Raw genomic sequence first — 72,089 nt, forward strand, 5'->3', positions numbered from 1 at the left:
TTTGTTCTAGTTCTGTGAAATATGTCCTGGGTAATTGGATAGGGATTGCATTAAATCTGTAGATTGCCTTGGGCAGTGTGACCATTTTAACAATATTGATTCTTCCAATCCAGGAGCATGGGATATCTTTCCCTTTTTTTAAGTCTTCTTTAATTTCCTTCATCAGTGGATTATAGTTTTCTGTGTATAATTCTTTCACCTCCTTTGTTAGATTTATTCCTAGGTATTTTATTACTTTGGATGCTATTTTAAAGAGGATTGCTTCTTTACTTTCTTTTCCTGTTGATTCATCATTAGCGTAAAGAAATGCAACTGATTTTTGTACATTAATCTTGTAACTTGCCATCTTGCTGAATTCTTTGATTAGTTCTAGTAGTTTTTGTGTTGACCTTTTAGGGCTTTCTATATATACTATCATGTCATCTACATATAGTGACATTTTTACCTCTTCTTTTGCAATTTGGATCCCTTTTATTTCTCTCTCTTGCCTGATTGCTATGGCTAGGACTTCCAAGACTGTTGAATAGGAGTGGTGATTGTGGGCAGCCTAGTCTTGTCCTAGATTTTAGTGGGAAGCTTTTGAGTTTTACACCATTGAGTACTATGCTGGCTGTAGGTTTGTCATATACAGCTTTTATTATGTTGAGATATGTTCCCTCTATACCCACTTTGGTGAGAGTTTTTTATCATAAATGGGTGTTGAATTTTATCAAATGCTTTTTCTGCATTGATTGAGATGATCATGTGGTTTTTGTCCTTTCTCTTGTTGATGTGATGTATTACATTGATTGATTTGCATATGTTGAACCACCCTCGTGTCCCTGGGATGAACCCAACTTGATCATGATGTTTAATCTTTTTTATGTGCTGTTGGATTCTATTTGTTAATATTTTGGTGAGGATTTTTGCATCTATGTTCATCAGTGATATTGGTCTGTAATTCTCTTTTTTGATAGTGTCTTTGCCTGGTTTTGGTATCAGGGTGACGGTGGCTTCATAGAATGGGTTTGGGAGTATTCCCTCCTTTTCAATCTTCTGGAAGAGTTTGAGAAGGACTGGTATGAGTTCTTCTTTGTATGTTTGGTAGAATTCCCTGGTGAAGCTGTCCGGTACAGGACTTTTATTTGTAGGGAGGTTTCTTATTGCCAATTTGATTTCATTTCTAGTGATTGGTTTGTTCAAGTGGTCAGTTTCTTCTTGGTTCAGTCTTGGTGGACAGTATGTTTCCAGAAACTTGTCCATCTCCTCTGGGTTATCCATGTTGGTTCCATATAGTTTTTCATAATATTCTCATATGATATTCTCTATTTCTATTTTATTTGTTGTAATTTCTCAATTTTTCTTTCTTATTTTGCTAATTTGTGCTCTCTCTTTGTTTTTTTCTTTGTAAGTTTGGCCTGAGGTTTGTCTATTTTATTTACTCTTTCAATAAAACAGCTTTTGGTTTGATTGATTTTTCTATTTTTTAAAAATGTCTGTTTTATTTGTTTCCTCCCTGATCTTTATTATTTCCTTCCTTCTTCTGACTTTTGGTTTTTTTTTTTTCCTCTTCTTTTTCTAATTATTTTAGCTGTTTATTTAGATTGTTTATTTGAGATTGTTCTTCTTTTTTGAGGAAGGCCTGTATCGCTACAAAGTTTTCCCTTAGCACTGCCTTTGCTGCATCTGGTAAATTTTGTGTGGTTATGTTTTCATTTTCATTTGTGTCAAGGTACTTTTTAATTTCAAATTTGATTTCATTATTGACCCATTGGGTTTTTTTTTAATAGCATGTTGTTTAATCTCCATGCTTTCATTTTTTTCTCCTTTGTTTTTCTGTAGTTGATTTCTAGTTTCATGTCATTGTGGTCAGTAAAGATACTTGAGATAATTTCTATCTTCTTAAAATTGTTGAGGCTTCTTTTGTGCCCAAGTACATGATCAATCCTAGAAAATACTCAATGTGCACTTGAAAAGAAGGCATATCCTATTATGGGGGAGGTGGTGTAATGCTCTGAAATTATCCACCAAATCTAATTTTTCTTTGGATTATTTAATTTCTCTGTTGCCTTATTTATTTTCTGTTTGGAAGATCTGTCTAGTGATGTTAGTGCAGTGTTAAAATTATCAACAACGATTGTTTCCCTATCAATATCCCCCTTTATCTCTGTTAGTAATTGTTTTACATACCTAGGTGCTCCTATATTGGGTGCATATATATTAATGATTGTAATATCCTCATCTTGTATTACTCCTTTAATCATTATAAAATGTCCTTATTTATCTTTCTTTATGGCCTTTGTTTTAAAGTCTATTTTGTCTGAAATCTGTACTGCTACACCTGCTTTTTTGGCTTTTCCATTTGCATGGAATATCCTTTTCCATCCTTTCATTCTCAATCTACATGTGTCCTTCTCCCTAAAGTGGGTCTCTTGTATGCAGCATATTGAAGGTTCTTGCTTTATTATCCAGTCTGCCACTCTGTGTCTTTTGACTGGAGCATTTAGTCCATTTACATTTACAATAATTAACGATAGATGCATGTTTATTGCCATTTTGGATTATTTTTGCAGTTGATTTGGTATTTCCTCTTTGTTCCTTTCTTCTTCCTTTTGTTGTTTCATAATTATCTTTTGTAAGTCTATTAACCCATTACTATAACTGTTTGTATTAAATAGACAGTAATATAAGCTCAAACCCATCCTACCAAGAACAAATAATTAAAAAAAAAAAACCTCTATACTTTCTTGCTTCCCTCTCCCACTCTTAATAATTTAGATGTCTTTTTTTTTTTTTTACAATTTTGTTTTTATTCTATTTGTAATTCATGGTATTTATCACCTTTCCAGTTGTGAGTTTCTCATTTCTGTAGCATCCTTCTTCTTTTCTATTTTGAGTAGACCTTTCAATATTTATTTTAACATGGGTTTAGTATTGATAAACTCTTCTAGTTTTTGCTTGTCTGTGAAGTTCTTTATCTCTCCTTCTATTCTAAATGATAACCTTGTTGGATAAAGTATCCTAGGCTGCATCTTTTTTTTCATTCAGGACTTTGAATATATCTTGCCTCTCCCTTCTGGCCTGTAGTGTTTGTGTTTGTGTAGAGAAATCAGCTGAAAGCCTTATGGGGGTTCCCTTGTAACTCACTCTTTGTTTTTCTCTTGCTGATTTTAGGATCATTTCTTTATCCTTGACTTTGGCCATCTTGATTATGATATATCTTGGTGTGGGTCTGTTTGGGTTCTTCCTGTTTGGGACCCTCTGAACTTCCTGTACTTGGTTATCTGATTCTTTCTTTAGGTTTGGGAACTTTTCAATCATGATTTCTTCAAATACCTTTTCAATCCCCTTTTCTCTTTCTTCCCCTTCTGGAACCCCTATTATGCATAGATTGGCACACTTTATATTATCCCATAGGTCCTTATATTGTTTTAATTGGTTTTTATTTGTTTTTCTCTCAGCTGTTCTGATTGGGTGCTTTCTGTTGTCCTGTCTTCTAGGTCACTTATTCATTCCTCTGCATTGTCTAGTCTGCTTTGTATAGCTTTTAGATCAGCTCTCATCTCAGCAAATGAGTTTTCCATTTTTTCTTGGCTCCACTTTATAGCTTCAATTTCATGTTTGACATATTTTATCTCTAAACACTCTCTCTTTTAGTTCCTTCAGTACTTTGATCACTCCTTTTTTGAAATCTTTATCTAGTAGACCATCAATGTCTATTTCATTGATTGTTCTTTCAGGGGATTTCTCTTGTTCTTTTAATTGGGAATGGTTCCTCTATTTCTTCATCTTGCTCATATCTCTCTGGCACTGTGGCTTATGGAGTATCAGTTATCTATTGTGGTCCTAAAGGAATTTATTTATTTATCTATCTAAAGCCTATGCAGGAATAAATCTTTTAAAAAAAGACAATTTTAAAAGAAGAGAGAAAAAAATGTTTTGAAAATCATGTATGATCAATATCAGAAGAACAAGTTGAAGCAAAATAACAATCAAGTTCAGACATCTTTTAAAAAACCTTAAGAAAAAAGGAGAAAAGAACAACAAAAAACATTTGAAACCTGTGTATAATCAGTAACAGGTGATCAAAACCAAGAGAAATAAAAATGAAATGAGGTTGATTTTAAAAATGGTAATAAAAATATTTTAAAAGAAAAAATTAAAAGTGATGGAAACTGGAGACATATACAATTGTTTAAAAAGTAAAACTTTAAAAGGTAATAGAAAATAGAACAGATTAAAAAAAAGAAATAAAAAAAAAAGTGTATTTGTTCTCGTGGAGACTGTTTGCCCTTAGTGATTTTATCCAGAAGTCTTTCTGTCCTCACCCTGCTATGCAAACTCAGCTTGCTGTTTCCAGAGTCTCTCTGTTGGTACCCCTGTTCTGTGCTGCTCCCAGTGCCTGTAGGCAAGCAGATCATGCCCTCTCCCAATAATGTGGTCAGTTGTTGTGCTCTTACACGGTGAACAGGCAGGTCACTCCGCTCCCAAAGCTGAGGTCAGATGCTGCACTCGGGTGAGGTTGGCTGGCAGAATTGTGCCCCCTCCCAGCACCGCAGTCAGGTGCTGCGCTCCTGCCAGGAAGGTGGGTGGCCACCCACTCTCTCCTGGCGTGGGTTGCTCCCCGGCTCTGTGCAGCTGCCTGCTCCTGGGTCCGTGCTCCACAGGTGGGCTCAGGGAAGCAGTCGAAACACCCCCGCCTGCACTCCTTGCCAAAACTCAGCTCCTTCTTTGTCTTGGAGGTGTGAGTTCTCCGAGTTATCAGGGCAGAAGATCTTATCTGCCTGGGGCTGTAAACAAGTCTCTGTCTGGCCTTTGAGGCTGCTAAGCCCTTAGGTAAGAACTCAGGTTTTGACCCCGCCCCTACTTGTGTACTAAGCACTGGAGGATATGGTGGCTGTGGCCTAGCCCCACCTCTCTTCTCCTGAAAACCTTCAGATGGTTTTCGGAGATAGGAGGTATGGCACCCTTCCCCTCAAGTCACATCAGCCATGTTGTTTTATGGAGGTCCCAGGTTGTTTTGCCCTGTGCACCCACTCATCCATGGTGTGCAGCCCCCTGCAGCCCCCTGGGGGTGCCTCACTGCAGCTGCCCCAGTCCTCCACCCTGCCAGGGCAGCCTGTCCCGTTCCCCACCTGCCACTTTGCCTCTAAGGCTGGGGGTTTTGGAGACCCTCTGTGCCTGTTTAACTTAATTCTGTCACTCAAGGGCTTCTCTGTACAGATCTGAGCCTGGGAGGTTCCCCCTTCATCCTGTTGACCTCTCTGTTGGTGAGGGGGAGATTCAGCAAATGAGCACTAGTCCTCCTTTTCCAATCCCTCCCCATGGGACAGATCCCACGCTGTTTTGCTTTTTTATCTTTCTTTTTTCCTTTTATCCTACCAGATTCATGGTGTTTTTGTCTTTTGTAGAGGGCATCTTTGTCTTTTGAAGAGGACGAGTTCAGCACGTGCTCTGGTTTGCTGGGTGAGTCCATTGATGTGAGTTTTGGTGTTTTTGTGGGCGAGGGTAAGCTACAAGTGTCCTTCTTCTCCACCATCTTGGCTGATCTTACCCTCTGCTCTTTATCTTTATACATGTGTACATTTTATTTTAAAACATATTTTTAAAATTTGTAAACAATTAGATTTATAGAAAATTTACAAAGATAGTACAGAGAGTTCCTATATAATTTTAATACAGTTACATTTTTCCTCCAATGTTATTGTCTTATATTACTACACTATATGTGTCAAAGGTAAGAATCTAACATTGGTACATTACAAAGTAAACTCCAGACTATTTGAGTTTCAGCTGTTTTCCATTAATGTTATTTTCCTGTCCCAATTCCTTCAAACATTTTTTCCAGTATTTTATTCAGACTTTTTTATTGTTCCTGGTAAAGCTAAAGATACTGATGTGTCCAGTCTGTTGCAGCATGCACACACACACTCACACACACACATCCCAAGTTTTGGGTCAGTGGATCTATGCAGCTATCTTTGACTCACTTCACAAATCATGGCTCCTCATACAACAAGTGCTTTGAAATGCTTCTCTGATCTTTTGTCATAACTCAGGCTTTTCAGTTCCATTAAATAGCCAAAAAAAAAAAAAATGGGGATTTGTTTTGAATACCTATTGTGTTTCAAATGGTATTCTAGTTTCTTCCCTTGATATCTGATGAAATTCTGTATGTGTACACCATCCCTGCCCTTTCCAGCATGTCTAATTTCTTTCCATTGCTTCGTGCTTTCTTTCTTCAAACAAATAAAAGTGCATTGTCTGTGTTGCCTCAATGAATTGTCCATTGGATGCTAGAGGGCTAAGAGTTGTGGCTCAGTGAGGCTGAGAGGTGCAGAAGTAACACTCTCAAATTCTCCTCTACCACAATCCAAGATTTAATAGTGGTTAAATTACAATTCATAATCAAATTAACATAATATATTACAATAAAATATCATTATAATACTAGAACAGATTTTTGCCTTAAAGATTAATGTACCAACATGTTAAGAATTGAGTGATGCTAACGTGTAATCAGGAACCAGGTCAGGATATGGGTTGGCAAAGAGTGAATGTGCATATAGGTAAATTTATGACTGTGTGTGAACACACAAAACAAAGATGATTTCAAATGCCTAAAAAATAGGCAGAGCCTATTTCATAAGATAACCAAGAGTGGAAGACAACAATTTACAAGTGACTCAAGGTCTCTCTTCCTGCAAAAGGGTGACAGATATGAATGTGCCCCATGATATTCAGCAAGAATGCCACAGTTTTCTAAGTTAAACAAATCCAACTCCAAATTTGGAAATTGTCAGGGAGAGCAGCAGATAATGTGATTGCAGACATTCGGAAAACAGATGGGGTACTAGTGACATTTTTCCTTTTATTGAGATCTTACTAGTTCCAGGAAGACTAAGCAATCTCTAAATTTTGGAAAGAACTCTACAGTTCCAGTTCATATCAGTCACTATTTAGATGTTTGAAGGTGATTTGAGGGAAAGAGGCCATTTACATCCTGCCAAGCTAGAGTGCGGGGAACTTTACTCAAGGCTTCTAGTTATGGTATCTACGGTCTTATGTCACTTCTGGATATCAGGTAGGAATCCCCCCACTCCATAAACCTCCCCTCACACACAACAAAAGTAGCAGAGCTATTTGCAAATAGAGTCATCTCCATCCATCTTGTAAACACTACACCTTACAAGCCAGCATTCTGTCCTATTCTCAGAGAAGCTCACTTTCTCATGAAGTGTTGGCTCATTTATGCCTTCTCTGGATGCCTGGATTCTTTTCCTCTTACTTGGATGAGCTGCTGTTTCCCACCAAAATCAGGGGAAGGTCGGAGGTTGTCCCATTGTCATGGGGCCATGTTTGTTTGCAATGTTGCACAACAAAAACTGCTAATGCTATCCTAAATCAAGAGTTCCGAGGCTTAGATTTCAAATTGAAACATTTCATTTTTGGAGAGAAGGACGGAAAAAATATCACTGGCTTAAAGGAGATTCTCCATCCCTGGGAGAAAAAGCAAAACAAAACACTGGTTAGCCATTCAGTGAATCACCCTGACAAACGTGGCCAAGACTGAGAAACGTTTGCAGAAAGACATGTTGAGATCTCTGTACTAAGACAAGGGTATTCTGAAGAGGTGGGAGATTATGCTCAAAAAAAGTCAAAAGTCTGACCCAGTTCAGTGTCAAAGCCTCAGCAAGCCAGGGATTCACTGTTCTTAACTGTTCTATAGTAGCAAAAACATATGGATGTGAATTTCGATAGTGAGGCAGAGGAAAACACTAATAAAAAGACTTTTGAATAGTAAGAGATCTCCCAGATAAAGCTGGGTAATACTTAAATCTCTCCCTTGGAAGAAGACCCCAGGGAAAGCGTTCTGCTATGGTGTGATAAAGCTTGCTCCCACTTGAACATTACCTAAGAAAGTTCCCGAATTTACAGCAGTACGTTCATCGGTAAAAGGAAGAGAAGTTGAGCAATAGGTTTATGACATATTATTTTACAGACATCCTATGGAATAATTTGAGAGTAATGAGAATTCTCTATAATTATTTTTATCAACACTGGTGCACAGAAACAGTAAATTTAAACTCAGTGATTGACAATGAAAAATGTAAGATAAATTGTTTAATAAATACTTATTGATACAATATTTATGAAGAAGCTAGCATTGGTAGAGCAATATTCTGCAAGCTGGAGACACAGTAGTGTCCAAAACATGCAAAACCTTTGTATTTAGGAATATACATTCTCCTAAGGAGTGGTATTAAGCAATGATTTCATGAGATTCAATAGTGTACAGTGGTCAGTGAGAAGCAATTGTGTTGGGAAGGGAGAAAGGAGTCACTCTCAGTTAGGGGTTTGACTATAATGAGAAAAGACTGTCAGATAATAATGTTATTGCTACAAATGCATAATGTATAATTTGTGTACCTACATACAATTTAATGAAACTAAATATATTTTATCCATACTGGGTAATTAATTTTCAAATAATCTCTAATAAGCTTTTTAAAATCTTCAGATAGTAAAATTTCCAGGTAATATGAGATGTAGTAAGCCAGACATACCCATGTGAACCTGATGTTGAGATTCTAAAGCCAGGGAAGACTGAATCACCATTACTTCCTATACAGTGGTATCTGAATAGATCTTGGTCATTTTTGGATGAATCTCCTCTTCTGCAATAAATCAAAACTTGTTAGTAAATATTGAACCATAAAAATAAATTATTCTAAATCTAAAATTTAAATTTCAAGCATCCCAATGCCTTTTGTACCATAAGCAGTTTATGCATATATATATATATATCCATAAGTTATAAGCTTTCTCCAAACGTCTTATTTCTTGAGTTGTCAATTCTGAATACATTATGCAAAGTATGACCTATCTGTGGGGAAAGAGATACAGCCTAATGCATGATTTGAATAAGTGAGCATCTGCAAATGAAATTTAGTGATCTGTGGATAATTGGAATTCATTGTTTAATGGTTACCTGTTCAAAGTTCCCATTCCCTTAGTTATCCAAACTTTATTTATTCAGCAGCTTGATGTTTTAAGAAAGTTGTATGCTTCTCTGGAAAACCTAGATGGTCAAAATGTCCTTTATCCTAGGGTGACAGTTATTAAGGCAAGGAGGATGCCCACATCCTCTATTTCATATCTTGCTCTTCAATATTATTTATTCAACAAAAACTCAGTGAGTATCTGATTCGATCCAAACTCCGTCACCTTTATTTATGGTGGAATGCCAAAGGAAGTGTGTTCTTGAGTTAGACCTTGAAAAATTCATATTAATAAGATATCTAGGAAAATCAATCAATAATAATGTTAAAATTGGGCTGTAACAATGTCCTCGGCAATTGTAGAGGTGGTAATGTCTTATATAAAGAAACAAGACAATTGTCACAGAAAAGCTGCTATGTGACTTGCATCTCAAAGAAAAAGGAGGGGCTCACTCGAAGGATAAGGATGAGTGTAGGAAACCACAAAAATTCTGGCAGAGAAAACAGCATAAAAAACAGAAAATGTGTCTACAATTAAACATGTCAGAAGGAAATGGGAAGGAAAGAGTAAATGTAAGATAGAAAATTTCCTAGCGACTCAATTATACCAATTATAGGATTGGAAATTGTATTCCAGTTATACCTGGCACTGAGTTGTGCACAAGTCAATTCCTAAATTTAACACCTGCTTTTGTTTGTTAAAACTGAATCAAGTCTCACCAAACTTTGTTAGGTTCCTTTGAACTTTCTCGGCAACCTTGGCCTGCCTCTCTGCCTTTGACCTGCTGAGGCAAATCCTAGCAAAGAACACTGCTAAGTAAGTTTAAGAAGAATCCCCTGCCCTTCATATCTAAGTCAAGGCCTGCCTTCTAGCAAGAACCCCTCCGTCCTTGATACATAATCAAGCTCTTCTTAGTAATTTTCTATCCACTGACCCACTTACTCTACTCAATGGCTATAAATCTCCATCCGTCTTTGCTGTATTCAGAGGCAATCTCTCTCCCCTAATCCTATTGCAATAATCTGGAATAATTCTGTCTCACCTTTTATTCACAAGTATCAGAATACTTTTTGGAGTACAGATCTACCTCCAAGTGCACAGCTATTAAATCACTATTCCAGGCTTGTGTTATTACCAGCTTTCTTTCTGACGTATACCATCTCAGCCAATCATCAAATGTTTCATCATACACCCCTGGGTCTCACAAAGAGACTCTGCATTTATCAGAGATAACATCCTTTTCTTATTCTAGGCTTGGAATTTCAAGACCATTCTGGGCACCGTCATTTCACCACCCTCTCTGATCATATTGCAGTCCAAAATTATGTGCAGCCTATCTTAGCCATATCTTGTGCCTTCATTCAGCCTTTTCCTTCTGCTTGCTGCCTCTCTAATTCAAGGTTCTGTCAACCAATGTTGGAATCCTTCATTAGCCTACCTATTGGTTCAGTCTTTTCCTACTCTTTCCCTCTTTTAATTCTCCTGTGAAACACCATCAACTTATTTTTCACAAAACAAAACATTAATCCTATCACATCTTAATCAAATACTTATATTGTTTCCCAGTATCTAAAAATGTAGTTCACAAAGGTAGCATGCAAACCTCTGGTTATATATAAAATAACAACACAGTTGGTGAGCATGCATTTTTAGACATTTTATTATGCCATGTTAATTGTTATTTTTAAATTATAATAAATATACTTATTATTTTTATACTTTCTGTGGTTATATTTATAATTATACAGAACCAGGGATCCATGTTCCCACATATTCTACTATAATTCCTGCCTTGTACACTAAAGAACTGTCAACTACTAGAAGTAATAAATTGGTGAATTATTAAGAAGCAAAAGTAATGATGTGCACAGAACATGGCATTCTCATTTTATTATATTGATATATAATATATAATGTCCCTATAACATGGATCCCTGGTTCTGAACCCAAGTTCTGCCTCTTTCATCCATTTACCCTTTGCCAAATTATTTAATATCTTAGACTTCAAATTTCCAATTTGTAGAATTAAATAATTATAGAACCTACCTGACATGGCTGTTATGAGGTAGGACTGAGATACGTGTGTAGGTTAGAATACTGCCCAGCAATTTAATGTTTCTTAAAATTATTATTAGTGATCCTTATGGTTATTATTAATGAGAATCCATCATTTGAATAAGATTTTACATTGTGATCTATTTTCTCTTTCTTTTTTGTTGAACCACCTGGAACCAGGGCTGAAAAAATAGAATTTTAAAATTCAAAGTTTAGGTGGGGAGGTTATAGCTCAAATGGTAGAGTATATGCATGAGGTCCAGGGTTCATTCCCCAGTACCTCCTCTAAAAATAAATAAATAAACCTAATTACCTATCCTTTCCAATTTTTTTTTTATTTTTAAAAAGTGATGGAAAATAACCCATATTGGTATATGGAGAAAGCATTTTCCACAGCATCACACATGAATTTAAGAGAAGTAATTAATAGCACTGCTATACTTTTAAATCACGTTAAGACCAGGACCTTCAGCTTAGTGAAGAGATAAATAGTTCTTACACACAACTTCTCTTTCATCATAAAACTTATTGGCTTTCGCACAGAAGCACTCTCACTTGTAAAAAAAACTTCACTTTTCAAGATGAAATATTCAACATGTGAATTAGCACAAGTCATTTGAACCAACAAGATTACTTTTCACAAAACAAATTCATGTCAAGGAACTACACCTGAGGAGGAGTGAATGTGATTATTGCAAAACTCATGTAGTTAATGCTGTGATAAGAGTTGCATGCATTATGTTATATGACATATATGCTTATTAACTTGTCTGAAAATATTTTAAACATTAAGAAAATCCCTCAAATTATCTTTATAATTTTTGTTTCTTAATTCATGGAAAGTATTAGTGGGAAAAAATCCTTTCCCAAAATTTTGGGGATATTTCCACAATGCATTTATGGAAATACAGACAGCTGTATCAAAACAAGTGTTTGTTGAAAAGTCATTTATATAATTTCATTTTAGAAAAACTTCTAGAATCAAACTCCATCTCAAAAAGTAGATTATTTTTAAGGTTTTATTTTGAAACAATTTTACTTACAGAAGTGTTATAAAGATAGTACAAAGAATTCCTATATGCTTCCCTAATGTTAACATATTTCATAACCATGATGCAAATGTTAAAACTAAGGAATTAACATCAATACACTACTAATAACTAAGCTATAGACTTTACTTAGAGTTCCCCATTTTTTTTTTTATAATTTTATCCAATTCAAGGCAACTACTTGTATTTGATTTTCATTTTCCTTATGTTTTTCCTTTGTGTGTGAGTCAAAACAGTCAACATTCTGCATTCCATGTTGGGTTACCCTGACTTCCTATCTGGTTTTGGGGTGGGGGGTGTTTTTTGGCATGCAGGAAAAATTACCCTTTAAAATGTCAAGTTCTAAGGATTATGTTGAATGCATACAGTCATCTCTCCACAGTGGACTGAATACAATACACAACTGTTCCACAAATCCCCTCATGTTACCCTTCCATTATCATCCCCTCTCCCAAATTTACAGTATCAAGCAACAACTGTTCCTGTAAATTTGCCTTTTCTAGATTCCATTCCTATGAATGGACTCATACACTAGGTCACAATTTTTTGAAGTATAATTAACTTATAATATTATATTAGTTTCAAGTATACATAGTGATCAGATATTTTTTACAAATTATGCAACATGCAAAGTTATTACACTATTATTGACCATATTCCCTGTGCTGAACTTTATATCTCTGTGACTTAATAATTTATTTTATAACTGGTAGTAATAAGTTAATAATAAGTTATAAGGTAATAATAAGGTTTTTGGGGTTTTTTTGTTGTTGTTGTTTTGTTTTGTTTTTATTTGGAGCTCTTGGCTCAAGATTGACTGCTTCCTTCCTTTATTTTTTGTTTCCCAGGATGCTGTCCTCCTGGACCGGGCGGAGCCCTAGTCATGCTGTTTTGTGTGGGTAGGGGCTGTGCCCTGTTGAACTCCTCGGTGGTAAGGCTGCACAGCCTAAGGTGGCCCTGGTCATGTTTGGAGATGACCCTTGAGGGCCCTTGTCCACTCAGGGTCACTGAACAGGCCCCAGTCAGTGGCCGGTCTCCTAGGTGTGGCGGCATCACGACCACATACTTCATGCCCGACTCCTGCAGGATTTTGTGCATCCGAATGTGGTCATCGTTCACATCTCACAGTCTTGGGGTCACCTTGGAAGGGTCCCACAATAGGAAGGCCGAGGCTCAGGCCACAACCTTGTCCATGCCGTGGGCCTTCATGGCGGCCACAATGTTCCGGGCACCCTCGGACATTACCTGTACAGGACATTGCCGGTGCCCAGCAGCATGATGACAGCATCATGCCCAGCCACGGTCTTGTCCACAATTGCTGCCTGCTGATTGTCGCCCACTGCCACGTGGTCCGGCTGTGGCCCCTCTGAGGGCAGCCTGGAGGTGTCTTGCACCAGCACTGTCACCTCATAACCTGCTTGCCCGACCTGCGCCAGGGTGGTGAGCCTGGTTTTGCCGGTTCTTGACGGCCATGCTGCGGGTCACTGGGGCTCAAGGCTGCAGAGTCGCAGGACACACGGGAACCGACTGGCTGCTGGGTAGTTAGTGCCTCTTAATCCCCTTCACCTATTTCACCTGTTCCCCCGCTCCCATCCTCTCTGGGATCCTTGTATCTGTAAGCCTGTTTCTGTTTTGTTATATGTGTTCATTTGTTCTGTTTTTTAAATTTCATGTGTAAGTGAAAGCATACAGTATTTGTCTTTTCTGTCTGACTTAATTCATTTAATATAATACCCTCTAGATCCACCCATGTTGTCCAAAATGGCAAGATTTCATATCCCTTTATAGCTGAATAATATTCCATTGCATATATACTTCAAGTCTTTTTTATCCATTTATCTGTCATGGACAATTAGGTTGTTTTCATTTCTTGGCTTTTGTAAATAAGGCTGCAATGAATGATATTGGGCAGTATACATCTTTTTGAATTAGTGTTTTTGTTTTCTTGGGATGAATACTCAGGAGTAGAATTGCTGAATAATATGATAGCATTATTTTGCATTTGAGGGGGAAACTCCATACTGTTTTCTACTTCTTGTATTGATCATTTTATCACTGTATAATGCCCTTCTTTGTTCTTTGCTGTAGACTTTGTTTTAAAGTCTACTTTGTCGTGAGTATTGCTATCCCAGCTTCCTTTTCATTTTCATTTGCACGGATTATCTTTTTCCATCCCCTCACTTTCCGTCCATGTGTCTTTAAGTCTGAAGTGAGTCTCTTGTAGGCAGCATATGCACGGGTGCTGTTGTTGGGTTTTAATCCAACCAGCCACCCTATGTATTTTGATTAGAGCATTTAGTTCATTGACATTTAAAGTACATATTGACAGTTATACACTTACTGACATTTTGTTATTTGTTTTCCAGTTGTTTTTGTAGTTCTTCTCTGTTCTTTTCTTTTTTCAGTCTCTTCTCTTGTGGTTTGATGATTTTATTTAGTGCTATGCTTATGTGCTTTGCTCTCAATTTTTTGTGTATCTTTTGTAGGTGGATTTCAATTTGTGGATATCATGGGCTTTATATATATATTGATCTATGATTATATGTACTTGTTTTAAACTGATATAGTCATTTAAGTTCAAACACATTCTAAAAGATACACATTTTTATCCCCCCACCCAAGTTTTGTGTTTTTGATGTCATATTTTACATTTTCATGTCTATCCCTTAAATGTTTACTGTAGTTACAGTTGATTTTACAATTTTTGTCTTTTAATTTATTTAAGTGGTAGGTCCATAACCTTTGCTATATATTTGCCTTTACTAGTGGGATATTTTCTTTCCTATAATTTTTTTTTTCATTGAGGTACAGCTGATTTACAATGTTGTGCTATTTTCTGATGTACACCATAGTGATTCAGTTATACATATAGATATTCTTTTTCATATTATTTTTCATTAGAGATTATTAAAAGCTATTGAATATAGTTCCCTGTGCTATATAGTAGCACCTTGTTGTTTATCTGTTCTGTATATAGTAGTTTGTATTGGCTAATCCCAAACTCCTAATTTATCCCTCCTCCCCTTTCCCCTTTGGTAACCATAAATTTGTTTTCTATGTCTGTGAGTCTGTTTCTATTTTGCAAATAATTTCATTTGTGTAATTTTCCTATAAATTCTTACTTCTTATTGTAGCCTTTTCTTTTCCAGTTAAAGAATACCCTTTATTGCTTCTTATAAGGTTATTTTAGTATTGGTAAACTACTTTAGTTTTTCCTTGCCTGAGAAATCCTTCTCTGTCCTTCAATTTTGAGTGATAAAATTGCTGTGTAGTGTATTCTAGATTGTAAGATTTTTCTCTTTCAGCTCTTTAAATATATTATGTCACTCCCTTCTGGCCTGAAAGGTTGCTGCAAAAAAATCAGCTGACAGCCATATGGGGGTTCTTTTGTATGTTACTCTATGTATTTCTCTTGCTACCTTTAGATTTCTCTCTATCTTTAACTTTTGCCATTTTAATTATGATACATGTTGGTGTGGGTTGATTCAGGTTCATTTTGTTTACAGCTCATTGTGCTTTCTGCACCTGGGAATCTTCTTTAAGCAGCAGGAAGTTTTCATTCATAATTTTATAAAATATATTTTGTACACCTTTTTTTCTTTCTTCTCTGGGATGCTTATAATGCAAATGTTTGTATGCTTGATGTTGTCCCAGTCGTCCCTTAAACTATTCTCATTTTTTAATTTGTTTTTTCTTTTTGTTGTTCTGATTGGGTGACTTTCATGATTCCATCTTCCGTATCACTTACACATTCTTCTGTATCACCTAGTCTGCTGTTAATTCCATTTAATGTATTTTTCATTTCAATTATTATATTCTTCAGCTTGGAGTGGTTCTTTTTTATATTTCCTAGTTCTTAGTAAAAATTCTCACTGTGTTCATCTATTCTTTTCCCAAGTTCAGTTAGCATTCATATTACTACTGCTGTGAACATTATCTGCTAAAGTATTTATCTCTGTTTCATTAGGTTTTCCTTTTATAGGTTTTTTTCTTGTTCTTTCATTTAAAACATATTCCACTATCTTCTCATTTTGTTCAAAAATCTCCATATCTATGAAATTAGGTGAACAGTTACCTATCTCAGTCTTGAAGAGATGTCCTTGTGTGACAGCATCCCTATACAGTCTGCAGGTGACTAATGGCTTTGGTGGGAGAGTTGGATCTGAAGTGAACATGGGTCATATCTTTGCCTAGGATGTACTAGCAGCTACCACATTGGGGAGGTAAGGCTGGAGGTGGAGGGGCTAGAGTCAGAGACATGTGTGAGCCAGGAATTCTCCAGTCTTTAATGGTACTCATCATTCTATTGAGGGTGTTGGGAGGGCCCAAGGTGTTGGATCAGAAGCCCTGAGGATTGCGTCTGAGCTGGTTTCATTACAAGTGTATGCACACTCCTTGGCAATGGCACTTCTATCTTATTGGAGAGCAGTACTAGGAGTGAGAGTGGCTAGAGTGGGTTCCCAGTATGGACAGGGGTATGTACTAGGTCAGTTGTGAGAAACCAGCTAAAGCCCTAGTCAGTTTTCAGTCTGCTTTCTCTGTTCTTAGGAGTAGGCAAGCATATGTGCATGCTCTTCACAAGTGGAGTCTTGGTTTCTTACAGTCCTCATGTAAGTCCCTCTGGTTTTTAAACCAGCTAAGGGGACTCATCTTCCCAGTGTCAGACCCCAATATGTGATAGAACCTCTCACTCCCCAATGGAGGAACTGCGAGACTGTAATACCCACCTCCTCTTCGATGACCCTGCTAAGGTGTGGGTCCCAACCTGATCACTTCTCCTCATACCAAACTCCCTATCAATCTTTTTTACAGTCTTGGTTGTTGAAGAGATTTTCTGTAGTTCTCAAGGGTGATTTTGGCAAAAGTTGCTCCATGTATAGATATATTTTGAAGTGTTGGTTGGGGAGGTAAATTCAGCACACTTCTACTATGCCATCTTGATTGCTATTCCATACTGCTTTCCCCAGTGTCTGTACCAATTTACATTTCCACCAATAGTGCGTGAAGTTTCCCTTTTCTATGCAACCTTGCCAACACTTGTTATTTGTTGTTTTTATAATAGCCATTCTGACAGCTGTGAAGCGATCTCATTGTGCTTTTGATTTGCATTTCCCTGATGATTTGTGATAATGAGCATTTCTTCATATGCCCGTTGGCCATCTGTATGTCTTCTTTATAAAAAAATTCTTATTCACGTCCTGGCCAATTATTTAATCAGGTTTGCTTTTTTGATATTGAGTTGTATGAATTCTTTATGTATTTAGATATTAAACCCTTATGAGACATATTCTTTGCAAATAGCTTCTCCCATTTTGTAGATTGCCTCTTAATTTGTTGATGGTTTTCATCACTGTGCAAAAACTTTTAATTTTGATTTCATCCTATTTCTTTATTTTTCCTTTTGTTTCCATGACTGAAGACAAAGATCCAAAAACAGATTGCTAAGACTGACATTAAAGAGCATATTGCCTACATTTTCTCCTAGAAAGTTAATGATTTTCAGGTCTGATATTTAAGCCTTTAATTCATTCTGAGTTTATTTTTGCATATGGTGTGAAAAAATATTCTCTTTTCATTCTTTTACACTTAGCTGTCCAGTTTTCCCCAAACCAATTATTGAAGAAATGGTCTTTCTTCTATTGTATATTCATGCCTCCTTTGTTGTAGATTAATTGATCAAATGTGCCTGGGCTTATTTCTGGGCTTTCTGTTTTATTCCATTGATATATGTGTTGATTTTTTGCCAGGGCCACACTGTTTTGATTATTATAGCTTTGTAGTATATTTGAAGTCAGTGTGATAGTTCCTGCTTAGTTCTTTCTAAAGATAGCAATGGCTGTTCTGGGTCTTTTTTGGTTCCAAACAATAGTAGGATTATCTGTTCTAGTTCTGTAAAAAAAATGCCATTGGGATTTTGATAAGGATTGAATTGAATATGTGGATCTCTTTGGGTAGTATGGACATTTTTAACAATATTTATTTTCCAATCTGTAAGCACTTGTATATTTCCACTTATTTGTGTATTATTCCATTTCTTTCATCAATGTCTAATAGTTTTCAGAGTATTAGTTTTCACCTCCTTGGTTAAATTTATTCCAAAATGTATTTTATTCATTTGTATTTGATTGTAAATGAAGTTGTTTTCTCAATTTCTATTTCTGGTAAATTATTTTTAGTGTATATAAATACAACAGACTTTTGTATATTAATTTTGTATCCTGCAACTTTACTGAATTTATTTATTAGTTGTAATAGTTTTGGGTGGAGTCTTTCATGTCTTTTATGTGTAGTATCATTTCATATGCAAATAGTTTTACTTCTTCCTTTGCAATTTGAATGTTCTTTATTTATTTTTGTTACCTAATTTCTGTGGTTAGGGTTTCCAATACTTTATCGAACAAAAGTGGAAAAAGTAGATAACCTTGTTGCATCCCAAGATCCTAAGTTTTGATCTGAGAGGAAATGCTTTCAGCTTTTTACCATTGAGTATAATGTTAGCTATGGGTTTGTCATAAATGACCTTGATTATGTTGAGGTATGTTCCCCTTATAAACACTTTACAGAGAGTTTCTATCATGAATAGATGTTGAATTTTGTCAAATGCCTTTTCTGCTTCTATTGAGATGGTCATGCAAAATTTTCCTTTGTTTTGTTAATGTAGTATATTGTGTTAATTGATTTGTGGGTATTGAACCATCCTTGCATGCATGAAATACGTCCCACTTAATCATGGTGTATGATCCTATTAATATGTTGTTGAATTTTGTTTCCTAATATTTTGCTTAGGATTTTTCATCTATGTTCATCAGGGATAGTGCTCTGTATTTTTTTGTTGTTGTTGTTGTTTGTTTGTTTGTTTGTTTGTTTTGGTAATGTCTTTACCTGGTTTTAGTATTAGGGCAAGTTTGGCCTCATAGAATGAGTTTGGAAATGTTCTTGCCTCTTCAATTTTTTGGAATAGCTTGAAAAGATAGGTATTAACTCTTCTTTGAATGTTTAGTAGAATTTACCTGTGAAGACATCTGGTCTTGTGCCTTTGTTTTTTTGTTTGTTTGTTTTGTTTTGTTTTGTTTTCATTACTGATTCAATTTTATTAGTGGTAATTGTTTTGTTCATATTTTCTATTTCTTCCTGATTCAGTCTTAGAAAATGTTATCTTTCTAGGAATTTATCCATTTCTTCTTGGTTGTCCAATTTTCTTGATGTATAATTGCTTATAGTAATCTCATATGATTATTTGTATTTCTGTGATATCATTGTAACTTCTCTTTCATTTCTAATTTCATTTTTTGGAGATCTCTCTCTTTTTGAGCTTTATTTTTGGGGCCCTCTCTTCTTCATTTGTTTGGCTAACAATTTTGTTTTATTTATTCTTTCAAAAATCAAGCTCTTAGTTTCATTGATCTTTTCTTTTTTTAAAACGTATCTAGTCCATTTGTTTTTACTCTAATATTATTATTTTCTTCTTTCTACCAACTGTGGGTTTTGTTCAAAACCTTTAGGTGTAAAGTTAAGCTGTTTATTTGAGATTTTTCTTGTTTTTTGAGGTAGGGCTGTATCACTATGAAGTTCCTGCTTTGAACTGCTAGATGTTTGGGGGGCCTGTTTCTAAGATGGAAATCTCAAAAGTTGAGGAGCCAGAAGTTGGTTTCAAACTCTTTACCCTTTAGGAAGAAAATGGGAGTTGTGAGTTCCCTTCTGATTATATACTGCTGTGCTGGGTGAGATTTATGATGATGAGAGTGTGTTTCAGCCTTTTCTACCTGAAAGCCTGGGTATTTTCTCATTTGCTTGATATGCAGGAGTCACTCAGCTAGTTTCTGAATTTCTTTCAGAGGGAATTTCTCCATATATAGCTGTTCATTCAGTGTTTTGTGGGGGGAGATGAGTTCAGGAGCTTCCCATGTTGCCATCTTGGACTAGAACCTCAAAAAGTTATCTTATATGAGTTAAGAGAGTTGACCTTTGTTCCTGGTTCAGTTGCTAACTAGTTATATAGGTTGAAGCATATCACTAAACCCCTTAGTCCATCTTCTCATCTATAAAATAAAATTTGTGAAAGGATTTATATCCAATGTTAAAAATTCTGTGATTTTGAATGATAGAATTTGAACCTAAGAAAATTTTCTTTGTAAGTGAAGATATCTTCCACTGGGAATTGGAGCTAACTAAAATAATAAAATTGGAAAAACAAAGGGTAACCTCATAGAATAGCCCAAACATGTTTTTTAAAAAATTAAAGTAGCCTTTGGAAACTCTTAATAGCATATTTATAGACTAAATTTTTGAATTAGTTAAATAAGAAAGTGAAACAATAGGAAGATTTTTGTTAAAGACTATGTAAATGAGTTTCAATCCAAGTTAGATGATTTTGGATACAACCAACTCAATAATAAATAGTAAGAGTTGTAGAAAGGGTTACTTATAAAAAATTACAAAAAGAGAATGTCACAAAGACTTGCATTGAAGAGTTGTGATCAGCATAAAGGTACAATTGTCTGGAAACAAAACTCAAGAATGCCCAAAGTGCACATAATACACTAGATTAAAAAAAAAAATCAACTGTGAGGGTAAGGGACCCTAGATGTGAAACATGGGGTACATTTATCCCATTGGTGTAGCTGGCAAAGTGCACCCCTTGTAGAGTGACTCCAATAATTACTGATTATGGTCAAGTCATTTTAACAAGTCACACTTACAGCCATATCCTTGTTACAAATCTGTGATAATATTAAAATCTCAACAGAGTGGACATAAATTTTCTCACCTTTGTTGAGTAAGTAAATAGCTAAACTTGAAAGGAAGAATTTAATTAAATCCATATTTGATTGTGCCAGCTTTAGAGAGATTATTTTAACTATTACAGTGCTCATTTGTGTGCTCGTTGTGTTACTTAAGTTTTTTGAACATTTAGGAGAATGACATTTTAGGCTCATGTTTTTAATTTAAAATACTGAAGAGAATTTGATTAATTAGAAGTTTGAAAATGTTACTTCAGTAATTAAAAACATTTGATTTGTTGTATTATGTGTCTGATCAATTGTGCATTAATTATAAAACTAATAATGATAATTATTCTCATTCTTGAATAATTATAGTTAGTAAAACACCATAATAATTAAAAAGCAGTAATAATTGCCAATGCAACCAGCATAGAAGCAGTACTACACCCAAAACTGAATGACTTTAGAACGGCAATAACTATAAAAAATAAATAAAAATTACAGTAATTATAAGGAGGGAATATATATTTAAAATTCTTCCAAAAATAATTGTGAAGAGGATACATTATATTTAACTACTTATTTGAAGCATCCATACAATTACATCTAAGAACAAGTATCATTTGTTCATTGTTGATGCATATAAACATTTAGGTAATTATTGTTAATATATCCTTGTGAAATCTGTGATAAAGTTGGTTGAGAAGGTCATTTTGACAAGATCTAAGAAGAGATTTGGTGGAGAGAAGATACCCTTAAGTTGAAAATTTCCTAATACTTTTCAGTCTTTCTCTTTCAGTTATGACCAAAGGTAGATTTCCCCAATATGCATTCTGTCAACTGACATAATTTAAAAACAAGTGAAGTTATTGATGATGATGATAATGATTGTACTGTTACTAGTTTAGGCCTTGGACTTCTCTGACTGAGTGTCTAAAAGTATCTTTCTTCTAAGATATATAGCTATATTTGCACAAACTTTTGTTTAGCTGAAGACAAGTAGGCAATTTGAAGCCTAGATGTTTGACATTTCAAAGGCACATAATCCAACCAGACAGGAGTAAAGAAAGGAAAAACTGAGCTTGTTACATTTACCATTTGTCCTACTTGCATATAGAACTTTATTGTTACTTTGCGTTTATTATGTCTATGCCTTTCAAGTACACTCTGAAGCTAAGTGTACATAACATTAAGTCAAATACTGATAGAAGAAAAATTGCTTTCCCTAAACAAATTCATTATAGACAATGGAAAATCAATCCCCAAATGGATTGTGATTTGCTGTTCAGTTTGCTGTGATAGTTACAGCATTGCTGTTGGTGTACAAATACACAGATTATAGCAGGTCATCACATCTTTCTATACACCAACACTCTCCACCTTGTTTGTCTCTTGCAAATGTTCTATTGACTTAAATAGGGCTAAGGAATTTGGGACTATATTTTCTTCTTTGAGTTATGGAATTAGTTATGAAAACATTCACTTCACGAGGAAGGGAAAGAGACTCACTTAGCTATATCTGCAAGTTTAATCACATGGTTAATTAATGGAAAAGTCAATCAGAAAAAACAATGCAAGAGTTTCCCAAGCCACCTCTATGATATGGAAAACCTGCCAGCAACATCTGGAAAGTTTTGCATGTGGATTTTTACTGGTTTATGCTCCAGTCCTCAGTTCATCTTAATGATATTGCAGTCAAGGATACTCTGTGTTCAGTTCCCAGGCCTCATATTCAGCTATAAAGAGAACATGGCACACTCCTTTTATTCACAAGGCCAAGTGGCTGTCCATTTGCCTTATGACATTCAAGGTGTCTATCAGGGAAACAAAGAAGACTGGTCTCATTCTTGTGGAAATACTTAAAAATATTTAAATACAAACTGATATTTTGTTAGAATTTTGCTTCCATAGGTGACAAGTGGGGATGAAGAAAGAAAAAGTAATAAATTACAAAATATACACATCCTTTGAAGGACAATGAACCATGGTCTTTCTGACTTTCCCTTCCTAAAATACTTGAAGAATATAACTTCAAATTTCCCAGGGAAGTCATACCCAATAACCATTGAGATAAGATCTATTTATTACATGTTTACTTTTTAAATTTATAAACAGAATATCGAGCCCCTAGTATTTCTCTAATTATCAACTTTTATATTGCCAAATCACACCCATTTTTCTATATTATGTCAAAAGTGTATGTTAGTTGGCACAGAAATGGAACTGTGCTGTGCAGATGAATATATCTCACCATCTTTACAAATTATAGATTAAGACCTTTTAGTTTTGATGCATAAAGGTAAAATAATTATAAAATACATTATATCAAGAATAATAATTATTGTTTAGGTAATAATAATTTTCAAAGGGGAATAATCAACTAAAGAAAAGAAATAGAGGATTGGATTTTCCTGAAAAAGGAAATATTTTTCCCCAATGGATTCTGATAGTGAGATTATATGACAACCACAACATATTTGTTATACTTGCTAAAACCACATGATAATCTCAATAGATGCTGAAAAAGCATTTGTTAAAATTCAACACCCATTTATGATAAAAAACTCTCACCAAGTGGTTAGAGAAGGAACATATCTCAACATAATAAAAGCTATATATGATAAACCTACAGACAGCATAGTACTCAAAGGTGAAAAACTCAAACGCTTCCCATAAAATCTGGGACAAGACAAGGCCGCCCACTATCACCACTCCTATTCAGCATAGTCTTGGAAGTCCTAGCCACAGCAATCAGGCAAAAGAGAGAAATAAAAGGGATCCAAGTTGCAAAAGAAGAGGTAAAAGTGACAATATACACAGATGACATGATACTATATATAGAAAACCCTAAAAGGTCCACACAAAAACTACTAGAGCTGATCGAAGAATTCAGCAAGGTAGTAGGTTACAAGATTAACATACAAAAATCAGTTGCATTTCTTTACACTGGTGATAAATCAACAGGAAAAGAAAGCAAAGAAACTATCCCCTTTAAAATAGCACCCAAAGTAATAAAATACCTAGGAATAAATCTAACCAAGGAGATGAAAGAATTATACATCAAAAATTATAAACCATTGATGAAAGAAATTAAAGAAGACTTAAAAAAAGGGAAGGATATCCCATGCTCCTGGATTGGAAGAATCAATAGTGTTAAAATGGTCACACTGCTCAAGGCAGTCTACAGATTTAATGCAATCCCTATCAAATTACCTAGCGCATATTTCACAGAACTAGAACAAATCATAATAAAACTTACGTAGAACCATAAAAAACCTAGAATTGCCAAAGCATTACTGAAGAAAATGAAAGAGACTGGAGGAATAACTCTCCAAGACTTCAGGCAATACTATACAGCTACAGTCATCAAGACAGCATGGTATTGGTACAAAAACAGACATATGGACCAATGGAACAAAATAGAGAGCCCATAAATGAACCCACAAACTTTTGGTCAACTAATCCTCGACAAAGCAGGCAAGAACACACAACGGAATAAAGACAGTCTCTTCAGCAAATGATGTCGGGAAAACTGGACATCAGCATGGAAATCAATGAAGCTAGAACACTCGCTTATACCATACACAAAAATAAACTCAAAATGGATCAAAGTCTTGAACATAAGACAAGATACAGTAAACCTCCTAGAAGAAAATATAGGCAAAACATTATCTGACATATATCTCAAAAATGTTCTCCTAGGGCAGTCTACCCAAGCAATAGAAATAAAAGCAAGAATAAACAAATAGAACCTAATTAAACTTACAAGCTTCTGCACAGCAAAGGAAACCATAAGCCAAACAAAACGACAACCTACGGAATGGGAGAATATGTTTGCAAACGATGAAACCAACAAAGGCTTGATCTCCAGAATATATAAGCAGCTCATATGACTTAATAAGAAAAAACCAAACAACCCAATCCAAAAATGGGCAGAAGACCTAAACAAGAAATTCTCCAAGGAAGACATACAAATGACCAGTAGGCATATGAAAAAATGCTCAATATCACTAATTATCAGAGAAACGCAAATCAAAACTACGATGAGGTATCACCTCATACCAGTCAGAACGGCCATCATTCAAAAGTTCACAAATGACAAATGCTGGAGAGGCTGTGGAGAAAAGGGAACCCTCCTACACTGCTGGTGGGAATGTAGTTTGGTGCAGCCACTGTGGAAAACAATATGAAGATTCCTCAAAAGACTAGGAATAGACTTACCATATGACCCAGGAATCCCACTCCTGGGCATATATCCAGAAGGATCCCTACTTCAAAAAGACACTTGCCCCCCAGTGTTCATAGCAGCACTATTTACAATAGCCAAGACATGGAAACAGCCTATATGTCCATCAATAGGTGACTGGATAAAGAAGATGTGGTATATTTACACAATGGAATGCTATTCAGCCATAAAAACCAGCAACATAATGCCATTTGCAGCAACATGGGTGTCCCTGGAGAATGTCATTCTAAGTGAAGTAAGCCAGAAAGAGAAAGAAAAAATACCATATGAGATTGCTCATATGTGGAATCAAAAAACAAAAAATGAACATAAATACAAAACAGAAACATACTCATAGACATAGAATACAAACTTGTGGTTGCAAAGGGGGAGTGGAGTGGGAAGGGACAGATTGGGGGTTCAAAATTTGTAGATACTGACTGGCATATGTAGAATAGATAAACAAGATTATACTGTATAGCACAGGAAAATATATACAAGATCTTGTGATAGCACACAGAAAAAAAATGTGACAATGAATATATGTAAGTTCATGTATAACTGAAAAATTGTGCTCTACACTGGAATTTGACACAGCACTGTAAAATGACTATAACTCAATAAAAAAATGTTAAAATACAATGGACAGTGAAAGTCAGGTCCTTGGAGTTTACAAAGCATAGAAACTCAGAGGGCCTTTGGCTGTTACTTGTTGGTGGCTAATTGTCCCATTACGCAGCAATGATGTTCTTCAAATATTCTTGATATTCCTAATTGATTATTTCTTTATGTACTTTTAAAAATTCTACAAATCAATTAAAATATTAGTTGTCAGATTATCTAGCAAAAATTTTTGTATAAAAATTTTATTATCTAGAGTACATAGGTTTGATAAAAAGTCTTGCTCCGGGAAGTGCCTTACAAAAAGTCAGAGGCCACCTGGAAGCCTTGAACTCACATTAAGGTTTGAAATTCATCTCAATTCTCTTTGTAAGGAATTAAAAGTTTCACTGAAGTCAGTTCTGCCTTGAAGATATCAAACTAATTTTCCAGTAACCCTCTAAAACTTCTATGTTTATTCAAACTGTTTAATATTTTATTATCACTCAACTGCTTTCTGTCCTAAAACTTTACATGCAAAAAGAATACAACACAGACATTTTATTGAAAGTTTAATATTTCAAAACAGATTATAATAAGATATAATTTATTAGTTCTGATTAACATTTTTGAAGTGTCTGACATTCACAATGAACGAGTGCTAATGATACAAAAACAGACATACACGTTCCTATATTTAAGAGACATCTTGGAATTTATTTTAAATAGACATATAAATATAATTTTAGTAGACTATATAGGATGTAATATAGAGGAGAAAAGATCCAAAAGATTTGGATTAATTGCATTATACACACACATACATTCATTCATTCAATAATACAAGAATACATTAATGGAAGGTTTAAGCAATATTATGTATTTTCAGGTTAACATTGTAAATAGCATTATAGTTTCTACCTCTTAGGTTTCAGTGAAAGGAAATCAACAGGAGGCTCAGCGAAGATTTCCATTTCAGTTTTAAAGGCAAAAAATCATGCTTACTTGAAAGTAAGTTATTTGTTCTGGGAATTCTTCTCTTACTAGTTTCAAATAGACGTTGATACAAACTTCTCTTAGACATCTTTGAGAATCTCTCCTACTTCTTGGGTAGGTTTCAGATATCTTTTAAAACACTAGTAGTAAAAAGAGAGTATGTTTCACATGTGACTGCAAATAACTTTGAATCCCAGAAGTGACTATCCATGCTTTCATATAATCAATAGAGCCTTCCTCACACAATGATGATAGCCGTCAGGGTCCTCCTGACTCAATAATCTCTTTACATTTTATTATAATAAAAATCCAGATTCACAAGCCTAACGGCAAAAAAAAAAAAAAAAAAAATCCCTTCAGCACACTACCGTTGAAAGTGTCTACAGGAGTTGAGCTGAGGTCACTTTCCTGGGATCACTAGTCCATCTGAGTCACAGCCAACCCCAAGCCAACCCCAAATGTGGGTTTACTTTATGACAAGCTTGACTTGATAGAGATTGTTACAACTCATATCCTTTACAATCTATTTAACTGTTATGTAACCTAAGTACGAGGATAGTAGAAAACAGTTTAAAGCATTTTCCTTCTAGCAAAATCAAAGAGGACAAAGCACTTCCTTTAGCCATTTTGACTTTATTAAGAGCACTCTGAGTGTGCTTGAAATGATAGAAATGCCACTTCTTATGGCATTTATTTCATAGAACAATATGAGGTGAATATAAATTTCGGAACTAAATCTCTCAAAAACACTTACTTCCTTTGTAAGTACACAATGCAATTTCTTTTTGCACTTATGTTGAGGGTATGTAGTTATCAATCTGAAAGAAAAATGTACGGGATTGCTGTAGACTAGAAAAGATTTATAGGATGAGCTCACTTTAAAAGGAGTTAGATTTATGAGTTTTCTTGAGAGACGGAGTACTTCCTTTATTTACTCAGAGGGACAAAAACAACCAAGTGCTCCATAATACTAGACTAAGATCACCAATGGGAAAACAGTAGCTATAGTAAAGATGCACTTTCCTGCATCAAATAAAACATCCATATATGATGAAAAAAATTACGTCTTAGGAAATGAAATTAGAAGCCCCAAGGGACTCAGAAATATATACACTAGAAATTGAATATCACATTACACAGGCCTTCATATTAGGCCTTGTCCACAGAAAAATATCTTGCAACAGCAACTTTATTAAAACACATTAAAATAAAATTATGGTCTAAACATGAAATATAATAATAAATGCTATCTGTGAATATATCAAAAGATACATCCTACTAACCATGAACTAATTTATGAGCTTTTTTCCTCTCAGAGAAAATAAAATACATGCATTCCCAGCTAGCATGAAGTAGAGACCTATATAAGTAAAGTTATCATTTCGTACATATTTTTGGAGACTTATGAAAGTTGATTCTGGCCCAAAGGAAAGATATGTGCTGTTGATATTACTGTATATGTGAGTTGGTGGAACAGATACTTTATAGTGGCTTTTAAAACCAAATTCTAGTTGAAGGATCTACCACTCACTGGCTGGCTGATGCACACGGCAGCCAATACAGCAGCTCTCCTCAATGACCAAGGAAGCCAGGAACTGGTTGGGCCTTGCTGCTTGTAATCAGAGATTCGCTTTCATCAATTTTACTCAAAGCCACTGATATTTACTTTGTAAGTCTTGGTGCTAGCACTTTTGAGAACGTGTGCAATCATTGACAGCTAATTCATGACTGCTGCCTTAGACAAAAACAATTAGAAGATGCCATTGACCTTAAGATGTATCTCAGTTTGTGATTGTAACATATGAAAACTATATGTAACATAAAGGAGTATAGCATACTGTTTACTGACATCAATCTGGAAGATTTACTTTCACAATGTATCCATATATCAAATCACCATGTTGTGAACTTCAAATATCTCACAAGTTTATTTGTCAATTATACCTCAATAAAACTGAAAAAAATCTTCAGAATTTTATATTTTCCATTGGATTAAGTATCTTTCAAAAAGTGTTTTTCCTTTTTAAACAACTGAAAGACATCAAGCACATAAACAAATTTCATTTTCCTAACAAAACAAATTTTTACATTATTTCTCCCATGTGTTAACTATGACAATATTCTTTTCCTAAATTGTTTTTTAGTTCAGGAATTGCAACAGAAAGTTTCAACAGTTTGAAAGTTGAGAATTATTTTGTTCCTTAAAAGGAAAAATAGATTTCATTTTACAAAGACAGATTGTCCTCTTAATTGAAAAAAACAAAACAAAACAAAACAAATCAAAACAAAAACTAAGGATCTACTTCCCCACAAAGAGAATGTTTGGAATCTAAGATGTACATTTGGGTGATTTCACCAGGATATTTCCAAGAGTTAGTCAAAATCAGACCATTCAAACTTGTGGTTGCCAAAGGGGCGGAGGGTGGGAAGGGATAGACTGGGATTTCAAAATTGTAGAATAGATAAACAAGATTATACAGTATAGCACAAGGAAATATATACAAAATCTTATGGTAGCTCATGGAGAAAAAAATGTGACAATGAATATTATATATGTTCATGTATAACTGAAAAATTGTTCTCCACACTGGAATTTCATACAACATTGTAAAATGATTATAAATCAATAAAAAATGTTAAAAAAAAATCAGAGCACTCAAAGCACAATGAATTCCCTAAAGTAAACCATGTATTTAGTTATTTGAAGGTATCTGTGTATGACATGCAGCATTTCAGAGATTAATGAAACTGACTATAAAAACAAATACATAGTCCTAAAATATGACTCTTAATTTTCATGATTAAAAATGTGTTTTTATTTCTTTCTTGGGCCACTTTGGAGCTCTTTCACTATTAAAACTGTGTTAGCTCTCTAGATGTGATTAATCTGCAAGTCAAAGAGTAGCTCCTTTATTAAAGAAGGATTCTGCTAGCCAAGGCCAGCCCACCTGCATGGCTCTAAGTTAACATCAGCGAAAGCAATTCACTGTCCTGCACTTCTCTGCACATGGAGGTTGTTTCTGAGTCTATTAAGCTCACTAAATCTCTTTTTTTTTCCCAAGTTAAGTGGGCAAGATTCTCAACTTTGCAACATATACAACATCTTTTAATTGTCAGAAAAATCACTTCATATCTATTTTGAGCCTATCTTATGTTAAGGCAGTGGCTAGAGGGATGGGGAGGGGAGTATGTACCTCTAGTTCAAGCCATTGGTTCACAAAAATAAAGCCTTGAGATCCTTCATTTGTATCTCGTGGCTTCTTCCAGTTCCTGTTCTTTCCTTGCTGCTTCTTGGACATAGCTTTGGGATATAGTGATCTCTCAGCTCCTTTGATGTCATCCTAAGATAATGAAATCTTCTGTACCCTATGCCTAAATGAAGAATATAAAGATTTCTCTTTTTGGAAGAGGGAGTAGCTTGCTGCTTTTTACAGAATTTGCCCAAGAAGCTGAACAAAAAAATCTTATGTAGCCCATTAATCTTGTTGTGCTAATCTTTTCATCTCTCCTGATACTAAATATCTATCATAATCTCCTAAAAGATCCACCAAACTCATTTCTAATTTCCTGCCTTCCTCCCATTCATTATTCCTGTCCCTTCATCTCTTTTCTTTCCCCTCCATTTTTCCCTGTCCTTCCTCCCTCTCTCCCTCCCTCCCTTCTTTCTTTCCTTTCTATCTTCCTTCCTTCCTTCCTACCATTTTTCTGAATGAACACATTTCTTGCCTAAGATAATTAATATAAAGCCTATTAGCTTCTTGAAGAATGTGTGTAAAGAATAGGAAATTTTAAGAAAAATGGGCTCCGGTTGATTTCATCTAAATATTAGCCTGCCACATCTGTGCTATTACACAGTCCAGAATTAAATTCTGAGTAAGAGGACTTGGGAACAACTCATAAAATAATGAAACTTACTCAAATAGATGATCCTAATTACTTCATTTTTGTTCTTCTTTCTTAGAAAAGATATAATGTCCATGGACCTAGAATGGCTGTGATTGGAAGTAAAAAATGTGAAAAACAAAAGGAGGGAAAAAACAGAAGTATATGCACAGGTAAAGAATAGTAAGAGAGAGTTTGAAAGATGCTTATGTAGAATATGGTTGTTATGTGGCTGAGGAATGTGTTAAACCTGCAGCAACTCAGTCATACTTTTTTTTCCAGATTCCAGACCTAAAAGTGAGCCTAACCTATAAATCCTTGTCTTTACTTCCCCAAGTGTATCCTCCAGATGGCCTGAACTCTCTAAGCAGTCAATGTATTCTGTGTGTTTTGCTATGTGGGGGACCAGATTTGAAAAGTTCACCCTTTTCATTCTGATTGCTCTTTGTGGATGCTTCTTCCTTTGACTCTACAGAGAATATGTCATATAATGTCATTCTGGACACTTTTAATAAATTAATGGTAGTCAAGTTCACACAAAAGAGAGAAGCCAAAAAGACAGGCATAGAGGAATCTAGGGGAATAAGGTAGAAATACTTACATGACTAGTCTCCCTTCGATTTTATGGTGGAATTTTTATAGTTAATCAATTTAGTTATTCATTACACATATATTTAACATACATTTAAAACCCACTGTGTGACCAGTATGTTTTCAAATGCTAAAATTTGGAAAATTGGCCCCAGAAGTCAAAAGGATCTGGTTCAAAATCTTAGAATCTATGTATATGCATATAAGTGATTCTTCATCTATAAAATAACAGTATCTCCCACTTTTTAGAGTTACTTTGAAGATTAAATAAGAGAAAGCACTTAATGCTTATGAGAGTGCTTGATTTATAAAGGATGTGTCAGAATTACTAAGTTCAGTTTACCATACCCCATCTCAGACAGAAGAGACTCAGTCTTTGTTCAGAGTTAGGGAAATACTCCAAGAGATCAGAAAAGGCTCCATAAAATGAATTATTTTTAAGCAGAGTCTCTGTTGTGTTTATTCAGATTTTTAAATCAATTTTATTTTACTTTTATAAAATAGCTTTCTGATTATTAGAAAATTGTATATTAGAAAATTATATACGCCCAGTGTAAAAAAGTCAAGTATCAGAGCTAATATTGATTGAGGGTAAATTAAGTGCTTGGTTGCATGTCTTAATCTTTGCTACAGCACCAGGTTTTGAAACTGATTCTGTTATTGAATTTTCAAAACAATCCTATGAGCTAAGTTTTATTATTATTTTAACGTGAGAGATGAAAAATCTGAAGCACAAAATGGTTACATTAATAGTCCTGGGATACGGAATTGTGATGCCAAGTGCCGACAGCAAAAATCAGCAAAATTCTACTACAGAGAAATAACCACTGACAGTATGTCAGCTAATTCTGCGCTTAGATTAAACTGCAGTGGCATGTACGTGGAATAGTGTGTAAATGAACTGTTCTTATAATGAAGATCTCTCTTCTGCCTTTTTCTCTCAGTAGCATTTTTCATAAGTAACTTTAATTTGAATAGTTACAGGTACACAATCTTATTTTTAGTAGCTGCATCATATTCCATTGTACATGTCACTCATTTTTTTAAACCAGTTTTCTGATGATGTAAAGTTGTTTCCAAACTTTCACTTTTGTGGGAAACATGAGTCACTAACCTTATGACAATATTTTTTTCTTCACCATTTCTAAGATAAGTAGATTTGCTGAATCAAGGGTTTGAATTTACTGATAACATATTGACAACTATCCAGTAGAGCACTAGAACTGATTTACAAGATCATTTCACAATGTTCATTCTCTGTATCTTGACCAAATCTCTATACTTATAATTATACATATATGCATATATATGTATATAATCTAAGTAATCTCTATAATTATAATAAATCCTATAGTCAATGAAGAAAAGTCTGTTATGTTAACCTGAATCTCCTCAGGATTAATCACTTTGAACATTTTTCAGTGTGATAAGAGACTTTCAGTGTATTTCATTTATAGTAGTTTTTAGTTTATTAGAGATTAAATTTTTCCTGTAGAAATTGCATTGCAAATATATTTTATCCCTTTTATTTTCAACACTGTTTAAGTTGTTTGTACAGGTGTTTAAAATGTTGTGTGTTAAAATATATCATTATTTACTTTTCTGATTTCTATTTTCCATATTATAAATGAACATGCTTTCCTTAAAACATTATGACAAAAGTTGATCCATGCTTTATTTTAGTACTTTTGTTGCTTTATTTACTAGATCTCAATATTTGATAAATCTGGGATTATTTTTTGGTAAAATATATGAAGTAGCAATTCACACTAACATTTCCCATTAATGATAAACCAGTTGTCTCAATCACATTTATGAAATGGTCATATTTTCCTCACTGATTAAAAATGACAACTCTGTGCTTACTACATTTCTACCTATGTTTGGAATAGACTTTTATTCTGTTTTATTGATACATTTGTCTAGTCCTAGTTCTATTAATAAGAAACTCCATCCCTGCCTTCAACCATTATTCTTTATTAGTTAAGGATATTTTGACTCTGTTTTCCAAATGAAATAATATGTATATGTTTACCACATACAAAATATTTCCTTTTACCCTTTTTTTGTTTAACATACAATTTGTACTTGAGTAAATATCATATTTAAAACATAGAGTCTTCTGCAATAACATTTGTGGAATTTTTCAAATTTATTCAACATTTCTTGAATATTGTTCAGCAGAATTTTACTTTTTTAAAAAATAGAGATCTTACACATTTCTTACAAGTTTTATCACCAAGTCTCTTTACATCAGACCAGGATGGAGGTTTGGATTGGAAGGTGATAAAGGGAACATTCTAAATTGAAGAAACAAAGACATAGAACTAGGCACAAATACATAAAACAAATATGTTGTAAGACAGTATAGGACCTTCAAACTAATAAGCATGATTGCTGGACTGATCAGTTAAAGGAGCACTTATTTTTTTCACTGACTGTGACTGTACATTAAGGGATGTGATATTGTGATTTACAATAAGAAATATATATTTGGTTTTTGTCCCCTTTTCTGGCATGGAATTCCTAATAAAATGTTTGGAATTTCAGAAGTAATAAAAACTTAAAAATGTTTTTGTCATGTTAATAGGGTGACTTTTGGACCTAACCTAAGGATGGGTGATAGTTGCCAGGGGTACCAACCATGTGATTGGAGGACTGGACCTTTCACTCCCACCATCCCTCCTCCCCACCCCTCCTCCTCCTCGCCCTCCTTCTCCTCCTAGGAGGTGAAAGGTGCTGGAGGTTGAATCAATATGATTTAATCAATCATGTCTATGTCATGTAATGTTGACTTTAAATAAATGGACCTCCAGATTTATCTCCAAGAAAAATGGGTTTATTCAGGATCAGCAGATAATTGTAATTCAGGATCTGCAGCCATGAATATGGCAGAGATGATAGCTTACACAATGAAACTGAAATTTTAAGGAATTATTTAAAAGAAAATCAGATGCCAGGCTTTTAAAGATAAGCTCTTGGATTTTTGAAACTGCAAGCAATATTGTGTGTGACTATGCATAAAGTCTGGGCATTATTTTAGCACATATTTCATGCTAAAAGACTTCAGTGTACACTGACAGCTCTTGGTAATACATTCTGGGATAAATATAAATCTAGGTACTTATATTTTTAAATCTTGCCAAAGTCAACAAAAGTGAATGAAATACTCTATAGCAAGGCATTTTCTAATTGTTTTCCAAAAATCCTTTATGCAGAAACAAAACACTGCCAGAGGAATTTCAAAATAAAAAGGCTTTTTAAAAGTTTTAAATATAAGAATACATCTAAATAAAAAAATATGATAAACACAGCTATTCTTACCCATTCTCAGTCCAAACCTATTTCTAATCCAAAAGACTTTGCTTATTTTTTCAAGGTGAGCATAAATATGCATGCAAAATGCAAAAGACCTTGATATTTTACAAATTTTGACCTTTTTGAGTATGCCTCATGAATTTATTCTCCTATCTTGCCATTGGAGTTCACTTTCTCATATCTTGAGTCCATGTATTTACTGACGGTTTAAATTAGTTACCAACACCTCTCCATAAGAGGGTATTTCTGTCTGCCTTTGTCTATAATTGACTTTATAACTTTTTTCTTCATTCTAGAATAAATTAGTAGTGCTTCTCTGAGCACACTTTACTCTCTGAATCACATTGGAAACGAGTTTCTAAGCTTGGTGCCCTGAAGTATAGAGAAGCCTTTCACACCCTCTGATGTAATTCTAAATTTTAGTTTTTTAATTTTGTTTTCTTTTGGCTTTTTGTTTGCTTGTTTGTTTTAACAAGCACTTTAATATCAGAAAAATATGTTTAGTTGGATCCTGTCACATATCATTACATGAAGTCAGGGAAATAAAGGCTTTGAGAATTTCACAAAAGCTTTCCTTGTATTGTCAGCATAGCAAATAAAATAATGACACAATAGAATTCTGCAAAATGTTGCCATTATTATTATTAATAATCACATTACTGTCCAAAGATGTTCTCCTTAGAATTATTTCTCAGTCAATAAACAAGTTATATCATTAATCAATAAGAACAAAAAAAGAAAGTAACATTGTGATTTTATGATGGGCTTGGAGCAGAAAACTGAAAAATCCACATTGAGGATCCATGAACCTAACCATGGGAGAGTCTTAGAAATAACCAAGGATTCTGTAGGCAAGTGTCTAAATCCCACAGAATGAATAAAAATGTGATTTTATTGTTTTGGACACTGGCTGGTAAACCTGAGCATTGTGTCTATGTGATAATGCTATCAATTTCAAACTTTTCTAAATAACACTAATATTGCCATCATTATAATTGGACAAGGTGAACACCAGTTTGAAGGTAAGTCTCTGAAAAAGCACCTAAAATGATATTTTCTTATTAATAAGTATGATTCTGTTACTTAAAGAAAATGATAGAAATAAAAAAGGAGGAGAGGGAGGAAAATTAACATGGAGACTTATTTTTTTTGTTTTGCTAGCCACTTTCACTCTCATGGGAAAGTGTACTGACTTCACAATAAACCTGCAAATCTTCATAATATTTTAGATAATGAACTCACAAGGATGTCTCATAAAGCTGGTTTTTAATAGAGCCAAGTTCCTATAACAGTAAAGCCAGTGCCCTTTCCACCACACCATGTCATTGGGGCTGGGAGGCCTTGCTCCATCAGTCTTGTTCATTTCTGGAAATTTGTAAAAAGTTAATTAATGGAAAACTCAGTTACGTAGAGTTGGGAGACCAGAAGTGAGCCCTCTCATTACCTATGAAGATAGCAGAGAGCAACAGGAGAAACAACTTCCTTTTCTTTCCTTGCAAAAACTCAGTCAACGAGAGACATTAACAACTCAGCCAATGAAAAGCTGCGGACTCTGCTTATAGCCCTCCCAACTTCCTTTTCCTCTCTAGGAAATAGTTCTCCCCATTTTAGCTGGGGGTTTGCATGTGGCTTGATGTGGTGGCAGGCCCCAGATTGCAATTCTCTGATGATCCTGAAAAAATCCATCTTTGCTAGAGAAATATCTGACAGTCTATTTGTTTTAGGCCAACAAGTCTAAAGCAAATGTCAGTTATCATAGGAGGTAATTATTTCAATAAAAATCATGTGACTAAAACTGTCTTGCTAATGTAATATGTTTATCTCCGTGTAGATAATATTTCCTCATATAGTGATGGTATATAACCTTAAAAAATGTGTGAATTCAGTAAAATTTTTAAAAATCTTACGGAAGACCAAAATATATGATTTCAAAATTACAATAAAACTCTTCACACATGTTTTAAGTTTACTTCATTTGGAAACTATCATTTAGAAATTATTTAATTAACAGACTTTCTTGAAATAACTTAGGAACTTTTGGTGGGATGTGAGGAAGAGCACCAGACTAACATGATAAAAATTTACACTAACTTTTTTTGCCATATATTACTTTTTCAGGCACTTAAAAGTCCTAGAAAATATAAATTAATCATAATTAGTCTTTTCCCTTTATTTTAAAATATCAGAGAAACAGCTTTTTTCTTCAGTGGAGAATTAAATGAGATAGCTCTTGCTTTATTCTAACACCCTTTACTTTCAAATTTCATATTAATCATTAGTACTATGTTTCTGCATGCTATTGTTTTTCTGTATTCTCTGGTACAATATCATTTCACTCCTCAATCAGTAAGTATGTTATTAAAGATAAAACAGTATGTTTCTGTGTGTTTTGAATCTGTGTGTGTGTATTAAGGAACGTGCTTACATATGTTATAATCAGATTGATAAATCAGGAGCTAACAATACATTGAAATTTAGTTACTTGATTCATACAACAAATTTTAAGTTAGCACTATTATATAACAGATACTAGATTTGTTGCAGAGGTTATAACAGTGAATTAAGTACTTAGAGGCCTTGCTAACTGAAACTTAAAATCTAGCCTGGGAGGTGGTTGTGCAAGGAAAATTGTACTAATACAAAAAAAATGACAAATTTTGCTACATGATGGGTACCATGAAGAAAAAGTAACCACCAGTTTGCTCAAAATAGATCTGGTTTATTCCTCTTGTGCTTACATGTATATATCATATATATTTCTCCTCATTCCATATTTTATATATTTCTAATTTCTCTTTTTCTTAATTAGAGTAGCTAGTGATTTTTATAGATATGGTAGGTTATTTATTATTTCTGAGTGCTTTGTTTTCTACTCATAACATATATATGTTTTATTTATATAATATGATATATATGATATATCACATATATAATATTTATATATATTTTTCTGAGCACTCCTTTTGCTTTTTAAATATGTAAAAGTTCAAAGATGTCATGAGGCAAGTCATTGAATTCCCTTCCACAAAGCAACAACTATGCTCTCTCTTCTATAGTTCTCTTTTCCAGGTGACATTGGGAGTACAGCAAGATTTCACTTTGATAAATTTAGGTACCAAGAAAATCCATAATGTAATTCAGCAGCAGTGCTCAATATATAAGAAACTATTTCCAAACAAGACACCAAACATAAAACTTGCTTTGGAAAATTTAAGTCTCATTTAGGTCCAAAAATATCAGCTGAAATGTGATACACTATATCGTGATTTCCTTTTTTACTTTTAGTTATGTTTATTCCTTTACAACTTTTCATAACCTGTGAAATTAACCAGGTCAATAACATAAAAGTCAATGTTAATGATCCACTCTTCTTAGTCATTGGCATTCATTCTATTATTACAAACTTCCACTTCTCTCATCTTATTACATTTAGAGTAAATACACACAACCTTGCCTCCAATGTCATCACCCTAGTATAAGTCATCAATTCTGGCCTGGGTAGTTGGAATAAGTCCTTGTTTGTATCCTTGAATTCACATTTGTAGTTCTCAAAGCATTCTTGCACAGTAGCCAATATGATCTTTATAAACATAAATCTGATAATGGGACTCCAAATTAAAACATCTCTATGGTAAAATTCCTGGAAGATATCACACGGGGAAATCTAGATGACCTCGGGTCTGACTATGACTTTTCGATACAATACAAAAGGCATGAGCCATGAAACACATAACTGATAAACTGCACTTCATTAAAATTGAAAATTTCTTCTCTGCAAGAGACAATGCCAAGAGAATGAGAAGAAAAACCACAGACTGGGAAAATATTTGCAAAAGATATATTTGATAAAGAACTGTTATACTAAATATACAAAGAACTGTTAAAACTCCACAATAAAAAAGCAGCCTGAATCATAAATGGACCTTGACATACACCTCATCAAAGAAGATATACAGATGGCCATAAGCAAGTGAAAAGATGCTCCATGTCATATGCCATCAGGGAAATGCAAATCAAAACAACAAGATACCACTACATATCATTAGAATGGCCAAAACCTGGAAAACTGACAAAACCAAATGCTAGTGAGGATGTGGAACAACAGAAACTCTCATTCATTGCTGGTGAAAATGCAAATGTTTCAGCCACTTTAGAAGAGAGTTTGGTTGTTTCTTATAAAATTAAATATACTCTTAGCATATGACTCAGCAATCATTCTTTGTGGTAATTACCCAAAGGAGTTGAAACTTATATCCACACAAAAGTTGCAAATGAATGTTAATAGCAGCTTTATTCATAATTGCCAAAACTTGGAAGCAACGAAGATGTCTTTCAGTAAGTGAATAGATAAATAAACTGTGGTACATCTAGGCAACAGAATATTATTCAGTACTGAAAAAAAGAGTTATCAAGCTGTGAAAAGACATAGCAGAAACTCAAATGCATATTACTAAGTGAAAGAAGCCATCTAAAAAGGCTACATATTATGTGATTCCAACTATACGACATTCTGGAAAAGGCAAAACTATGGAGACAACAAAAAGGCAGTGGTTTCTGATGTCTGAGGGAGTAGAGAGCTGAATAGAAAAAGCTCAAAAAGGATTTTAAGGCAGTGAAAATACTCTGTGTGATACCATAACGATGTATACATATCATTATAAGTTCATCCAAACCTTAGAATGTACAACATCAAGAGTGAACAGTAACATAAACAGTAGTCTCTGAGTGAATATGATGTGTCAGTGTGAGTTCACCAAAGTACCACTCTGCTGGGGAATGTTGATAACGGGGGATGCTGTGCATGTGTCAGGGAAGGATGTATACTGGAAATCTCTGTACCTTCCCCTTATTCTTGCTATGAATCTAAAACTGCTCTTAAAAATTAAGTCAACAACACACAATCTCCATGGCTTTACATTCTCCTAAAGATAATTCTGAAATCATTAACATCAACTGTAGGTCCTTATGGTGAATAGAGTTCCACCTATAGAACTAATTTCATTTTACTCCACCTTTGCCTCTCTTAATTTGGTCCTTTTATTAAGGTCTCATACATGCCAACCTCTTTTTCCATCTGGCAATCCTGTGCATGTGGTTCATTTTGCCTAGAATATCTATATGTTTATCTCTTTCTCCTTTACCAGGTATCAATCTTTCTGTCATTTTTCTCAAGAGAGGCATAAAATAACCATTCAATATGTGGGATCTGTTTCTTTCCTCTAATTTAACATAAGTTGTAATTACACATTTTTGATATATATATATATCTCCATTAGTATAGCATTAGCCCCATTTGGCAAGAATTGTTTGTTTATTTATCAATGTATGTCCAGAAATTCCTAGCATAGCGACTAGCCCATAGTCACTCAAAAATGTTGCTTTTGACTAACTGATTGATTATTACTTTACTGTTAGTAAATTTCTTTCATATCATTGCCTTATATTGTCTTTATAGCAGTCATGGCTGGCAGGTTAGCTTTATTCATATATTGCAGAAAAAAAAGCTAAATATTAGAAAGCATTCTAAATCCGAGAGTAATATAAATTCAGAAGGTAAGATATTTACATTTACATTCCCCATTAATTTCATTGGTATATGTTCATTTGTATTTCTGTGAAGAACTATTAAATTGGGCAAGTCAAGAAATCTATGACAATCATTGGTTGAGCTGTCTATAAAATTTTTTAAACATTTTTATTGATTTATAATCATTTTACAATGTTGTGTCAAATTCCAGTGTTCATCACAATTTTTCAGTTATACATGAACATATATATATTCATTGCCACATTTTTTTCTCTGTGAGCTACCATAAGATTTTGTGTATATTTCCCTGTGCTATACGGTATAATCTTGTTTATCTATTGTACAATTTTGAAATCCCATCTATCCCTTCCCACCCTCTGTCCCCTTGGCAGCCACAAGTTTGTATTCTATGTCTATGAGTCTATTTCTGTTCTGTATTTACACTTTTTTGTTGTTGTTGTTTTTGTTTTTGTTTTTGTTTTTTAGATTCCACATATGAGCGATCTCGTATGGCATTTTTCTTTCTCTTTCTGGCTTACTTCGCTTAGAATGACATTCTCCAGGAGCATTCATGTTGCTGCAAATAGTGTTACGTTGTTGGTTTTTATGGCTGAGTAGTATTCCATTGCATAAATATACCACACCATCTTTATCCAGTCACCTGTTGATGGACATTTAGGCTGTTTCCATGTTTTGGCTATTGTAAATAGTGCTGCTATGAATATTGGGGTGCCGGTGTCATCCTGAAGTAGGGTTCCTTCTGGATACAAGCCCAGGAGTGGGATTCCTGGGTCATATGGTAAGTCTATTCCTAGTCTTTTGAGGAATCTCCACAGTTTTCCGTAGTGGCTGCACCAAACTGCATTCCCACCAGCAGTGTAGGCGTGTTCGCCTTTCTCCGCAGCCTCTCCAGCATTTGTCATTTGTGGACTTTTGAATGATGGCCATTCTGACTGGTGTGAGGTGATACCTCATTGTAGTTTTGATTTGCATTTCTCTGATGACTAGTGATATTGAGCATTTTTTCATGTGCCTATTGATCATTTGTATGTCTTCCTTGGAGAATTGCTTGTTTAGGTCTTCTGCCCATTTTTGGATTGGGTTGTTTATTTTTTTCTTATTGAGTCATGTGAGCTGCTTATATATTCTGGAGATAAAGCCTTTGTTGGTTTCATTTGCAAAAATTTTCTCCCATTCCGTAGGTTATCTTCTTGTTTTACTTATGGTTTCCTTTGCTGTGTAGAAGCTTGTAAGTTTCATTAGGTCCCATTTGTTTATTCTTGGTTTTATTTCTTCTAGGAGAAAATTTTTGAGATGTATGTCAGATAATGTTTTCCCTATGTTTTCCTCTAGGAGGTTTATTGTATCTTGTCTTATGTTTAAGTCTTTGATCCATCTTGAGTTTATTTTGGTGTATGGTGTAAGGGAGTGTTCTAACTTCATTGTTTTGCATGCTGCTGTCCAGTTTACCAACACCATTTGCTGAAGAGACTGTCTTTATTCCATTGTATATTCTTGCCTCCTTTGTGGAAGATTAGTTGACCAAAAGTTTGTGGGTTCATTTCTGGGCTCTCTATTCTATTCCTTTGGTCTATCTGTCTGTTTTTGTACCAATACCATGCTGTCTTAATTACTGTAGCTCTATAGTGTTGTGTGAAGTCTTGGAGAGTTATTCCTCTAGCCTCTTTCCTTCTCTTCAGTAATTCTTTGGCAATTCTAGGTCTTTGATGGTTCCATATAAATTTTATTATGATTTGTTCTAGTTCTGTGAAATATGTCCTGGGTAATTTGATAGGGATTGAATTAAATCTGTAGATTGCCTTGGGCAGTGTGACCATTTTAACAATATTGATTCTTCCAATACAGGAGCATGGGATATCTTTCCATTTTTTAAAGTCTTCTTTAATTTCCTTCATCAATGGTTTATAGTTTCTGGTGTATAATTCTTTCACCTCCTTGGTTAGATTTATTCCCAGATATTTTATTACTTTGGGTGCTATTTTAAAGGGGATTGTTTCTTTACTTTCTTTTTCTGTTGATTCATCGTTAGTGTAAAGAAATGCAACTGATTTTTGAACGTTAGTAGCTTTTGTGTGGACCTTTTAGGGTCTTCTATATATAGTAACATGTCGTCAGCATATAGTGACACTTTCACCTCTTCTTTTCCAATTTGGATCCCTTTTATTTTTCTCTCTTGCCTGATTGCTGTGGCTAGGACTTCCAGGACTATGTTGAATAGGAGTGGTAATAGTGAGCAGCCTTGTCTTGTCCCAGATTTTAGTGGGAAGCTTTTGAGTTTTTCACCGTTGAGTACTATGGTGGCTGTAGGTTTGTCATTTATAGCTTTTATTATGTTGAGATATGTTCCCTCTGTACACACTTTGGTCAGAGTTTTTATCATAAATGGGTGTTGAATTTTATCAAATGCTTTTTCTGCATTGATTGAGATGATCATGTGGTTTTTGTCCTTTCTCTTGTTGATGTGATGTATTACATTGATTGATTTGTGTATGTTAAACCACTTTTGTGTCCGTGGATGAACCCCACTTGGTCATGATGTGTAATCTTTTTTATGTGCTGTTGGATTCTATTTGTTAATATTTTGGTGAGGATTTTTGCATCTATGTTCATCAGTGATATTGGTCTGTAATTCTCTTTTTTGATAGTGTCTTTGCCTGGTTTTAGTATCAGGGTGACGGTGGCTTCATAGAATGAGTTTGGGAGTATTCCCTCCTTCTCAATCTTCTGGAAGAGTTTGAGAAGGACTGGTATGAGTTCTTCTTTGTATGTTTGGTAGAATTCCCTGGTGAAGCTGTCCGGTACAGGACTTTTATTTGTAGGGAGGTTTTTTATTGCCAATTTGATTTCATTTCTAGTGATTGGTTTGTTCAAGTGGTCAGTTTCTTCTTGATTCAGCCTTGGTGAACAGTATGTTTCCAGAAACTTGTCCATCTCCTCTAGGTTATCCAGTTTGGCTCCACATAGTTTTTCATAATATTCTCATATGATATTCTCTATTTCTATTTTATTTGTTGTAATTTCTCAATTTTCCTTTCTTATTTTGCTAATTTGTGCTCTCTCTTTTCTTTCTTTGTGAGTTTGGCCAGAGGTTTGTTGATTTTATTTACTTTTTCAAAAAAACAGCTTTTGGTTAGGTTGATTTTTTCTATGGTCTTGTTAATCTCTATTGTATTTATTTCCCACCTCATCTTTATAATTTCCTTCATTCTGCTGCCTTTTGGGGCTTTTTGTTCTTCTTTTTCTAATTCATTCAGCTGGTAGGTTAAATTGTTTATTTGAGATTGTTCTTCTTTTTTGAGGAAGGCCTGTATCACTGTAAACTTCCCTCTTAGCACTGTCTTTGCTGTGTCCCATAGATTTTGAGTGGTTGTGCATTCATTGTCATTTGTCTCAAGGTATTTTTTAATTTCGGCTTTGATTTCCTCATTGACCCATTGGTTTTTTAATAACATATTGTTTAATCTCCATGCTTTCCTTTTTTTCTCCTTTGTTTCTCTGTTGTTGATTTCTAGTTTCATGGCATTGTGGTCAGTAAAGATGCTTGAGATAATTTCTATCTTCTTAAAATTGTTGAGGTTTCTTTTGTGCCCAAGTACATGACCAATCCTAGAAAATGTTCCATGTGCACTTGAAAAGAATGTATACCTATTTTTTGGGGGTGTAATGCTCTGAAAATATCCACCAAATCTAATTTTTCTATTGTATTATTTAATTTCTCTGTTCCCTTATTTATTTTCTGTCTGGAAGATCTGTCTAGTGATGTTAATGCAGTGTTAAAATCTCCAACTGTGATTGTATTCCCATCAATATCCCCCTTTATCTCTGTTAGTAATTCTTGTATGTACTTAGGTGCTCCTATATTGGGTGCATATATATTAATGAGTGTAATATCCTCATCTTGTATCACTCCTTTAATCATTATAAAATGTCCTTCTTTATCTTTCTTTATGGCCTTTGTTTTAAAGTCTATTTTGTCTGAAATCAGTACTGCAACACCTGCTTTTTTGGTTTTTCCATTTGCATGGAATATCCTTTTCCATCCTTTCACTCTCAATCTATATGTGTCCTTCTCCCTAAAGTGGGTCTCTTGTATGCAGCATATTGAAGGTTCTTGCTTTATTATCCAGTCTGCCCGTCTATGTTTTTTGACTGGAGCATTTAGTCTATTAACATTTACAGTAATTAATGATAGATGTGTGTTTATTGCCATTTTGAACTTCTCTTTTCAGTTGATTTGGTATTTCCTCTTTGTTCCTTTCTTCTTCCTTTTGTGGTTTGGTAATTTTCCTTTGTATTTTCATGGATTTTATTTAATTTTTGTGACTCCCTTCTAAGTTTTTGGCTTGTTATTACCCTTTTTCATAAATCTATTAGCCCATTACTATAACTGTTTTTATTAAACTGATAGTAACATGAACTCAAACCCATCCTACTGAGAAAAAAAAATTTAAAAAAGAAAGAAAAAAATATTCTATATTTCCCTGCCTCCCTCTCCCACTCTCAATGATTTGTATGTCTTCTTTTATAATTTTGTGTTTATTTTATTTGTAATTCATGAGTTATCACCTTTCCAGTTGTGAGTTTCTCATTTCTGTAGCATCCTGCTGCTTTTCTATTTAGAATAAGACCTTTCAATATTTCTTTTAGCATGGATTTAGTGTTGCTAAACTCCTGCAGCTTTTTCTTTTCTGTGAAATTCTTTATCTCTCCTTCTATCCTAAAGGATAGCCTTGCTGGATAAAGTATCCTAGGCTGCATCTTTTTTTCATTCAGGGCTTTGAATATATCTTGCCACTCCCTTCTGGCCTGTAGTGTTTGTGTAGAGAAATCAGCTGAGAGCCTTATGGGGGTTCCCTTGTAACTTACTCTTTGCTTTTCTCTTGCTGCCTTTAGAATCATTTCTTTATCCTTGACTCTGGCCATCTTGATTATGATATGTCTTGGTGTGAGTCTATTTGGGTTCTTCCTGTTTGGGGCCCTCTGAGGTTCCTGTACTTGGATATCTGATTCCTTCTTTAAGTTTGGGAAATTTTCAGTCATGATTTCTTCAAAAACCTTTTCAATCCCCTTTGATCTTTCTTCCCCTTCTGGGACACCTATTATGCAAAGATTGGCACACTTTGTATTATCCCATAGGTCCGTTATGCTACTTTCATTATTTTTTATTTCTTTCTCTTGTAGCTCTTCTGATTGGGTGCTTTCTATTGTCCTGTCTTCTAGGTCACTAACTTGTTCCTCTCCCTTATCTAGTCGACTTTGCACAGCTTTTAGATCATTCCTCATCTTAGTCAATGAGTTTACCCATTCTACTTGGCTCTTCTTTATAGCTTCAGTTTCATTTTTGACATATATTATATCTCTAAACACTATCTCTTTTAATTCCTTCAGCACTTTGATCACTCCTTTTTTGAAATCTTGATCTAGTAGGTTATTGACATCTATTTCACTGATTGTTCTTTCAGGGGATTTCTCTTGTTCTTTTAATTGGGAAAGGTTTCTCTGCTTCTTCATTTTGCTCATACCTCTCTGGCACTGTGATTTATGGAGTATCAGTTACCTATTGTGGTCCTTAAGTAGTTTATCTATCTAATGCCTATGTAGGAATAAGACTTAGGAAAAAAAGAAAAATATAAGAGAGAGAAAGAATTTTAAAAGAAGAGAGAAAAAAAGGCTTGAAAACAGTGTATAATGAATAATAGAAGAGCAAGCTGAAGCAGGATAGCAATCAGGTTGAGACTTCCTTTTAAAACCTTTAAAAAAGGGGGAAAAGATGAAAAGATGTATTTGAAACCTGTGTTTAACCAATAACAGGACATCAAAACCCAAGAGAAATAAAAATGAATTAAGAAGTAAAAATTAAGAAGGTAGTAGAAAATAGAACAGATAAAAACAGATTAAAAAAAAAAAAAGGGTGGTGTGTTGGTGTTCTTCTGGAGTCTGTGTGCTTTTAATGTGAAGTCTTTCTGTCTTAGTCCTGTTTTGGAAGCTCAGCTTGCTGTTTCCAGAGGCCCTCCATTGGCGCCCTCTTCTGTGCTGCTCCCAGCACCTGTCAGCAAGCAGATCGCGCCTCCTCCTAACACTGGGTCAGGTGCAGCTCTCCTCTGCTGTGGGCGGGCGGGTCACTGCCTCTCCCGATGCCGCAGTCAGATGTTGCAGACTGGCCAGGTAGGAGGGCAGGTTGCGCCCCCCCCCCAGCACCGCTGTCAAGGGCTGCGTTCCTGCCCAAAATGCGGGGGGCCGCCCTCCCTCTCCCTGTGCCAGTTGCTCTGGTGCTTTGTGCCGCTGCGCGCTCCGCGCTCCGCGCTCCGCCTCGGGTCGGTGCTTCGCAGGTGGGCTTGGTGAAGACCAAGGAACAGCCTTGTCCCTGCTCCGGGCCAAAACCCAGCTCCTTGTTTGTCTTGGTGGAGCAAGTTCTCTGAGGGAACAGGATGGAAGGATCCTATCTGCCTCCGGCTGTAGACAAGTCTCCGTCTGGCCTTTGAGGCTGCTAAGCCCTTAGGTGCGGATGCAGGTTTAGCCCCCGCCCCCGCCTGGATGCTCAGCACTGGAGGATATGGTGGCTGTGCCTGAGCCCGCCTCTCTTCCCCCGCAAACTTTCTGCGGGTTTTCAGAGATAGGGGTATGCACCCTTCCCCCCAGGGCACATCAACCATGTTGTTTTATGGAGGGCCCAGGTTGTTCTGCCCTGGGCACCCACAGCCATGGTGCGCAGCCCCCTGCAGTCCCCTGGGGCTACCTCAGTGCAGCCGCCCCTGATTTCCGCCCGGCCTGGGCAGCCTGGCCTTGCCCCCAGCTGCTGGCCCGCATCTCTGGCTGGGTGTCGCGGGGACCCTCTGTGCCCGTTTAACTTAGTTCTGTCAGTCAAGGGCTGCTCTGTACAGATCCGAGCCTCGGAGGCTCCCCCTCCATCCCGCTGGCCTCTCATTTGGAGAGGGGAGACCCAGTGAATGAGCACCAGTCCTCCTTTGCTGCTCCCTCCCCGCGGGACCAGTCCCACACTGTTTTGCCTTTTCTTCTTTCTTTTTTCCTTTTCTCCTACCAGATTCATGGCATCTTTGTCTTTTGAAGAGGACGGTGTTCTGTCGGAGTTTGGCAGGTGCTCTGGTTGGCTGAGTGGGTCCGTGGATGTGGGTCTTGGTGCATTTGTGGGAGAGGGTGTGCTGCGAGTGTCCTTCTACTCCACCATCTTGGCCTCAGTCCCTCAATTATCAATTTTAAATAGTTATTTCTGCTTTCAGTTTAGTGGGTTATATTCCTCATATATACTATCATGAGACAAGAACAGCTGGCAATAAATATCCTTCTGAGGTTAATATGGCAAATATAAGATTACATTGGAACCAGTCAGACCACAGCTTCCTCATTAAGTTTTAAGACAGTGAAAAGATTCCTTCATTGGTGGTTTTCACCCTCAAATATAGCCTGCTGTATTTAACTTATTTCTGATAAACTACAATTCTAAAAGTCCATTAGAAATACTAGTACTTTCATTTAATATTAATCTTATCTTGAGATGACCATTTGTCTTTTAGGTAAGAAAGTTTTATTTTACTGCAAGATGAGAACTATGGTATTTAACCTGAAGCAGTGTAGTCCCACTTTCCCACCAAATTCTCAAGTTTTCTTGGGACAGAACCCACAATATATAATAACAGCTAAATTCATAAGGTCAATTTCAAGTCAGATACAGTTTATTAAAGGGCTAACTAGAGAAACCCTGAGTAGAGTAGTGAATGTAACAGATATGATTAGATGAGATCACGCACTGTCTGAAAAAGCTATAAATTAAATGATTCAGTGGCTTCATTAGTCTCTGTATCAAGGGCTCAGAGGCTAATGATCTCACTTGTATCTAGAAGGAGGCAGACAGAGAAAGGAAGAACAGTTCTTTACAGTTCTTGTCACCCTGAAGCAATATATATCATTAAGCAGTAATTTATTGATGACAAATGTTAAAAACTCTGGTCTAATTTACACATATGCTCCTGAAGTCAGATTGCTTAAAAACTACTCCAGTTTTGTGTATTACCTTCTTAAATCAGATTGCTGAAACTTGAGATGTTATGGTTTGCATGATATCAAAACATCCTACAACGATTATAATACAGGGTGAAAGCTGTCTCCAATAAAAATTAAGCTATATTTTGGGGAACATTTGGCTAGAACTTGTCACAGTGGATTAATGTGGCTTAAATTGAATGTTATATAAGCCTTTAATAAAAATTTGAATGAGCATCATTTAGGAACAAGGAAACTAAGCTTAAGTGAATTTTAGCTTCCCTCCATCATTTTAAATGATTGTTTCCTAGAATGAGAGCTATCGAACCAGTAAGGCTTTTCTTATGTCTTATACAAATGACAAATGGACTTGCTTCCAAATGTGTTTGCAAACAATGGCAAACAAGAAAAACAACTTCCTGTAATCCTAAGGCCAACAAAAAGAAAAAATTATTTCAGTGGCATATGGTAGAAATAGAATTTTTCTGTCTCAGAAGGAAAAATAAATGATTGGCGATAGATTCAAGTTATGAACATGTGCATGGAAAATGTGTGATAACTCAATAATTAAATTGTAGACAATTGTACACTCCCAAGTGTAAGGTGGCACATAATGTTATCAACAGCTTGGTGAAATCATTCAGCTTCACACATCATCCAGAATAGGATACAATAGGAAAGGATAAATTAATATTATAAGCTGCATGAAATGAGGCTAAGATGTGATATTAAAGAATTATCTTATTCAATAATTATGGCTGTTTTTAATCAAACAATTTAGTTACTTGTTCTTTCTAAGTGTATAAAATAAATGAAGAACACAGTATCAAATAATATTTTTCTGGTTATCTGTATCAGCAGAATGCTTCCATGGCTGGAAAATTAATTTGTTTAATTAGTTAAGGTTACTCAAAAGAGGCTTCCCAGTGGAAGCTAACCTGGCTTTGACTATAGATTCTACTATTTGTTATCAGAGAAAAATAAAGCAAGTTACTTAAATCTCTGAATTCCATCCATAGTTTTCTTATCTTAACATGGAGATATCCTCAAAGAGACATGGGGTTATTGTGAGAACTGTGATAGCACGTTTGATATATAACAAATCCCTTGTAATGTGCTAGTTGCTCATTAATTGTTAAATTCATCTTCTTCCATTTCCACATACATGAATAATCCAAAAAAAAAATCATGCAATAAAATTTGTTTTAAAAATAAGACTGATTGGTCTAGTCTATCCACTCCAGGCTAGTTTCCATGTTTAATTACATTAATAGGTCTCTGATAAAATCAAATACAGCAAAACAAACAAATCAAATATTAAATAAGAGAGATTCGTATTTGGACATCATTCAGTAAGTGTTGTCTAAAGCCTGGAAGATTCAACCAAACGTTGATCCTGCTTTTTTATTTTTCTGTCAGAGTGGTAAACTTTGGTCTTTTGGAGCATTCTAGTTGAATTTTTTCTTAAAGGGCTTCTTTAACTTGAAACCTTGGAAAAAGTAGAATTAGTTTATAAATACCTGAATCACAATGCCTGGGTGATTTATCTGCAGAGCTATCAGTTCATTTCAAAACACAAGTTTATTCTGTTGATACTGTCAACGTCCCACTATTTTGGGGAGGGGCAGGGAATAATTAGGTTTATTTATTTATTATGATTATTATTTTATTTAATAGACCTACTAGGGATTGATCCCAGGACCTCATGCATGCTAAATATATGCTCTACCACTGAGCTATACCCTCCCCCTTAAACACCCTACTACTAATACTGTCATCACTGTGTTACAACAGCCTCCCAGCTGCATCCTTGCTACCCCAGGGACTTCTACAGTTTACCTTCTACACAATAGCCCTGGTGAGCATTTAAAAATGTAATTCACATTATATCACTTTTCTGTTTAAAATACTTCAATAGTTTCTCATTTTTTCTCAATAAAATTCAAACTTTTTATCAGTTGCTCAAGAGAGTGGCCCTAACTTTTGCAAAAATTCTTTTGATTCTAGTTCTCCCTCTGCTTGGTGAAATAAGGTAATTTGTGCAGTTACATATATATGTTTGTTTTGCTTTTAACAAAAACGTAAAGAATCCAACAATATTGATGGGTGATAAAGAAGTCAAATCAAACTAGTAATTAACACTATAGTATATATTTAATTCATCAGTATAAAAAATAATGTCAAAGATAGGTCACATGTCATTCTTCTTCAGTCAACCCATTGGTTACTGTGAATATTAAAGATTTTCTTTAAAATTTCAATGAACATTTTTGGGCTGCATTTTCCTTTTACTTAAAACATAATCATATCTGGATGATTTCTAAATTTCTTTTACAGACCACTGTTCTACAACTCTATGCATGTAGAATATTTCAGATTAAGTCATATTTATTAGAAATAAAAACAAAGCCGTTTTATGTTTTTAATAATATCAGAAGCAGAAAGATCTAAAACAAAATTAACTTTCCAATCACATTTTACTCTCCATTTTACAGAAAACAGGAGGGAGATAAAAAAAAAATATTGACTGCTACATAGGAAAATAAATACGGACTTTTAAATATAATCACTGTGTGCTTCCAAAAATCAAGCCCAGGTTTACAGTATATATAGAAGGATGCTGTTTTTTCAACACTATGAATGAAACTCTTATCATGGGTTAGTAGTGAGGACTACTAACCCAAAATAAATACAGATGTTATTGTAGGTGAGCAAATCATTGAATAAGAATATATCTTGGATGCTAATTCATAGCAAGCAGAAAAATAGAACATTAAAGGAAAATGAACATAAGAAAATATTTTTTACTGCGTAACTGTAAAGTTCTATAGAGCAGTATTTTCCAAATGTTCAGGGTCTATACAATTCTAGCTAGAATCATTTTTGCACCAGAAGCCCCTTTGTCAGTCTCCATTGAAATACATCACGTCAAATTAGTTTCCTTTAAAGGGGGCTCATTTAATATTCATATTCTTACACCATAAGAAAGTTTTGTTTCTCTATTTGCATTTAATTAAATCACATATTCACGTAAAACTCCATATGTCCATAATCTGAATATTTTCACCTTTATTTTTTCTTTAATATATATGGGGAGATAGAAGATTTACAAAAGCAATGCTGTTGCTTATAGAAAAAGTATCTCATTCCTGATTCTCTCGATGGCTTTAAATTCTTTCTGACATGCAAATCCCTGAGGTTAAAATCCTATTTAAAGTTCACATTTGAGTTTATAATGGTTCTGCTTCTGTGCAGATTTGTATTTAATCAGAATGTGAAATAAAAAGAACACATAACCTTTTACATCTAAAACAGATTACATAATATTTGTAATTAATAAGCATCACTCCATGGGTAAATGGCATTCTGCATGGCAATTTTATAGCATCATTAATATCAATGGTAAATGTCAAAGTACCCAAATGTCAAAGCATTTTCTTTACCTTACAAATATTCTTCTTAGAACAATCGGTGTAGCACCTGTGAATTGATAATAAAGCCATCCTGGGATTTGGGAAAGAATTTACAGGCATATGATGAAGGAATTAAATCATTGCCCTAACTTATATGGGACCTTCCCTAATATTCTATTTCAAAAAGTTGAATTTTTAGCTGAGTCAGTAATGTCAATTTAGGGTCAATTAGGGTATTACAATGTTTAAATTTTTGTTTTGCTCATCAAAAATAAGACTGACCTAAAAATTTGCTGAGCACAGGTTCAAATCAAACTGCCAGGCGATGACAGTTGGAGCTGATAGTTTTGCTGAATGAATGCTCAATTGGAAAAGAGACAGAGTTAACCACTCCCTGCTTCAGACTTTATCACTGTACATTATTTTACTTCATTTCAATAACTGAAACTTGATTACTCTGATGTCTGTCTCTTTGCACATTCCTCAATGTAGGTCATTTCTACCATCAAGTATTCCTGTCAAGAGGAAACATTAGTGTTTTCTATGCTAAACCAATGCTTAATGTCACAAGGAACTTTGTAGTTTGTTTGTTTCCTTCCTTCCTTCCTTCTGTCCTTCCTTCCTTCTATTTGTCCTTCCAGAGTTTTTGAATTATTACTGTGTTAGTCACACTGCCAGATTCTAATAATAAGGATTGAATAAGGTACAGTTTCTATTTTCAAGATTTTAGCCTTCACCGTGTTCCTGGCCACTATTTTTGGAGGACTCATCATTCACATTAGAAGGTCTTCTATGACCCTGGTTTCCAGCTTCCTTGATCATTTCAAGTGTAATCAATTCTCTTGCCACTTTAATCCACCTTTTTTATTTTCCATGCTCGTTATCTACACCCTGGTTTAGACTCTCATCTTTTGCTTAATTTTTCAAAGTTTACCTCAAATACTCCTTTTTCTTAAAAAAGTTGTTGAATTTCAACTCTTAAACCCCATGGCATTTCTATCTATTTTATCAAAACATACATACCTGAATTAAACAAATCATTAAGTGCCTCCTTTGTACCAGGAAAAAATTTACTTTTATTACTGGTTTATATGCTCACCTCATATGCATATAGGCCAGCAGAGCATCTGGTTAGCTATTCAAATAATATTTCTTGATTAAAACAGTACTGATGATGTTATTGATAGTATAACTTATTAAGTTTGTTAAAATGCCTAGAATGGTCCAAATTATGCTAAAATAAGATTTTCATCACTCATATCAAGCAAAACATTTACCTAAAGTCCCACAAAAAATCAATACTTATTATATTTGTTGTATGTATCTTATACCCATAAAAAGAAATGAATGTGAAATCTAACAGTATATCTATTGTAATTATTTATAGTTACAAAGAGACACAGCATTATAATGTTGGGAAAAACAATATTTGATTTTTAAATTTCTGCTCTTAAATGTTCCAGATCAATGAACCTTGGTGGCGAAAGAGTGCAGCTGCTCTGAATAACCTTTGTCCCTCATGTGAGTCTGTAGGACTTCCAAGTCTGTGACAAAAGTCTAGCAAATCTTAAGCTGGTCCTCTTTTCTCAAAGCCCTCTTTAGTGATTATGGTGCCTTATCACCTCTGAAAATCACAAGCTCCCTTTCCTTTGTTCCTCAAAGTAGATATTACAAACTACTCACAAAGAAAATAAATAAAGCATTTAAAAAGTATATTTCTAAGATAGGAAATAGCTACCATCAAAGATCAGGAAATGGAAAATAGATACTTTTAAATTGCTACTTCAACTGGACACTTTCTTAAAAATGTGATAATCAATTCAAAGAACTGTAAAATACTTTCCTTGTAAAAGTCATAGGAAATAGGTTACTGCAAATAAAAAAAAAGATCATTTCTAGGGTGAAAAAGAAGTGTAAAGAAAACAATAGATCTGAATATGCATCTTTGACTATGAATTTATTTTTAAACAGTATTTCTATGCAAGCATATTTTCTGTATTTAAAATTATTGCTTTTCACGTATTACAAGCTAATGTGGGTTCATTCTCTGCTCTGTACATTTCCACTTCACTTTGTTATACAATGAATCATTAAATTATTTGTCCATGACCATGCGACAAGACGATTCTACATTTGACATATATTTTAAAGCACCTCTACCCAGGTTTTCTCCAGTTCCCCTTCTACCTTGAGTGTGGACTGTTATAAGCAAAATTAAGACTTCTCAAGCAGTCCCTGGTGGGCAGAGGATCAAGATGCTGCCCTGTGTTTTGTCTGATTCCTTTGGCTGGACTCCCAAACACTGCTTTCTTTCACTGTGAAAACAATGAGATTTTGTGAAATCTCAGCAGTGAAGATGGAGAAGGGAAAAAGTTGTATAAATCTTCAGCATGTGAGGTAGTCAACTAACTAGATGAGAAAAGAACTCTGAATTAATAGACTTCTGTTCATTTAATTTCATATACACTGTTCATATGAGAAAATGCAGTCTGAGTTCCAATCAACTATTACTGACAGACTACTAAACAATTAAAAAAAGTGAAGTGTTAGCAGTTGGATAATGTCTAGGTATGATGATAGATTTTAAAAGCTCCTGAAAATATAACAATAATTGGATATTAAAATATATAGCACTTTTTAGTGTCACTATATGCCAATGACATGATACTATATATAGAAAACCCTAAAAGGTTCACACAGAAACTACTAGAACTAATCGAAGAATTCAGCGAGGTAGCTGGTCAAAAATCAGTTGCATTTGTTTACATTAATGATGAATTAACAGAAAAAGAAAGTAAAGAAACAATCCCCTTTAAAATAGCACCCAAAGTAATAAAATACATAGGAATAAATCTAACCAAGGAGGTGAAAGAAATATACATAGAAAACTGTAAACCATTGATGAAGGAAATCAAAAAGGCTTAAAAAAATGGAAAGATATTCCATGCTCCTGGATTGGAAGAATCAATATTATTAAAATGGTCACACTACCCAAGGCAATCTACAGATTTAATGCAATCCCTATCAACTTACCCAGGACATAGTTCACAGAACTAGAAAAAATCGTAATAAAATTTTTATGGAACCACAAAAGACCTAGAATTGCCAAAGCATTACTGAAGAGAAGGAAAGAGGCTGGAGGAATAACTCTCCAAGACTTCACACAATACTATAGAGCTACAGTAATTAAGACAGCATGGTATTGGTACAAAAACAGACATATGGACCAATGGAACAAAATAGAGAGCCCAGAGCCCAGAAATGAAACCACAAACTTTTGGTCAACTAATCTTCGACAAAGGAGGCAAGAATATACAATGGGATAAAGACAGTCTCTTCAGCAAATAGTGCTGGGAAAACTGGACAGCAGCATGTAAATCAATGAAGCTAGAACACTCCCTTATACCATATACAAAAATAAACTCAAAATGGATCAAAGACTTAAACGTAAGACAAAATACAATCAACCTCCTAGAAAAAAATATAGGCAAAACATTATCTGATGTACATCTCAAAATGTTCTCCTAGGGCAGTCTACACAAGCAATAAAAATAAAAGCAAGAATAAACAAATGGGACCTAATGAAACTTACAAGCTTCTGCACAGCAAAGGAAACCACAAGAAAAACAAAAAGACAACCAACGGAATGGGAGAAAAGTTTTGCAAACAATGAAACCGACAAAGGCTTGATCTCCAGAATATATAAGCAGCTCATATGACATAATAAGAAAAGAACAAACAACCCAAACCAAAAATGGGCAGAAGACCTAAACAAGAAATTCTCCAGGGAAGACATACAAATGATCAAAAGGTACATGAAAAAATGCTCAATATCACTAATTATCAGAGAAATGCAAATCAAAACTATAATGAAGTATCACCTCACACCAGCCAGATGACCATCATTCAAAAGTCCACAAATGACAAATGCTGGAGAGGCTGTGGAGAAAAGGGAACCCTCCTTCACTGCTGGTGGGAATGCAGTTTGGTGCAGCTGCTGTTGAAAACAGTATGGAGATTTTTCAAAAGACTAGGAATAGGCTTACCATATGACCCAGGAATCCCTCTCCTGGGCATATATCCAGAAGGAGCCCTACTTCACAAAGACACCTGCATCCAAATGTTCATAGCAGTACTATTTACAATAGCCAAGACATGGAAACAGCCTAAATGTCCATCAACAGATGACTGGATAAAGAAGAGGTGGTATATTTATACAATGGAATACTATTCAGCCATAAAAACTGACAACATAACACCATTTGCAGCAACATGGATGTTCCTGGAGAATGTCATTCTGAGTGAAGTAAGCCAGAAAGAGGAAGAAAAATACCATATGAGACTGCTCATATGTGAAATCTAAAAAAAAAAAAAAAAAAAAAACCCCAAAAAACAAAATGGCCATTTTTAAAAATTGAACTACAGTTTATCTACAATATTCAATTAGTTTGAGGTGTACAGCGTATTGATGCAGTATTTTTTACAAATTACACTTCACTGAAAGTTATTATAAGATAATGGCAATAATTCCCTGTGCTTCTTGCTTATCTACTTTATACATAGTAGTTTGTATCTCTTAATCCCATATCCCTAACTTGCTCCTCCCCTTTTCCTCTGCCTACTGGTAACCACTAGTTTGTTTTCTATACCTGTGAGTTCATTTTGTTTTGCTGTATATATCCATGTAAGTGGTATCATACAGTATTTGTCTTACTCTGTCTTATTTATATCACTAAACATAATAGGTCTAGGTCTATCCACATTGCTGCAAATGGCAGAATTCCATTCTTTTTAATGATGAGCAATATTCCATTATATATATGAGTATATATATATATAGTATATATGTATATATGTATACATACATATAAATATTTATCATCAATTTATTCATTAATCTGTTGAAGGATACTTGGTTTGCTTCTATTTATTGACTATTGTAAATAGTGCTGCTATGAACACTTGGGTGCATGTATCTTTTTGAATTAGTGTTTTCAATTTTTCTGGATATATACCCAGGAATGAAATTTGCTGAGTTTTTTGAGGACCCTCTGCACTCCTCTTCACATTATAATGCTGCCTCTCTTGGTAACTCTACATAACTATGATTGATACACTATTTGATTTTATATTTATTATATGGGTGAAACACATATGACAAGTATAATAAATTTTGATTTTTTTTCATGGGACCCTAGTTATCTATTTTGTTTGATGCAGCTAATAAAATCTTGTTTTAGCATAATTTGGACAAAACAGCCATAAAACCTGCAGGTTCACAAATTTTCTTGAGCTTATCAAGAAACAAAGGTTGCAGAGCAACCAACAACCATGAAATCTAGGGAAAAAAACAGTCACTTGAAGGGGGATACTGGATGTAAATATTTGCTTCCTTTGGGCTGAAATGATCAGACACAGACCAAGAAGAAAAATTAAGAAGAATAGCTAAGACGTTGATGAAAGCAGATTGTAGGCTAGTGACTGGAGGCTGCAAATATAAAGGATGCCTGTACTTTTTTTGCAGGCTTTTGTGGACACAGATTTCCCTTGGCAAGATATCTGCAGTTCTCTTCATGATTCTTGGGGTAAGGGAACAGGAGATGCCAGAGAAGAGAAAGTCAGTTTTGCCCACACCATTCTGCTTCATGTCTTCATTGCTGGGGAAGTGTTTTCCATGAGCCTCTCTGTTTTCACACATCTTGCAAGTAAAGGCACAGGTAGCATCTTTTTCTGGACTATTTTTTCAATAATGACTGTATAGCAAACAGCCTTGGAAGACAGAGATAGTGTCTCCATCATGAGCAGAAGGCATATATGTTTGCTGTTCATTTAACAAAGATAAAGTTTCTACTGAGATAAAGGTTAGGAAGCTTTGCTTGCTGCTGGTTATGAATAACTTGCTTCCTAGGTTTGGGGTTTCATAAGACACCTACCCCAACACCACGCTGCCCATGAACCTTGGGGGAAAGGGAGCAAAGGGAATTAATGTGGACATGAAGTTCATGCTGTTTACTCTGCTGTGAGTAAAGTTGTCTTTTGACTTTGACCCTGGACTCTCACAGTTTCTGTCAGCATCCCAGAAAGTGAGGCAATGCAACTTGTTAGCTTTGAGTAGGGTATAATTTCAGATTTTTCAGTTTTTGACACGTATCTAGGGAACAAAATCCTTAATCGATAGAGTAAAGAAAGCTTATCTTGTTGCCCTTAGGAGTGTGGTGAAAACACACTGTCACTGAATAAAACAAATGAAAGGAACTTTTAGCCCAGGATCAGGAATACCTGCTGGGCCCCGAACTTTAGCTCAGGAAGGTTCAAGACTGCTAAGAAGGATCATAGTGCATTGCCTCAGTCTGAGGTTTAATTATAACAACAGAGAATCACTCTTCCTTCTAAGCTAACAAGCACCAAAGCACGGGTAAGAGTGTTCTCAGTGATTACGTTCTTATCTCATGGTAGAAAAAATTCAGAGACAAGACACAGGTTAAGAAGGTAAAGTGGGGTTTTATTAAGCCATAGATAATAATATAGATAATATAGATATAGTAAACTCTCAAGGAGACAGCAGACAGGCCCAGATAAGCCACTATGCTGTTTCTTTAGCAAGAGAAGTATAAAAATGAATGGGCGGAATATTTGTTGGGAAGGGAATGGTTTGGGGCTGTATTCCCTGATTTTCATCCCAGCTCCTCTTCCCAAGGGGAGGAGGGAGTTTTGTCCTTATTAGTCTGGATTGGAAGTGTGACAGCACCTGTGCATGATGCGTACTTATAATCTGCAAGGCTAATTTTATGGTAATGAGGGCATAATGAGCCAAAAGTTACTTTTGGACACTGGGAATTCCTGCCTTTTCCCACCTTTCTTTGCTTGCCTCCAGGACACTTGTCACCCCAAAATGTGTTTTTAATCAGTCTCAAGGTTCCTACTCTTCTCTGTCTGCCCAAGGACCCCTGTTGTTTACATGGTGTATGGTTTATTGTTTTTGGCCCAGGCCCCCTTTCTCTGCTCATATTTAACTCTCTACCTGCTCTAACAAGAGTACAATACTTCCATTAGAGTTACAAGAGCATGGACAAATCTCCCAAATGCGCAGAACAAAGCAAAGACCTAAAGCTGAAGATGGAAATGATTGAGAAAAACTCTCTGGCAAATGTACCCATACCGTAAGTTTCTGGTAAATTTCTGGTAAACAGCATTAAACTATGCTGCATTGAAGATGACCATTCTAGCAGCAAACCTAAAATCTAGCCACATACTTTACTAGACTAACTCCAACCCTCACACTAAAAGCCTTGATGGAGGAATGATATTCCCCCATTTTAAGCCTAAAATTTATTTACCGTAGTCTCTTCTTTCCTACACCTGATGTCCAGTTTTAAAAAACTGACAAAACATATTAAAAGGCAAGAAAATCCACTTTCAAGAGATGAAACAATCAGCACAACTACTCATATGCAAAACATACTTTGGAACTAACAGGGAATGACTAATATGTTAAAGACTCAAATGGAAAAGATGGCAGCATGAAAGATCAGAGGGACAATTTCGGCAGAGAGAGAAAAGCTACGGGAGTGAACCTAACAGAAATACAAAAATAAAAACCATAATAACAGAGAAGAAGAATGCCATCAGTGACTCCTTACTTGGTTTGACCCAGCTTAAGAAAGGATCAGTTAAGTTTAAAGAAGTCAATAGATAGTTACCAAGTAGAAACAGAATGAGGAAAAAAGAAAGTAAATAAAAACCAAAATAACAACCACCTAGTAAGTGTGGAACAATATCAAGCAGCCTAACATCCATGTAGTTGAAATCCTAGAATCCCAGAGAATGAGATGGAAAAATTTGAAATATAATGGTTAGGAATTTTACAGAAATAAGGACAGAGAATACTCACAAATCAGATAGGTTTATGAATACCTAGGATTATCATCAGCAACTACAAAACACACTTAGGTATATCATATTCAATCTGCTCTAAGCAAAAGACCAACAGAGAATCCTGAAGGCCTACTGGGGAAAAATACACATTAAAAATAGACAAACAAAGAAAATAATGACAAGTAGACCTCTCATCAAAAATCATGGGAGCCATGAAACCCTAGCATGATGTCTTGAAAGTGATAAAAGGAAAAACAAAAGCGAAAAACAGAACTGTCAATTGAGAATTTCTAGAAAAAAACTTTTCAAAAATGAAGGCGAAATTAAGACTACCCTGGAAGAAGAGTATTTGAGAAAATGAGTCACTAGCAAGTGTCTGCACAAGAATGTTTAAAGAAAAGTTTTTCATGAAAACACAGGATAAAACCAAGACAGAATCTTGGATCTGCATGAAGACATGAAGGGCACTGAAAGTGAAATAAATAGAAATTTTAAAAAAAAGTTTAGTTTAAATCACTCTTAAAGATAGATGTCTAAAACCAAGTCATAGGCAATTTATTGCCAGTTCATAAAGTTTGTAGAAGTGAAAAATATAAGACAAAATTAGCACAACACATAGGAGGTAAGAATTGAGAATATAGCGTTATAAGATGTTTATACTATGTATCAAGGGGTATAATATTATTTTAGGATAAGACACTGATTAAATAAAAAATATATTCTAAACCTTAGGGAAATTATTAAAAGCATCCTTTTGAAGAGTATAAATAATAAGTCTATAGCACAGATACAATTGCATCATAAAAATGCTCAAGCTACCAAAAGACATAAAAATAAAATAAAATATCTAAAAAACAGATGGAACAAATGAAAAACAACTATTCCAATGGTAAGGTTAGAATGCTTTCTCAATAAGATAGGGAAGAAGATAACAATGTCCTTCCTCATTGCATGGATTCAATATCACATGGGAATTCCTGGTCAATGCATTAAGGCAAGACTAACTAAATGTTTACAGATTCAACATAAATATATGTATATATATCTGTCTCTATTCACAGAAAGCCTGAATATCAGAATAGCCTAATATTTAGGCTAACATAATCAATGCCCAGAGATTTTCCTAAATTAAGATGTCAGTTAAAAAAAAAAAAGTATGTTTAGTTAATTTTGTTGTCTCATGGCCTGAACTGTGAGAGGTTTTGCATTCAGTATCAAAAGAATCTACCGAGCACAAAGAAGAGTCGGAAGATATATTTTTGAGGACAGCTTTTCTATTAGCATCTAACTGTCATTAGAATCTACTAAAATTTAGATTCGCTTGCTATTCCTATAATGCAATGTCCTCAGAATTTTATTGAAATTTCTTCCTAAAATCCTTGCCAAGAGAGTGAGCTCTGCTTGAAGACATATCTATGTATATAAATCTATATCTCCCTATGCAGACCCTGTGGACATGGAGGTTTTAACTATCATCACTTACTAGGAATCATCACAGTTGGGATGTCTTATCTCTTCTTGGAAACCAGGATAACAACAAGAATCTGTTCCTGTTTCTGAAAAATAATGTTATAATTGAACTACAAAAGGCCCAGTTTCCATAGTCTGCTTTGAGGAGTGGAGTAAAACAAGAAGATCCTTGAGAAAGCCAATAAGAAGGAAAGATTTTATCTTTTCAGGAGCTTCAATCCTCTCTTCATTCCCAAACAATCCCAACTACAGTCTCAGCAGCACCTTGACACTGTGTCCTCACAGTCCAGGCCAGGCTCTCACAGATGGAATATTTTAAGTGATTAAGAACTTGCTGACTTTTTTTTTTTTTTTCTTTTTGCTATGCTTTGAGTTGTCTTGCAGAGCTTTGACTTAAGATATAATGAGCAAAATGGCTGTAGGTTGTCAGCAACTGAAAGGTGTTTCATAAGGGGTAATTTTTTCTTACACATCCATTTTAAAAGCATATTTGCTAGAGGACGTTAAAAATAGATCCAGGTTATTTTTGTCTGCCTAGATTTGTTACTATTGCAACCACGAGAAGTAGATGCACCACCTAGAAAGCATATCACAAAATGCATATCTCATTTGAGATATTACAGGTATAATAATACTTACATAAGATGGCTTAGTGGATGAGCTTTTATTCGTTGTAAAATATCGCTAACACAGAAGCACTTACACAGAACCAAGAATATATATAAATCCCCATTTAGTTACTGTGTTTTAGATAAGTCTACTTTTGGTTTATGCTTGGTTATTGGGAGACAGATGAAAAAAGCCCACAGGAAAGTATTTGTTTAGTCTTTCATGCTGAGTTTTTGTATCTAGAACACATGAATGATCATGATAATCATAATTTATCATTTTAATATAGCATACAGTTAGATAGCTAGTGGATAATAAAGGAAAAATGGTGAGTTTTAAATAAGGAGTAAACATAAGTTAATTTTTAAAGGGATTGTTAAAACTTCTTTTTAAAAAATTAGAGATGCATTAACTTAGAGAATACAGTGTTAAGTCTCCAGTTGCATCTACAGCTCAACACACAGGCTCATACACACATTCTATTTCAAATGTACCCAAGTCAGAATTCAGGCTTCTTTAATACTAAAAAGGGGAGAGGGTGTAGTTGGTGGTTGCAAACTTCTTGGTGTTGGAATCTTTTGTTCTTGCAATTGTCCACATAGGTCAAGTCCTGATATTCCTACAAATCTCCTACAAGACAAATGTCATCCTCTTTTCTGCAACTTTTTATCTCTATATGAATGGAAGTGGAAAAAAAATTTTAAAAAACTTATTCTGAGCCTACAACTGGTACATGGTGAAGTGTTAGAGGAAATTTAGGCCTAGACATGGATTCAGAGCCTATTATAGTTATAATATGTTATTTTATTTATAAAGAATCTGAGGCCCCCCAAAACTTTCCCAGCTACTGAAAATTTTTAATAAATTTCTCATTTCTAAGCATTTCTATGCAATGTAGACATTTTATTTTGACCTGCACTTGTCCATGCCAATTCCAAGGATGTTCCCTAATGAAAGAGTACTAGGTAGCAATTTTGTAAAGGTTATATGAAGCTTAAAGGGTTATAAAATTGATCCTTGAATTGTTCAGACTTGGTGTAACATACCCAAGGTGTATTTCCTTTGTGGTATTCACATGCTGAATATTTCTAAATCAAATAATAATCCTTCTCCTGCCATGTTTTCACTCAAAGAGTAGTTTTGGATCCAGTAATGTTTCTTATTACAGTTAAGTAGAAAGATGTACTACCCTAGTTCATTTGAAGGAGGTCAACTATTACTGTAACTATGTATATAGCAAAAATGTATTCTATTTCTGAAGCCCAATGTCTTTTACTATTGAACTCTGTTACTTGTATCACTGGCATGAGCTGTTAGAAAATCTGTTTTGTCCTTCAGAGCTTTGTATCAACTGTCTGCTTTACTTTGACCATGGAGACCTGACAATAATGTGGTATTTGACTGAGGAAATGACTTGTTCATTTTTTATTCCTTCTTTAGAGAATTGCTTTGTTTCTTGTATTGGCAGGAGAGGAGAATGCTGACCAGATATTATTGAATCAGACTCAAAGTCAGCCAACTTGGGTCATTAGTTTAAACGCCAAGCAACAGCTACACATTTGGCCTGAAAAAGAATTTTTTGAAACTCCTAGTGCCAAATTTCTTTAATAATCTATCCTTCTCCTCATAATCACCTTATTGCTACAGATTTGCCACTGTAACAAGCCTTCCATTTCATGTTATCCTCTTAAAAGTTTGGTTGTAAATAGAAATAATTAATCATAATAAATATAATTAAATTCAAGAGGTATTATCTCTACAAGTTTTGCAGTTAATTCCTTTTAATAAGATTTACATCATCTAGAGCCTAGAATTTGTTTTCAATTCAGGCTTTTTATTGTTTAATATGTATTTATAAAATTATTGAAGATAGCAAGAAACAAATTTTAAGTGGTATTCACAAGACTCACATGAGCACTTATATTTTCTTAACAATTGTTCGGATTTGGGTTTATTTTTCTTCCCCATGTCAAGAACTTCTTTTTATTAGAAGAGGCACAATTGGCAGAATAACATACAAAACTTGGCAAACAAGACATTAATCTGTTTGGCAATGTACCAAATTACATCTAAACCTCCACGCCAGAATGTTAATGCTTTTGTGCTTGTAGTGATCTCCTTTAATTTGTCATAATGGCAGAAACAAATCTGTTAGCAGGTAATAGTTCTCTACTATGTAACAAACAGCAGTGTTCTGACTTTGTTCTGTCTGCTAAACCATTGATACACTCATTCTTATCGACCAGTTTCATTGTGTTTTGCAGTGTTACATTATGATGTTTTACTGTACACAGACACATAATACAGGATCACTTTAAATGAATTTTAACTGAAATTTTCAATATTAATATCATAATAGTTGTCAGTAGTTAGTCCCCTGGATTATAACTGACTTATACAGAAGTTCAAAGACATTTATTGTACTAAAGAATTCTCCATTGATTAAGTGTCATTCAATTCCTTTACTTATACTATTAGAAACCCTACTAATTAGCTAATTGGTCATAATGGCAGACCTGGTACACTTACACTTATTTGCTGATATTTTTACACATGAGCAACAGTTAAAGCATAGGGCACATTTTCTTTTTCAAAAATATCAAATTATTTAAGGTTATCCTTTCAATCATTCATCACCAGCACCACCTATGTTTCTAGAGGGCTTTAGAGCTGACAATTTTCAATAGCATTTTAGTCATTCGGTCTTCACAAAGCCTTTATAGCCTGGTGGCAAAGTAGTGACTGGGCTCAAACTGCCTGAGCCAAGTCTTTCCACTATACATTGCCTTTTTTTTTTTCCAGAATAATCTTTGAAATATGTGACATATATAATTGTCATATCTAGTTTATTTTGGGGGGATTTGTGGGTGACTAAAATAAGTCAGAAAAAGTCTTACATACTTGTTTCATATAGTATTTGACACCATTGTCGTTACGTTAGCTTGTCTCCACCCAATAATCATTTAGAATTCTTTGCTGCTACTTCTGGCATTTCACACGTATCAGGGCTCACTTACATTCATCCCATATTCAGAAAACATGACTGGCAAGTATATCTTGACCCAGCAGATTTGAATTTATGTTAATATATAAATGAATGGTTGGCCAACCAAGTTACATATCAGAATCACCTGTAGAGATTTTTAAAACAGGTAAATAAGCAAGTCCAAACCTGTGGAATTAAAGATTTGAGAAGATCCGAGCAGCTGGAGAGAAATGAACTGTGTCAAAAGCTAAGTTGCACTGGATTTAAGCAGTTAGGGAAAACATTATTCAAAGCTACTATATGAGGGGAAAGAGATTGCATTCAACCCCACTGAAATGAAAGTCAAGAGAATTTTTAAGAGCTAAAGTGGGGAGATTTGTAGGCCACTTGTGTTTGCTCATTAACCTTGTCCAGAGAAAAAGTAAACTCTCTCATATATTCGTACAGAAGATAGTTTTGTAACTTGGAGCAAGGCACCCACAAAACTTAGACTCCTACCCTCCCTCTGATACAGGGACATAGGGACACCATCTTCCTTGATGACTACATTTCAGGTCCTTGAGAAAGGCACTCCTGAGTTGTAAAACTGTCAAGAGGCTTTTAAAGGGATTTGCATGTCAAAGGGACACAGAAAGAATTTACAATTATACATTTCCTAAAAGTGCTCTAAGCAAAGTGAGATCAGGACCTATACTCAGGAAGAAGCCTGTCTAAAATTTAATTGCGCTGAGGGAAATATTAAGGTTTTCTGGTGAAGAAATAAATAGATAGATGATAGACAGTTGAGAGAGAGAGAGATAGAAGTTCTCACATGATTCTGATGTGTAGCAAGAGTTGAAGACCACTGATCTAAAGCAATTTTAATCAGATAGTTTTCTGAAAATAGATTAAATTCTTCTGTGGAACATGAACACCCTGACATGAGGGAAGGGACATTAAAAAAAAAAAAAAAAAAGGAAGGCTCATTAAACAAAAAGTATAATTGACTCTTAAACTTGGAGTGACTTGATGGGAAGTGGAAATGTTACTTTGCCACCATCTGTATCTTCTTACTCAATTTTCTGAGGCCTGAAATGCCACAGAATTTTCTTCCTTTTTTTATGTTTTTCTTTCTTTCCTAGTGAAATCTAAATACCCCTTTAAGGAAATAGCAATATCAGGTCCTATCAGTCATTTACTTACTCCATTAAGAGAACTGACTGGTCATCTCTTGAGAAGTTGTTTCGATGTGGTAAATATGTGGACATCACAAAATGGCCACTTGGGCAGGATGGAGCACAGTCGGATAGAGAGTGTGGTACCTGAAGATGAGGCTACGAGATTCCATAGACAGATTTTATTTCTTGCACATACTTTCCTAGCATTTTGGTTGGATGTTTCTGCTAGTTTGGGTTTCAGCTCATAGCAGTTGTTAGTGGGACAATCCAGAGCTGAAGATTTTGCATCCTAAACCCTTCAGGCACAGCCACTGTGAAAGGACCCCTTGCCCTTCACAGTTCCCATAGCTTGGTTCATTGGATTTGGGATTCATCCATTTTTTTTCACTCATCCTTCTGTTTGGTACCGACTGAATGTTAAGGACATAATGACAAACAAGGTTGGGTTCCTACTTTTCAGGATCCTTAGAAAACACACTTATAAATGCATAATTATCGACACAGTGTCATGATGCTATAATAAATTATGGGCAAAAAGCCCAGTGAAGGAAGATTGTATTTTTCATATAAGAATTGGCTTTATCAAAAGTTCAAACTGGGGTAGACCTTCAGTTAGATGTAAAGGGACGTAGAGTATTTTAGTCAGGAGAAATGATATGTGTGTACCAAGTCAAGAAAGAAAATGAGGTCTCAAAGAATTCATCTTGGCAGAGTGTCTCAAAGCATTTTGACTACAGTACAGTTAAATCCCCTCCTCTACAGCTTTAGTTTTCAGTTAGAAATTTATATAGGATTTGCAGAAATACAGTATAAAACCACTAAACTCTAAGAGAGTGAAAAGAGCACAGGTTTTGCATTTACACAGTCTTGGTGAGATTACTGGCTCTATCACTTTTAGACAGATGCCCTTAAGTAAATTAGTTAATCTGAGTATCAGTTTTCTTCTATAAAGTGGGGAGCCTCATGTGATTGTAAGCATTAAATGTAGAACATATGTGAAGGACTCAATATGGTGACTGGTGACAGCTGGAGTCTGATAAAAGTCTTCAAGGTCATCTAGTGTTTGACAGATCATGATCCCCATAAATACACATTTTGCAGCTCTGTATTTAGTGGCCTGTTACTGTGTAAAATTGTAATTTGTTTTCAACATAATCCTGCTATTGGAGCTGATATTTCCTATAAATAATGAGTACTATTCAGGAATTTATTTCCTTTTTGAAATTTACTGTGAAACAGTCACTTCTAAAATTAGAAATATCAAATTTAGTAGTTGCAAGCCAGAATATTTCAAAGGCTTAGGATAATATTGAGATAAGTCAAGTAGTAGGTATTTGATCTCCAAGGAGGGTGGATAGAGAGATATGGACGTAGATATATATTATGTTTTTATAACCACTTAAATGATGATTTGTACATAAAGGAGTTTAAATCATAGGACATTAAAACTCAGTTTGACATGGGTATAACTTTTTATTATAAAACTGATACCTAGTACAATTCTGTCGTTTACTTCTTTCAAAAATCCTTGACCCCACTTTGTGTGGATATGTCCCAGTTTTATGGAGTGTCTGTGTGACTCAATAAACATACAACAGAGAGAAAGCAAAATATCTCTAAAGACTAACTTCAGAGTCAGAAATCATCTTAGCACTTATTGGCATCAATGTTGGCATAAGTCTGACAGCTAAACTGACTTTTCATGGTACCTGTTAAAAACATATAGCAACTATTGTTTTCTGATTTTTTAAAACTTCAATCTCACTCTTCCTATCACCCCACTTTCTGAAATCTAAAACAAAAGAAGACAAAACAATAAAACTTCCTTTTCAAATTGGAGTTCTCTCTGGATATATGACTAAGAGTGGGACTGCTACTCACTTTTGGGAATATACCATATGGTATATCATATGGTGTATGCCCAGGATCATGTGGATTATATGGTAAGTCTATTTTTAATTTTTTTTTAAGGAATCTCCATACTGTTCTCCATTGTGGCTGCACCAAACTACATTTCCATCAACAGTGTAGGAGGGTTCTCTTTTTCCACAGTGTGTCCGGGGTTTATTGTTTGTGAACTTTTGAATGATGGCTAATTTGACTGGTGTGAGGTAATACCTCATTGTAGTTTTGATTTGCATTTCCCTTATAACAGCGATATTGAGCATTTTTTCATGTGCCTATTGGCCATTTGTATGTCTTCACCGGAGAATTGCTGCCCATTTTTGGATTGTTTTGTTGTTGTTGTTATCGACTTGTATGAGCTGTTTATATATTCTGGAAATTAAGCCCTTGTCAGTTGCATCATTTGCAGATAATTTCTGCCATTCCATAGGTTGTCTTCTCATTTGTTTATGGTTTCCTTTGCTGTGCAAGAGCTTGTAAGTTTGATTAGGTCCCATTTGTTTATTTTTGCTTTTACTTTTACTGCCTTGGGAGACTGACCTAGGAAAACATTGCTACAATTTATATGAGAATGTTTTGCCTATGTTCTCTTCTAGGAGATTTATGGTGTCCTGTCTTATGTTTAAGTTTTTAAGCCATTTTGAGTTTACTTTTGTGTATGATATGAGGGAGTGTTCTAACTTCATTGATTTACCTATGGCACCCCAATGTTTGCAGCAACAGTATTTATAGTAGGCAAGACATGAAAGCAATCTGAATGTCCACAGACAGATGATTGGATAAAGAAGATGTAATATATATATATATATATATATATATATATATATATATATACACATACATATATATATATATATATATGTATACACACACACACAGTGGAATATTACTCAGCCATAAAACAGAATGAAATAATGCCATTTGCAGCAGCATGAATGAGATTATCATATGAAATGAGGTAAGTCAGAGAAAGAAAGACAAATACTGTATGATATCACTTATATGCTGAATCTAAAAAATGATACAAATGAACTTATTTACAAAACGGAAAACTCACTTATGGTGAAACAAACTTATGATTACCAAAGGGGAAATGGTGAGGGAGGGATAAACTAGGAGTTTGGGATTAGGAGATGCAAACTACTATATATAAAATAGGCAAACAACAAGGTCCTACTGCATAGCATAGGGAACTACTCAATGTTTAGGAATAACCTATAATGAAAAAGAATATGAAAAAGAATATATATATGTGTATAACTGAATCACTATGCTGCATACCATAAACTAACACAACACTATAAATCAACTATACTTCAATGAAAAAAATTATTTAAAAAATTTCAATATTCTCATATACCTACCCTATAACATTTTCTCTGGATTACTGTGGTTCTTTGAAATCTCTAATATCTGACTTTAGCTAAAAGATATAAAAATAAAATGCCCTTAAGTATAATTTTCTTAGGAAGCAAGTATTCTGGACTTGGCCCTGGGTGATTCATTCCGCTGTTGGGTAAACAGTTGCCTCTTTTTTGTAAGCTGTACTGTTTCCTGCTCATGAACAAAAGGGTTTGACGTTTAGAAAATAACAGTGCATATTAAAATAGATGAAAATCCTGTCCAAAAGAAAAGAATGAGAGTTGGGATATGAACTGAATGTTCAGTTGGTTCCAGATAATATGAGAAAATAATACACATGGATATGGACACATAAACATATTAAATTAGTTTAAAAGAATATTCATTTAATTCATATATTACCCACAAAAGATATGCACTTTCTAATAATATGGTAAAACACATTTTTATATTAAAAATGTGAAATTTAGACATCTCAACTGGTAGCACATTTACACATTTGTAAATGTTTATTGTTCCAAATAAAAGATGACAATGATTCTTCACCCCTGTCTGTGTGGGTTAAAGAGATAAATTGTATAATTAGCAGTTCTTGCCATAGACTCAGACTATTACTTTGTTTTCTCTTAGACTCTCCAGTGGTCTAGTTTGCAGCTATTTGCAATTGCTACTTTACTTCATAGGCTGCAAATACCTTTATTCCAACTGAAAAAGGTACAGTATCCCAAATTGGATTCCAGCTTCTCTCTTGATGAACAATGAGAGAAACATGCACTATACTGTGTGCACCTTGAAACAGTGTCTTGACTAAGTGACAAATCATTCTCACCCAGTATATTTTTATTTTTGCATAAATACCATCCATATACGTACTCAAGCCTCAGTGAGTAGTCAAGTGATTATAAATAGATCCCTGCAGTTCAGTTATAAAGCAGCACTCCTTTCATTACCAATGAAAATGGCATTTCAAATTCATCATACAAGTTCTATTAGAATACATTATTAGAGGTAAATTACAACTATATTACTGGCTTGCAGAAGACTTCCTTCATTAGCAGACCGTACCTGGCAGTACCTAGCCCAGCCGGTAAGCTTTAACAGTTCATAAATTAGCAATTGTCACTGCTTTCAACTATATCATTTATTTTTATTGCATTTAAAAATCTTTGCTTGTTGGTTTAAGTCATTAAACATTTATATACTTAACCTTCTCAGCACTAAAATCATGCCTTTTTGGCAGTCCCTCAACAGACCGTACAGTGTTTAATATTTTTGTCCTCATGAATTGGAATATAATTCAGTAATATAAATTACTTATCTAAAATTGATCTGACTCTGGAAGCTAACACATTAGGCACCTCATTTAAATGCGTTACTGCCTAATATGTCAGAAGATTTCATTCACTTTCATGGTCTAATTACATCAATCAGTTGCATCTCATAATTTTTAAAGTCAGTTTGCTATAAATCATAAATCTATGGAGAACAAAATTACATCAATCAAATTATCAAAAGACCCAATTTCATGAACTGGTGCACCAAAATTATGTCATAGCTATTTTACTCCATATGGAATTAGTAATCTACTCTAAGTTTTCTAGTTTAAATTTATTTTTAAGAGCTTTATAGTTTCAGCAGCAAAGAGGAATGACTTTAATACTATCTGGATATCACTTTGCACCTTGTACTATACTTTTAATTTTGATCTTCACAACAGGCCAATAATTTACATTGGAAACTATCTTGATTTAGAGACAAAAGAAATAAAGTAAAAAATTTAAAAACCGATAAAACAATGTCCTATGAACGTTTCAAATACCCTTATTAGCCTCCACTTGAAGCTTCTTTTTACTTCTCTGAGATATTCTTCCTGCATGGATGAATGCAGTTTTCCTTTTTATGTTAAGAATCAGAGCTGCACTTGTATAATTTTTATGGTTGCAAGGCTGCTGGAAAGGATGTTGACAATTTAGCAGGAGCCCTCAAATGTATTTATGGAAGAATCAGTTTGCATTATCCCAGAACCTTCTTCCCTCCTTGTGATTCCTGTCAGATTTTACTATTACTTGATGCCTTTCTCTTTTCCTGATTTGGTCCCTCATTGGTTATTCATGAATTACTTTCTTTTCTTCTCTCAACAGCTAAATCCTGAGCTACTTGTTGGCAAGGGTAACTTTTTAGATCTAAGGGTGCCTTCCAGTGTCTATACATAATAAGTGCTCAAAAAATACCTGTTGCAGTAAAGAAAATACTTTCCATACATACATATTTTCATTCTTCATTTTCTTTCCATTCTAGCCTACAGATGCCAAACAAACTGTCTGAATTTTTAACCAGTACTTTTTCCCATTTACTTCCAATGGTCTGTGGCTTCAATTTCTTTATGGGGATATTCTGTGGATAAAGAATGTTCTATTGCTCTAACTTTTCTGCCCTCGTGGTGAAGTGGAGTAGAATTGCTACCGCTGTTCATCACATCAGGGTATGATGTTGCCTGTGTCTAAACAGCAATGATTATTTGGATAGGTAGAGTGAATAGTCAGACAGTAAATGTCAAGATAAAGTTGAGTTTTTGGACTAAGCAGTAAGTGAAGCCAAGAGCACAATGGGGGATTAAATGAAAATTTTACTGTTTATTAAGAAGAATTTGTCTCGGTAACTTCGTGGTGTGTTATTTGTCTTGTTCTTTATTTGGAATTACATTTTAGCAAAATTAAAATGCAGAGCCACAAATTTGGAGGAGAGGAATGCAATGCAGGACAATTTGTTATTTAGAAATAAGGCAAGAGCTACTAACCATGGGGAGGCTATAATTTGCTGTGGATAGAGTACCTTTTCTACCCTCTTCTCATGAGAAAATGGTATTTCCTCTATGTTGAGCTTTCCGAGAATATGAATATTTCTATATCACTAGGGCATAATACTTTTATCCCCAGTGCCATCTTAGCACTCTAATTTAAATTACATTTCCCTCCATATAGAATCTACCTGATTAAGCAGGAACAGGCACTGCCCTGCTGCACTGAGAATTCAAAGAGGGATTTGGAAATGTAAAGCATAACACGTGTAACATTATAGTATCTGAGGGGTCCAGTATGAGCAAAACGATGTTTTTATTCAAAAGTTTTTGTTTTGTTTTTTGGCCAGACTTCAATTATGGAGATAGGTTCATAGCAACTCTCTTTGCCCAGTGAGGAAGAGTATATAACTCATTGAGAAAGGATACACCACCTGACCATGCGTATTATCAGATGGAAAACAAGTGTTCTGTCTTTGAACACCCTATACTGAGACAGCCAATCTTAGGTTCACACTGGATGCACAAAGCGTTTTGTAAAGCTTGTT

At 34.8% G+C, this 72,089-nt stretch overlaps 1 pseudogene; it reads right to left on the minus strand.

Moving 5' to 3' along the window:
* Window positions 1–12,893: 12,893 nt before the first annotated feature.
* On the minus strand, window positions 12,894–45,252 carry LOC105088015 (flavin reductase (NADPH)-like; annotated as a pseudogene).
* Between the last annotated feature and the right edge of the window lie 26,837 nt (window positions 45,253–72,089).

Source organism: Camelus dromedarius, chromosome 13 (assembly GCF_036321535.1).
Source record: "Camelus dromedarius isolate mCamDro1 chromosome 13, mCamDro1.pat, whole genome shotgun sequence".
Classification (NCBI taxonomy): Eukaryota; Metazoa; Chordata; class Mammalia; order Artiodactyla; family Camelidae; genus Camelus; species Camelus dromedarius.